At 50.1% G+C, this 72,089-nt stretch overlaps 1 protein-coding gene across 1 annotated transcript; it reads left to right on the forward strand.

Annotated features, from left to right (window-relative positions):
- The first annotated feature begins 2,346 nt into the window (after positions 1–2,346).
- On the forward strand, positions 2,347–49,744 carry LOC141145727 (tyrosinase-like). Its single transcript, XM_073632618.1, has 4 exons — positions 2,347–3,132; positions 11,297–11,510; positions 17,376–17,514; positions 48,862–49,744. The coding sequence occupies exons 1-4, from the start codon at positions 2,347–2,349 to the stop codon at positions 49,040–49,042; spliced, it is 1,320 nt and encodes a 439-aa protein (XP_073488719.1). The 3' UTR covers positions 49,043–49,744.
- The last annotated feature ends 22,345 nt before the right edge of the window (positions 49,745–72,089 follow it).

Raw genomic sequence — 72,089 nt, forward strand, 5'->3', positions numbered from 1 at the left:
ATGCCACCACCCCCCCTGCAAGCCACCGCCCCCCCATCCATGCCACCGCCCCCCTATTCATGCCACCACCCCCATCCATGCCACCGCCCCCCCATCCATGCCACCACCCCCATCCATGCCACCCCCCCCATCCATGCCACCCCCCATCCATGCCACCACCCCTCATCAATGCCACCGCCCCCCCTGCAAGCCACCGTCCCCCCATCCATGCCACCACCCCCCCATCCATGCCACCACCCCCCCATCCATGCCTCCGCCCCCCCATCCATGCCACCACCCCCCCATCCATGCCACCGCCCTCCTATTCATGCCACCCCCCATCCATGCCATCACCCCCCATTCATGCCACCACCCCCCCATCCATGGCACCGCCCCCCATCCATGCCACCGCCCCCCCATCCATGCCACCCCCCTATCCATGCCACCACCCCCCCATCCATGCCACCACCCCCCCATCCATGCCACCACCCCCCCATCCATGCCACCGCCCTCCTATTCATGCCACCGCCCCCCCATTCATGCCACCACCCCCCATCCATGCCACCACCCCCCATCCATGCCACCACCCCATCCATGCCACCACCCCCCATCCATGTCATCGCCCCCCCCTGCAAGCCACCGCCCCCTCATCCATGCCACCACCCCCCCATCCATGCCACCCCCCTATCCATGCCACCATCCCCCCATTCATGCCACCACCCCCCCATTCATGCCACCACACCCCCATCCATTCCTCTGCCCCCCATCCATGCCACCACCCCCCATCCATGCCACCGCCCCCCCATCCATGCCACCCCCCATCCATGCCACCTCCCCATCCATGCCACCGCCCCCCCATCCATGCCACCACCCCCCCATCCATGCCACCACCCCACCATCCATGCCACCGCCCTCCTATTCATGCCACCACCCCCCCATTCATGCCACCACCCCCCCCATTCATGCCACCACACCCCCATCCATGCCACCGCCCCCCCATTCATGCCACCGCCCCCCATCCATGCCACTACCCCCATCCATGCCACCACCCCCCCCTGCAAGCCACCGCCCCCCCATCCATACCACTGCCCCCCATCCATGCCCCCACCCCCCCATCCATTAAGGGGGCGCACGGGCGCCGCCCCCAAACCATACCACCACCCCCCCATCCATGCCACTGCCCCCCCATTCATGCCACCGCTCCCCCTTTCATGCCACCACCCCCCCCATCCATGCGTTAGGCCCCTTGCTGGATGCCAGACGCATGAATTACAGAGGCGGGGTGTTTTTTTTAAGCACCTGATTAGAGCCAGAGGCTCTAATAGGCTTCCAAAAAGGGTGGGCTCTGGATGCAGAGCATTTCGTCTGGAGCCCACCCAGGTGTGTTGCAATATCAAATGAATATTCGCTGTTGTAACACTGATCCTCCACCCGGCCAATCAGGAAGCAGGTCTAAAACTCGACACCTGATTGGCTGAAAGGACAGGCGATCCTATTGGATGCCTAAAAGGAAGGGAGAAAATGCACAGCGGAAGTGAGGAGGAGATGAAGACACAGTAGGCTGATGTCTGCCGCTGCCTGATGTCTGCCGCTGCCTGATGCCCGCCGATGCCCGCCGATGCCCACTGCTATCCGCTGCCTGTCACCTAGATGGGATAAGTGCTGGAGGAGTGGGGGGGGTTGTAGTTTGTTGCCCCCCCCAAAAAAAACACCAGCCACCCCTGTGTGCAGCGCTTCCGGTTTCTGGTGTCATTCAGTGGGAGGAACGACATCAGATCTTCTCATTGTGTCCCAGGAGGCGGATTCCGCCCATCATATCCCTACCAAACTCCCCGATGGGGATCCCCTTCCCCTGCCTGTAAAGATACTTTCACACTGCGGCGGTGTGGGCGTCAGCGCTTTTAGCGGCACTTTACTGTCATTTAGCATTTTAGCACTCTGGCTTTCACACTGGGAAGGCATGGGAGGCGTTTTTCAGGCGCAATTTTTAGCGCTAAAACGCCTGAAAAAGCCTCAGTGTGAACGCGATCTAAAAGTAAAATAGACGCTCAGATTACTTTTACATTGTAGGGAATCATCTGCTGAAAAAATCAATGGCGGGATCGTGGTTGTAGCCTTGACCTTGATCCCGGTATAAGCGCTTCATTCTTAGGCTGTGGATGGGAAGTGGTTAATTATTAACGCTTTGTGTTATTCAGATATAAGTGACGCTGCAATGCCCAAGTTTAGTGACCCCCCTTCCCCCACTCTATATACTTGTTGGATGGTACAAGCTATTAGCCTACCTTTGGTGTTATTATCTACTATTAGAAATATTTGTAGACTTTGACCCTCTGATAATCTCTGTCTCTCCATCCATAGGGAGTCATGGTGGTCTTCCTCGTCTTCTTGGCCTTCTGCCTCTCTGCTGTGGATGGCCAGTTCCCACGGGTCTGCTCTACGGAAGCCGCCTTTCACACCAAGACTTGCTGTCCACTTTGGAAGGACAAAAGCCCATGTGGTTCTTTGTCAGGCCGAGGAAGATGTAGAAACTGGTCAACTTTACATGGAAATAAGATTCCCCTAAATAGTGATGATCGCCTAGACTGGCCAAGGTACTACTATGAAAATACGTGTGAGTGCCATGGAAACTACAGCGGCTTTGACTGTGGAGACTGTAAATTTGGCCACCATGGAGAGAAATGTGACCGGAAAAAAGTGGTGTTGCGGAGGGAGCTCCGGGAACTGACCTTTCTAGAGCAGAAAAGATTATTCAGTTACTTGGCTCTAGCAAAGACCACCAAAAGCCGTGACTTTGTTGTCCTCAGCACTGGAGACCGGTTCCACCGGGAGACTTACCGCTTTGTAGATGCCTCTCTCTATGATGTCTTCGTGTGGATGCATTATTATTCCATGAAAGCCATCCTTGTAAATGGTACATTTAACCCCAATAAAAACTTTGCCCATCAAGGCCCAGCATTTCCAGGATGGCATCGCCTAAATCTCCTCTTCCTGGAGAGACAAATTCAGCTGATGACGGGAGATGAAGATTTCGCTATTCCATACTATGACTGGCGGGGAGAGAAGAACTGCTCCATCTGTACAGATGAACTGCTGGGCACCAATGATGCTCAGGGCGTCCTAAACCCATATTCCCACTTCTCTTTCTGGAAGGTAAGTTGTCCACCAACATACCTTTACTGCAATGGTGGAAGTTCATCCAAATACAAAGGATCCGCAATCCAAATAATCACCAAAAGAAGTTCCAACCAAGATTGCAATGACAGCACACTGCTCACTCCTTCCCAAAGCCACGCCCCCAACAAGTTTCACCCACAACAAGGCTTCATCATGGGGATTGTGGCTACTGAAGAGGTGGAAGAAGTTTAAAGTGATTGTAAACTTTTTTTTATAATAAACTTGATACTTACCTGCTCTGCAATGGTGTTGCACAGAACAACCCCAATCCTCCTCTTCTGGGGGCCTCCTATCTCCTCCTCTTCTGCATGTGCCACCATAGAAAGCTGCTCCTATTGTGAGACACGTGTGGGCTTGATCCTGAGCTGCACTGTCTGCGTCTATAGATATTGCTGCCACATCCCTGTTATGTGGAAAGACCCCCCTGAATGGGATTTTAAAGGCAGCAAAAGCACTAATGTAGAATAAAAAATGGTTATTAATAAATGTAACATTAGATCACTTCACACATGAGGATCAGTTAAAACCATAACATAACAAAAAACAAACACAACACAACATAACATAAATATATAGCAAGACTGCAAATGTATATGAATCGTGGTCCCCCCGAGGAGAATGTATAGTCTTATAATTATACAATGTATACTGAGCTATGCGAGCCGGAAAACACAATAGAAGACTGTAGAGGATGGTGCCAAATGGTGGCCTCCTGACACCACCCCCCAAGTTCAGAGGGCGGAGGATCTCCATGTACTAGTTGATCATGTCTAGAGATGATGTACAGCCCGGTAGTTGGATGAACATCTCTTCAGTATGACGGATGTCAAGGGTGTCTTGGCCTTCATGGGGCCCTTCTTGAGCCATTAAAAAGTAGTCAGGTAATGGGTAATCTCCCCCCTCTTCCTGTTAACTCCCATTTGTGTGACCCAAAGGGCCGCAGAAACGCGTCGGGTACAGGAATCTTATCGGAACTTGGAGAGGACCATGATTCATATACATTTGCATACTTGCTATATATTTATGCTATGTTGTGTTCTGTTTGTTTTTTGTTATGTTATGTTTTTAACTGATCATCTCATGTGTGAAGTGAGGTAATGTTACATGTATTAATAAACATGTTTTATTCTACATTAGTGGTGTTGCTGCCTTTAAAATCCCATTCAGGAGGGTCTCTCCTCCTTTCCGCGCCTATAGACACAGACAGCGTGGGCACCCGCTGCTATCAATATGCCCTGTGATGAGGGAGGGAATGGAGAGCACTGCTGTTCTTGGGCACAGAGCTGGATGGAGATCAGGCTCAGGTAAGTATAGGGGGGCTGAGGATCCTGCAGCACAGAGCTGGATGGAGATCAGGCTCAGGTAAGTATAGGGGGGCTGGGGATCCTGAAGCACAGAGCTAGTTGGAGATCAGGCTCAGGTAAGTATAGGGGGGCTGGGGATCCTGCAGCACAGAGCTGGATGGAGATCGGGCTCAGGTAAGTATAGGGGGGCTGAGGATCTTGCAGCACAGAGCTAAATGGAGATTGGGCTCAGGTAAGTATAGGGGGGCTGAGGATCCTGCAGCACAGAGCTGGATGGAGATCAGGCTCAGGTAAGTATAGGGGGGCTGGGGATCCTGCAGCACAGAGCTGGATAGAGAACAGGCTCAGGTAAGTATAGGGGGGCTGGGGATCCTGCAGCACAGAGCTGGATGGAGATCGGGCTCAGGTAAGTATAGGGGGGCTGGGGATCCTGCAGCACAGAGCTGGATGGAGATCGGGCTCAGGTAAGTATAGGGGGGCTGGGGATCCTGCAGCACAGAGCTGGATGGAGATCGGGCTCAGGTAAGTATAGGGGGGCTGAGAAACCTGCAGCACAGAGCTGAATGGAGATCTGGCTCAGGTATGTATAGGGGGGCTGAGGGTCCTGCAGCACAGAGCTGGATGAAGATCAGGCTCAGGTAAGTATAGGGGGCTGGGGATCCTGCAGCACAGAGCTGGATGGAGATCGGGCTCAGGTAAGTATAGGGGGGCTGGAGATCCTGCAGCACAGAGCTGGATGGAGATCGGGCTCAGGTAAGTACAGGGGGGCTGGGGATCCTGCAGCACAGAGCTGGATGGAGATCAGGCTCAGGTAAGTATAGGGGGGCTGAGGATCCTGCAGCACAGAGCTGGATGGAGATCAGGCTCAGGTAAGTATAGGGGGCTGGGAATCCTGCAGCACAGAACTGGATGGAGATCGGGCTCAGGTAAGTATAGGGGGCTGGGGATCCTGCAGCACAGAGGTGGATGGAGATCGGGCTCAGGTAAGTATAGGGGGGCTGGGGATCCTGCAGCACAGAGCTGGATGGAGATCGGGCTCAGGTAAGTATAGGGGGGCTGAGGATCCTGCAGCACAGAGGTGGATGGAGATCAGGCTCAGGTAAGTATAGGGGGCTGGGGATCCTGCAGCACAGAGCTGGATGGAGATCAGGCTCAGGTAAGTATAGGGGGGCTGGGGATCCTGCAGCACAGAGCTGGATGGAGATCGGGCTCAGGTAAGTATAGGGGGGCTGGGGATCCTGCAGCACAGAGCTGGATGGAGATCGGGCTCAGGTAAGTATAGGGGGGCTGGGGATCCTGCAGCACAGAGCTGGATGGAGATCGGGCTCAGGTAAGTATAGGGGGGCTGGGGATCCTGCAGCACAGAGCTTGATGGAGATTGGGCTCAGGTAAGTATAGGGGGGCTGGGGATCCTGCAGCACAGAGGTGGATGGAGATCAGGCTCAGGTAAGTATAGGGGGGCTGAGGATCCTGCAGCACAGAGCTGGATGGAGATCAGGCTCAGGTAAGTATAGGGGGTAGGGGGCTGGGGATCCTGCAGCACAGAGCTGGATGGAGATTGGGCTCAGGTAAGTATAGGGGAGCTGGGGATCCTGCAGCACAGAGCTGGATGGTGATCGGGCTCAGGTAAGTATGGGGGGATGGGGATCCTGCAGCACAGAGCTGGATGGAGATCAGGCTCAGGTAAGTATAGGGGGGTAGGGGGGCTGGGGATCCTGCAGCACAGAGCTGGATGGAGATCGGGCTCAGGTAAGTATAGGGGAGCTGGGGATCCTGCAGCACAGAGCTGGATGGTGATCGGGCTCAGGTAAGTATAGGGGGGCTGAGGATCCTGCAGCACAGAGCTGGATGGAGATCAGGCTCAGGTAAGTATAGGGGGCTGGGAATCCTGCAGCACAGAGCTGGATGGAGATCAGGCTCAAGTAAGTATAGGGGGGCTGGGGATCCTGCAGCACAGAGCTGGATGGAGATCAGGCTCAGGTAAGTATAGGGGGGCTGGGGATCCTGCAGCACAGAGCTGGATGGAGATTGGGCTCAGGTAAGTATAGGGGGCTGGGGATCCTGCAGCACAGAGGTGGTTGGAGATCGGGCTCAGGTAAGTATAGGGGGGCTGGGGATCCTGCAGCACAGAGCTGGATGGAGATCGGGCTCAGGTAAGTATGGAGGGGCTGGGGATCCTGCAGCACAGAGCTGGATGGAGATCGGGCTCAGGTAAGTATAGGGGGGCTGGGGATCCTGCAGTACAGAGCTGGATGGAGATCGGGCTCAGGTAAGTATAGGGGGGCTGAGGATCCTGCAGCACAGAGGTGGATGGAGATCGGGCTCAGGTAAGTATAGGGGGGCTGGGGATCCTGCAGCACAGAGCTGGATGGAGATCGGGCTCAGGTAAGTATAGAGGGGCTGGGGATCCTGCAGCACAGAGCTGGATGGAGATCGGGCTCAGGTAAGTATAGGGGGGCTGAGGATCCTGCAGCACAGAGCTGGATGGAGATCAGGCTCAGGTAATTATAGGGGGGCTGGGGATCCTGCAGCACAGAGCTGGATGGAGATCAGGCTCAGGTAATTATAGGGGGGCTGGGGATCCTGCAGCACAGAGCTGGATAGAGATCAGGCTCAGGTAAGTATAGGGGGGCTGGGGATCCTGCAGCACAGAGGCAGAGAAAGCATTAGGGTAATAAACCTGGAGCCTTTAGAACCACTTTATATACTCTCAGAGTGCTAAATTAGACACAGCAATGCCCCATCCTAAAACTGACCCTTAAAAGGAGGCTTGGGAGTAATATAATAATCATGGTGCTGGTGTACATGACTTAGTGGAGGCCGTAGAGTCGTAGACCAAAGGCTCAGCATCCTCAATGCATCCCACTTATAAAAAATAATCTTTATTCAACAATAAAAGATTAAAATGTAAACCAAAAAATTGTAACAATAAAAATAAAATCCAGAGCACCTTACTCCCCCTTCCATCAGATTTCTAGAGCCCCCCACTATCAGAAGTTAAAAGTCCCCCCCACTCCCTTACATCACAGTGTACCCCCTTTACCTTGTGCTGCTGCCTGGAAGAAGCTGGGGATGGAGCTGGGAAGCAGAAAGTGTAGGGTCTGGAGGAGGACCAGAGGAGGTCTGGAGTTTGCTGAATGCTGAGACCAGGAGAGGCAGAGACAAGGGGTGCTGCAGATGGCAATAATCGGAGTTCTGTCATCTTCTCTATGCTGACTGCTGAGCCAAGGTGGGAACAGAAATGAGAGGGTTGCTGCATGAGAGGTGGGAGGGCCACATAAAATGGCCTGGAGGGCCGCATTCAGCCTGTGGGCCTTGTGTTGGACACATGTGATATAGATTCTCAATACTTGATAGCTAATTGTTGTGTTTCCAGGGATCTGTCCTGTGCTCTGTCCTGAGCCCTGTCCTAGGATCTGTCCTGAGCTCTGTTCTAGGATCTGTCCTGAGCCCTGTCCTAGGATCTGTCCTGAGCTCTGTCCTGAAATCTGTCCTGAGCCCTGTCCTAGGATCTGTCCTGAGCTCTGTTCTAGGATCTGTCCTGAGCCCTGTCCTAGGATCTGTCCTGAAATCTGTCCTGGGCTCTGTCCAGGGATCTGTCCTGTGCTCTGTCCTGGAATCTGTCCTGAAATCTGTCCTGGAATCTGTCCAGGGATCTGTCCTGAGCTCTGTCCTGAAATCTGTCCTGGGCTCTGTCCTGAGCTCTGTCCTGGAATCTGTCCTGGGATCTGTCCTGAGCTCTGTCCTGGAATCTGTCCTGGGATCTGTCCTGAGCTCTGTCCTGAAATCTGTCCTGGGCTCTGTCCTGGGATCTGTCCTGAGCTCTGTCCTGAAATCTGTCCTGGGCTCTGTCCTGGGCTCTGTCCAGGGATCTGTCCAGGGATCTGTCCTGAGCTCTGTCCTGAAATCTGTCCTGGGCTCTGTCCTGGGCTCTGTCCAGGGATCTGTCCTGAGCCCTGTCCTAGGATCTGTCCTGAGCTCTGTTCTAGGATCTGTCCTGAGCCCTGTCCTAGGATCTATCCTGAAATCTGTCCTGGGCTCTGTCCTGGGATCTGTCCTGAGCTCTGTCCTGGAATCTGTCCAGGGATCTGTCCTGAGCTCTGTCCTGGAATCTGTCCAGGGATCTGTCCTGAGCTCTGTCCTGAAATCTGTCCTGGGCTCTGTCCAGGGATCTGTCCTGGGATCTGTCCTGAGCTCTGTCCTAGGATCTGTCCTGAGCTCTGTTCTAGGATCTGTCCAGGGCTCTGTCCAGGGATCTGTCCTGGGATCTGTCCTGAGCTCTGTCCTAGGATCTGTCCAGGGATCTGTCCAGGGATCTGTCCTGAGCTCTGTTCTAGGATCTGTCCTGAGCTCTGTTCTAGGATCTGTCCAGGGCTCTGTCCAGGGCTCTGTCCAGGGATCTGTCCAGGGATCTGTCCTGGGATCTGTCCTGAGCTCTGTCCTAGGATCTGTCCTGGAATCTGTCCAGGGATCTGTCCTGAGCTCTGTCCAGGGATCTGTCCAGGCATCTGTCCAGGGATCTGTCCTGAAATCTGTCCTGGGCTCTGTCCTGGGCTCTGTCCAGGGCTCTGTCCTGGGCTCTGTCCTGAAATCTGTCCAGGGCTCTGTCCTGGAATCTGTCCAGGGATCTGTCCTGGAATCTGTCCTGAAATCTGTCCAGGGCTCTGTCCTGGAATCTGTCCAGGGATCTGTCCTGGAATCTGTACAGGGATCTGTCCAGGGCTCTGTCCTGGAATCTGTCCAGGGATCTGTCCAGGGCTCTGTCCTGGAATCTGTCCAGGGATCTGTCCAGGGCTCTGTCCTGGAATCTGTACAGGGATCTGTCCAGGGCTCCGTCCAGGGATCTGTCCAGGGCTCTGTCCTGGAATCTGTCCAGGGATCTGTCCAGGGCTCTGTCCAGGGGTCTGTCCAGGGCTCTGTCCTGGAATCTGTCCTGGGATCTGTCCTGGAATCTGTCCTGGAATCTGTCCAGGGATCTGTCCAGGGCTCTGTCCTGAGCTCTGTCCTGAAATCTGTCCAGGGATCTGTCCAGGGCTCTGTCCAGGGATCTGTCTAGGGCTCTGTCCAGGGCTCTGTCCTGGGATCTGTCCAGGGATCTGTCCAGGGATCTGTCCTGGGATCTGTCCAGGGATCTGTCCAGGGCTCTGTCCTGGAATCTGTCCTGGGCTCTGTCCAGGGTTCTGTCCATGGATCTGTTCTGGGCTCTGTCCAGGGATCTGTCCAGGCCTCTGTCCTGTAATCTGTCCTGGAATCTGTCCAGGGCTCTGTCCTGAGTTCTGTCCAGGGATCTGTCCTGAGCTCTGTCCTGGAATATCTCCAGGGATCTGTCCTGAGCTCTGTCCTGGAATCTGTCCTGGGATCTGTCCAGGGATCTGTCCAGGGATCTGTCCAGGGCTCTGTTCAGGGATCTGTCCAGGGCTCTGTCCTGTAATCTGTCCTGGGCTCTGTCCAGGGTTCTGTCCAGGGATCTGTCCAGGGCTCTGTCCAGGGATCTCTCCAGGGCTCTGTCAAGGGTTTTTTCCAGGGATCTGTCCAGGGCTCTGTCCTGGAATTTGACCAGTGCTCTGTCCAGGGCTCTGTCCTGGAATCTGACCAGGGCTCTGTCCAGGAATCTGTCCAGGGATCTGTCCAGGGCTCTGTCCAGGAATCTGTCCAGGGATCTGTCCAGGGCTCTGTCCTGGAATCTGTCCTGGGCTCTCTCCTGAGCGCTGTCCAGGGATCTGTCCAGAGCTCTGTCCAAGGATCTGTCCTGAGCTTTGTCCAGGGATCTATCCAGGGCTCTGTCCTGGAATCTGTCCAGGGATCTGTCCTGGGCTTTGTCCAGGGATCTGTCCTGGAATATGTCCAGGGCTCTGTCCTGGGCTCTGTCCTGAGCTCTGTTCAGGGATCTCTAAAGGGCTTTGTCCAGGGATCGGTCCAGGGCTCTGTCCTGGAATCTGTCCAGGGCTTTGTCCTTGAATCTGTCCTGGGCTCTTTCCTGAGCTCTGTCCAGGGCTCTGTCCAGGGCTCTGTCCTAAGCTCTGTCCAGGGATCTCTAAAGGGCTTTGTCCAGGAATCTGTCCAGGGCTCTGTCCTGGGCTCTGTCCTGGGCTCTGTCCAGGGATCTCTAAAGGGCTTTGTCCAGGAATCTGTCCTGGGCTCTGTCCTGGGCTCTGTCCTGAGCTCTGTCCAGGGATCTCTAAAGGGCTTTGTCCAGGGATCTGTCCAGGGCTCTGTCCTGGAATCTGTCCAGGGCTTTGTCCTTGAATCTGTCCTGGGCTCTTTCCTGAGCTCTGTCCAGGGCTCTGTCCAGGGCTCTGTCCTGAGCTCTGTCCAGGGATCTCTAAAGGGCTTTGTCCGGGAATCTGTCCTGGGCTCTGTCCTGGGCTCTGTCCTGAGCTCTGTCCAGGGATCTCTAAAGGGCTTTGTCCAGGGATCTGTCCAGGGCTCTGTCCTGGAATCTGTCCAGGGCTTTGTCCTTGAATCTGTCCTGGGCTCTTTCCTGGGCTCTGTCCTGGAATCTGTCCAGGGCTCTGTCCTGAGCTCTGTCCAGGGATCTCTAAAGGGCTTTGTCCAGGAATCTGTCCAGGGCTCTATCCTGGAATCTGTCCAGGGCTCTGTCCAGGGCTCTGTCCCGGAATCTGTCCTGGAATCTGTCCAGGGCTCTGTCCATTGTCTGAACTCTTTTCCTCAAATCTATATCAGAACTCTGGGAAATTTTGTCTATGAATTGAAAAGGGCGGGAAAGCTCAGCACCCGGTGCCTGAAATGGATTTGGGATTGGGATATTAAAAAGCTTGTGCTTAAAATTTTCAATTTATAACTATTTAATGAAATGTCTGGAACTTTCTTTCTAGGCAATCTGCAGCGGGTTTAATTTCCCCGATGAATATTGTCCATTGGCTGATTATGAACAGAAAATGGAGAGAGTCCATAGGAAGCCCGGAGCTACGCCATACGCTCCTAATCTGCCCTCCTTCCAAGATGTGGAGAACATCCTAAAACTCAGCAGCTTCGACACCCCACCATACAATGACACTTCCCTACTCAGCTTCAGAAATGCCCTGGAAGGTGAGTTTAGCTGATTCTTGTCAGCAAATGTTGAATGTAAAGACCTAAGAGAAGAATAAAAGCTGCTGTGTGGACATCCTGGTCACAAGAGGAAGGAGGTGGGATATCTGTGTACTAGAACTCAGATCACGTCTATAATGGTCAGAAACGTTATATACGCTATTTAGCAATTGGTAGACAGGTGCCCATTTCATGTCAACCTGTTCACAATAGAAAACAATTTTACTTTCTAGTCTAAACGTCTGATCAAATTGATACTAGAACAGTGTGAAATTCTTTAATTCTTTCAGATATGTTCTTTCCTAAATGATCCAGCTTAGCTTAGCTTGGCTGATCAGGCTGGTTGTGGCTTAACCTTCAGTAGATAACATAATCCTGTTGTAAATGTATTACCAGTAACACATTGACTTTCCAACCATAATGTACTTCGACACCACCACTACCATCACACCTGCTCTGTTCCCAACCACCACACCTGCTCTGTTCCCAACCACCACCACCACACCTGACCTGTTCCTAACCATTACCATTACACCTGCCCTGTTCCCACCCACCACCACCACACCTGCTCTGTTCCCAACCACCACCACCACAACTGCACTGTTCCCAACCACCACCACCACACCTGCTCTGTTCCCAACCACCACACCTGCTCTGTTTTCAACCACCACCACCACATCTGCTCTGTTCCCAACCACCACCACCACCACCACACCTGCTCTGTTCCCAACCACCACCACCACACCTGCTCTGTTCCCAACCATCACCACCACACCTGCTCTGTTCCCAACCATCACCACCACACCTGCTCTGTTCCCAACCACCACCACCACATCTGCTCTGTTCCCAACCACCACCACCACCACATCTGCTCTGTTTCCAACCACCACCACCTCACCTGCTCTGTTCCCAACCACCACCACCTCACCTGCTCTATTCCCAACCACCACCACCTCACCTGCTCTGTTCCCATCCCACCACCACCTCACCTGCTCTGTTCCCACCCACCACCACCACACCTGCTCTGTTCCCAACCACCACCACCACCACACCTGCTCTGTTCCCAACCATCACCACCACACCTGCTCTGTTTTCAACCACCACCACCACATCTGCTCTGTTCCCAACCACCACCACCACCACATCTGCTCTGTTCCCAACCACCACCACCACCACCACACCTGCTCTGTTCCCAACCACCACCACACCTGCTCTGTTCCCAACAATCACCACCACACCTGCTCTGTTCCCACCCACCACCACCACAACTGCACTGTTCCCAACCACCACACCTGCTCTGTTTTCAACCACCACCACATCTGCTCTGTTCCCAACCACCACCACCACCACATCTGCTCTGTTCCCAACCACCACCACCTCACCTGCTCTGTTCCCAACCACCACCACCTCACCTGCTCTATTCCCACCCACCACCTCCACACCTGCTTGGTTCCCATCCCACCACCACCACACCTGCTCTGTTCCCAACCACCACCACCACACCTGCTCTGTTCCCAACCACCACCACTTCACCTGCTCTGTTCCCACCCACCACCACCACACCTGCACTGTTCCCAACCACCACCACATCTGCTCTGTTCTCAACCACCACCACCACATCTGCTCTGTTCCCAACCACCACCACACCTGCACTGTTCCCAACCACCACACCTGCTCTGTTCCCACCCCCCACCACACCTGCACTGTTCCCAACCACCACACCTGCTCTGTTCCCAACCACCACCACACCTGCTCTGTTCCCAACCACCACCACACCTGCTCTGTTCCCACCCATGGCCACACCTGCTCTGTTCAGAATCACCACCTCCACACCTGCACTGTTCTCAACCACCACCACATCTGCTCTGTTCCCAACCACCACCACATCTGCTCTGTTCCCAACCACCACCACACCTGCTCTGTTCCCAACCACCACCACCACATCTGCTCTGTTCCCGATCACCATCACACCTGCTCTGTTCCCAACCACCACCACCACACCTGCTCTGTTCCCATCCCACCCCTACCATACCTGCTCTGTTCTCACCCACCACCACCTCACCTGCTCTGTTCCCAACCACCACCACACCTGCTCTGTTCTCACCCACCACCACCTCACCTGCTCTGTTCCCAACCACCACCACACCTGCTCTGTTCCCAATCACCCCCACCACACCTGCTCTGTTCCCAATCACCCCCACCACACCTGCTCTGTCCCCAATCACCCCCACCACACCTGCTCTGTCCCCAATCACCCCCACCACACCTGCTCTGTTCCCAACCACCATCACCACACCTGCTTTGTTCCCAATCATCACCACCTCATCTGCTCTGTTCCCATCCACGGCCACACCTGCTCTGTTCAGAACCACCACCACCACACCTGTTCTGTTCCCACTCACCACCACCACCTCACCTGTTCTGTTCCCAACCATCACCACCACACCTGTTCTGTTCCCACTCACCACCACCACCACACCTGCTCTGTTCCCAACCATCACCACCACACCTGCTCTGTTTCCAACCACCACCTCACCTGCTCTGTTCCCACCCACAGCCACACATGCTCTATTCCCAACCACCACCACCACACCTGTTCTGTTCCTAACCACCACCACACCTGCTCTGTTCCCAACCACCACCACCACACCTCCTCTGTTCCCAACCACCACCACACCTCCTCTGTTCCAAACCACCACCACACCTACTCTGTAACCAATCACCAACCACGACACTTGCTCTGTTATTGACCACCACGACTTCTGTCCCACTGACCACCACTACCTCTGTTCCCAATCACCACCACACCCACTCTGTCCCCAACCACCACCACACCCGCTCTGTCCCCAACCACCACCACACCTCCTCTGTTCCCAACCATCACCACCACACCTGCTCTGTTCCCAACCACCACCATACCTGCTTTGTTCCCAACCACCACCACACCTCCTCTGTTCCAAACCACCACCACACCTACTCTGTTCCCAATCACCACCACCACACTTACTCTGTTATTTACCACCACACCTTCTCTGTTCCCAACCACCACCACACCTACTCTATCCCCAACCACCACCACACCTGCTCTGTCCCCAACCACCACCACACCTGCTCTGTCCCCAACCACCACCACGCCTGCTCTGTTCCCAACCACCACCGCACCTGCTCTGTCCCCAACCACCACCACGCCTGTTCTGTCCCCAACCACCACCACACCTGCTCTGTCCCCAACCACCACCACCACATCTGCTCTGTTCCCAATCACCATCACCCCTGCTCTGTTCCCAACCACCACCACCACACCTGCTCTGTTCCCATCCCACCCCTACCATACCTGCTCTGTTCTCACCCACCACCACCTCACCTGCTCTGTTTCCAACCACCACCACACCTGCTCTGTCCCCAACCACCACCACAACTGCTCTGTCCCCAACCACCACCACCACACGATCGTCTGTGCATGGCACAGGGGTCCTTCGCTGGTTGACATATCCCCACTCTGCAAACACTTCTCCACACCTTTAGGAAGCTTTTCACTACCAACGGGTCTCAACCGGTGTCAGTCTTCCCCAGCCCGCTCTCTAGAGCGGGCCGCAGCAGAACTAACACTGGGAGACACTGTGACATTACATATTGAATACATATTTTCCACAAAACTACCACACCTGCTCTGTCCCCAACCACCACCACACCTGCTCTGTCCCCAACCACCACATCTGCTCTGTCCCCAACCACCACCACACCTGCTCTGTCTCCAACCACCACCACACCTGCTCTGTCTCCAACCACCACCACACCTGCTCTGTTCCCAACCACCACCACACCTGCTCTGTCCCCAACCACCACCACCACACCTGCTCTGTTCCCAACCACCACCACACCTGCTCTGTCCCTAACCACCACACCTGTTCTGTTCCCAACCACCACCACACCTGCTATATCCCCAACCACCACCACACCTACTCTGTTCCCAATCAACACCACCACACTTGCTCTGTTATTGACCACCACACCTGCTCTGTCCCCAACCACCACCACACCTGCTCTATCCCCAACCACCACCGCACCTGCTCTGTCCCCAACCACCACCACAACTGCTCTGTCCCAAACCACCACCACACCTGCTCTATCCCCAACCACCACCACACCTGCTCTGTCCCCAACCACCACCACACCTGCTCTGTCCCCAACCACCACCACACCTGCTCTGTTCCCACTAACCACCACACTGACTGCTCTGTCCCCAACCACCACACCTGCTATATCCCCAACCACCACCACACCTGCTCTGTCCCCAACCACCACCACATCTGCTATATCCCCAACCACCACCACACCTGCTCTGTCCCCAACCACCACCACATCTGCTCTATCCCCATTCACCACCGCACCTGCTCTGTCCCAAACCACCACCACACCTGCTCTGTTCCCAACCACCACCATACCTGTTCTGTTCCCAACCACCACCATACCTGCTCTATCCCCAACCACCACCACACCTGCTCTGTTCCCAACCACCACCATACCTGTTCTGTTCCCAACCACCACCACCACCACACCTGCTCTGTTCCTAACCACCAAACCTATTCTGTTCATGACCACCACCACACCTGCTCTGTTCCCATCCACCGCACCTGTTCTGTTCCTAACCACCACCACAACCACACCTGCTTTGTTCAAACCACCACCATGCCTGCTCTATTCCCAACCACCACCATACCTGTTCTGTTCCCAACCACCACCATACCTGCTCTGTTGAAACCACCACCACAACCACACCTGCTCTATTCCTTACCACCACCACACCTGCTGTGTTCCCAACCACCACCACACCTGCTCTGTTCACAACCACCACTATCACACCTGCTCTGTTCCCAACCATCATCACACCTACTCTGTTCCTGACTACCACCACTATGCTGCTCAATGTGTCATATATTCAGTATAAATGTTTTTCAGAATGATTTTTGTTGTTTTCCATCTACATCTCTGGCTGTTGGGAGTCATCATTAAGGGCAGAATTGTATGTGGCGTTATTACCTGCTCCTTCTTCTGCATTGTCTCCTGCTTCTCACTGTCCCAGTCAGAATAATGCACAGGGATTATTGCTAGCGGCTATAGACCCTAGAAATAATCACATGAAAAATCTGACAGGATGGCTGTACCCAAGTCAATAGACCGATCGACTTGGGTACAATCAGCCTGCCCATACATGGTTCCAATCTCAGCCGGTCCGTTTAAGGCTGGCTTTACCGTTAGGGTTTGACAAAAACCATAAACTTAGTTACTTACATAATTACATAGTAGGTGAGGTTGAAAAAAGACATAAGTCCATCAAGTCCAACTTAACTTCTTTGAGGTTTGTCTACCATAGGGTTACGGTTAGATGAAACTCCTAGACTTCTATGAGGCTTGTCTACTTCTGTGAGGCTCGTCTACTTTTAGGATTAGGGTTTGATGAAACCCATAGAATTATATGAGGCTCATCTACTTTATTGTTAAAGTTAGATGAAACCCATAGACTTTTACAGACCTGTAATTTGGAAGTGGAGAGAATACTTGTGGTGTGGGATGTAGATAAACAGCAAAGGCCACGGCAGGAATATCGCATGATCTCTGTGATTGGCTGTCACTGTGGTCACATGATCGGGAGCACTGCTGGCTACAGTCATAAATAGAGGCCCAGTATTGTCTGTGACAGCACAGAAACCTTGGCCAACATGGACGCATATGTGTGGAGTTTTGTCCTGAAATCCCACCCTCTTTGTTGCCATTCAAATGCATTTCATGGTTGGCAAGAGGTTAATAACGGTAAAAATAATTTGGACTTGTGAAGAGGTAATGACGTTACTCTTTGTCTTTTAGGGTTTTTGTCCCCAGATGGGGTGACACTGAAAAGAAGTTTACACAACCTGGTCCACATATATCTGGGAGGCACCATGTCTCAAATACCCATCTCCAGCAACGACCCCATCTTCATCTTTCATCACAGCTTTGTTGATAAGTAAGATTGTATTGCCCCATTCTTCTATAATGTACTGATACTTTCCTTATTATTATACAGCATTTATTGTATAATTCACCAGCAGTGTGCACAGCGCTTTATAACATAAATTGAGACTGTACAGTTACTATACAATTCAAACAAAAGCGTTAGGAAGGTCCTGTTCCTCTGAGCTTACAATCTAAAAGGGATGGGCAAGTGAAATGTAATAACTTTGAGAGATGAGCTGATGTAGAAAGTAACAGTTCAGTTTTTAGGTGGAGGTGGGCTAGGCTTACCTGAAGCGGTCATTTTTCAGGTATTATCCAAATGTGGGCTGGGTAGGATATAGAAAGACAGGGTGGGTGAGGACTTCCAGAGAATAGGAGAGGCTGTGGAGAAGTCCTTAAGGTAAGGCCTAAAGAGATGACAAGGGAACTGGGGATCAGGTGTTGGGTGGAACAGAGAGGACAGTTTGGTGATATTGTGAGATAAAGTTGGTTATGTACTTTTGGGGCAAGGCTGTTTATGTTCTTGTTAATATTTAAAATGTTTAAGTTGGTTAAGCGGAAGCCAGTGGAGGGATTAGCAGAGAGGGATAGAGAATGCTCAGTGGAGGGATTGGCAGAGAGGAGTGGAGGACACTGAATGGAGGTCAGTGGAGGGATTGGTAGAGAGGGGTGGAGAACACTGAATGGAGGCCAGTGAAGGGATTGGCAGAGAGGGGTGGAGGACACTGAATGGAGGCCAGTGGAGGGATTGGTAGAGAGGGGTGGAGGACACTGAATGGAGACCAGTGGAGGGATTGGCAGAGAGGGGTGGAGAACACTGAATGGAGGCCAGTGAAGGGATTGGCAGAGAGGGGTGGAGGACACTGAATGGAGGCCAGTGAAGGGATTGGCAGAGAGGGGTGGAGGACACTGAATGGAGGCCAGTGAAGGGATTGGCAGAGGGGGTGGAGGACACTGAATGGAGGTCAGTGGAGGGATTGGTAGAGAGGGATAGAGAATGCTCAGTGGAGGGATTGGTAGAGAGGGGTGGAGGACACTGAATGGAGACCAGTGGAGGGATTGGCAGAGAGGGGTGGAGGACACTGAATGGAGACCAGTGGAGCGATTGGTAGAGAGGGGTGGAGGACCCCAAATGGAGGTCAGTGGAGGGATTGGCAGAGAGAGATGGAGGATGCTCAGTAGACGGAGGGGCAGAGAGGGGTGGAGGATGCTCAGTGGAGGGAGGGGCAGAGATGGGCGGAGGACACTGAATCGAGGTCAGTGGAGGGATTGGCAGAGAGAGATGGAGGATGCTCAGTAGAAGGAGGGGCAGAGAGGGGTGGAGGATGCTCAGTGGAGGGAGGGGCAGAGATGGGCGGAGGACACTGAATCGAGATTAGTGGAGGGATTGGCAGAGAGGGATGAAGGACACTTAATGGAGGCCAGTGGAGGGATTGGCAGAGAAGGGTGGAGGACACTGAATGGAGACCAGAGGAGGGATTGGTAGAGAAGGATGGAAAATGCTCAGTGGAAGGATTAGCATAGAGGGGTGGAGGACCTCGAATGGAGGTCAGTGGAGGGATTGGCAGAGAGAGATGGAGGATGCTCAGTGGAGGGAGGAGCAGAGATGGGTGGAGGACACTGAATGGAGGCCAGTGGAGGGATTGGTAGAGAGGCGTGGAAGACACTGAATGGAGGTCAGTGGAGGGATTGGCAGAGAGGGGTGGAGGACACTGAATGGAGGTCAGTGGAGGGATTGGCAGAGAGGGGTGGAGGACACTGAATGGAGGTCAGTGGAGGGATGGGTAGAGAGGGGTTGAGGACACTGAATGGAGGTCAGTGGAGGGATTGGCAGAGAGGGGTTGGTGGATGCTCAGTGGAGGGAGGGACAGAGAAGGGTGGAGGACACTGAATGGAGGCCAGTGGAGGGATTGGTAGAGAGGGATGGAGGACACTGAATGGAAGCAGTGGAGGGATTGGCAGAGAGGGGTGGAGGATGCTCAGTGGAGGGAGGGGCAGAGATGGGAGGAGGACACTGAATGAAGACCAGTGGAGGGATTAGCAGAGAGGGGTGGAGAACACTGAATGGAGGTCAGTGGAGGGATTGGCAGAGAGGGGTGGAGGACACTGAATGGAGGTCAGTGGAGGGATGGGTAGAGAGGGGTTGAGGACACTGAATGGAGGTCAGTGGAGGGATTGGCAGAGAGGGGTGGAGGACACTGAATGAAGGTCAATGGAGGGATTGGCAGAGAGGGGTGGAGGACACTGAATGGAGGCAGTGGAGGAATTGGCAGAGGGGGGGGGACACTGAATGGAGGCCAATGGAGGGATTGGCCGAGAGGGGCGGAGGACACCGAAGGGAGGCCAGTGGAGGGATTGGCAGAAAGGGGTGGAGGACACTGAATGGAGACCAGTGGAGGGATTGGCAGAGAGGGGTGGAGGACACTGAATGGAGGTCAATGGAGAGATTGACAAAGGGGGAAGGAGGACACTGAATGGAGGTCAGTGGAGGGATTGGCAGAGAGGGGTTGGTGGATACTCAGTGAAGGGAGGGGCAGAGAAGGGTGGAGGACACTGAATGAAGGCCAGTGGAGGGATTGGTAGAGAGGGGTGGAGGACACTGAATAGAGGTCATTGGAGGGATTGACAGAGAGGGGTGGAAAGCACTGAATGGAGGCCAATGGAGGGATTGTCAGAGAGGGGTGGAGGACACTGAATGGAGCCAGTGGAGGGATTGGTAGAGAGGGGTGGAGGACACTGAATGGAGGCAGTGGAGGGATTGGCAGAGAGGGGTGGAGGATGCTCAGTGGAGGGAGGGGCAGAGATGGGCCGAGGACACTGAATGAAGGCCAGTGGAGGGATTAGCAGAGAGGGGTGGAGAACACTGAATGGAGGTCAGTGGAGGGATTGGCAGAGAGGGGTGGAGGACACTGAATGGAGGTCAGTGGAGGGATGGGTAGAGAGGGGTTGAGGACACTGAATTGAGGCCAGTGGAGGGATTGGTAGAGAGGGGTGGAGGACACTGAATAGAGGTCAGTGGAGGGATTGGCAGAGAGGGGTGGAGGACACTGAATGGAGACCAGTGGAGGGATTGGCAGAGAGGGGTGGAGGACACTGAATGGAGACCAGTGGAGGGATTGGTAGACTGGGTTGGAGGACACTGAATGGAGACCAGTGGAGGGATTGGTAGACTGGGTTGGAGGACACTGAATAGAGACCAGTGGAGGGATTGGTAGACAGAGGTGGAGGACACTGAATGGCGACCAATGAAGGGATTGGCAGAGAGGGGTGGAGGACACTGAATGGAGGTCAGTGGAGGGATTGGTAGAGAGGGATAGAGAATGCTCAGTGGAGGGATTGGGAGAGGGGTGGAGGTCACTGAATGGAGACCAGTGGAGGGATTGGCAGAGAGGGGTGGAGGACACTGAATGGAGACCAGTGGAGGGATTGGTAGACTGGGTTGGAGGATGCTCAGTAGAAGGAGGGGCAGAGAGGGGTGGAGGATGCTCAGTGGAGGGAGGGGCAGAGATGGGCGGAGGACACTGAATCGAGGTCAGTGGAGGGATTGGCAGAGAGAGATGGAGGATGCTCAGTAGAAGGAGGGGCAGAGAGGGGTGGAGGATGCTCAGTGGAGGGAGGGGCAGAGATGGGCGGAGGACACTGAATCGAGGTCAGTGGAGAGATTGGCAGAGAGGGATGAAGGACACTGAATGGAGGCCAGTGGAGGGAATGGCAGAGAAGGGTGGAGGACACTGAATGGAGACCAGAGGAGGGATTGGTAGAGAAGGATGGAAAATGCTCAGTGGAGGGATTAGCATAGAGGGGTGGAGGACCTCGAATGGAGGTCAGTGGAGGGATTGGCAGAGAGAGATGGAGGATGCTCAGTGGAGGGAGGAGCAGAGATGGGTGGAGGACACTGAATGGAGGCCAGTGGAGGGATTAGTAGAGAGGGGTGGAAGACACTGAATGGAGGTCAGTGGAGGGATTGGCAGAGAGGGGTGGAGGACACTGAATGGAGGTCAGTGGAGGGATTGGCAGAGAGGGGTGGAGGACACTGAATGGAGACCAGTGGAGGGATTGGTAGACTGGGTTGGAGGACACTGAATGGAGACCAGTGGAGGGATTGGTAGACTGAGGTGGAGGACACTGAATGGAGACCAATGAAGGGATTGGCAGAGAGGGGTGGAGGACACTGAATGGAGGTCAGTGGAGGGATTGGTAGACTGGGGTGGAGGACACTGAATGGAGAACAGTGGAGGGATTGGCAGAGAAGGGTGGAGGACACTGAATGGACGTCAGTGGAGGGATTGTCAGAGAGGGGCGGAGGACACTGAATGGAGACCAGTGGAGGGATTGGCAGAAAGGGTTGGAGGACACTGAATGGAGACCAGTGGAGGGATTGGTAGACTGGGTTGGAGGACACTGAATGGAGACCAGTGGAGGGATTGGTAGACAGAGGTGGAGGACACTGAATGGCGACCAATGAAGGGATTGGCAGAGAGGGGTGGAGGACACTGAATGGAGGTCAGTGGAGGGATTGGTAGAGAGGGATAGAGAATGCTCAGTGGAGGGATTGGGAGAGGGGTGGAGGTCACTGAATGGAGACCAGTGGAGGGATTGGCAGAGAGGGGTGGAGGACACTGAATGGAGACCAGTGGAGGGATTGGTAGACTGGGTTGGAGGATGCTCAGTAGAAGGAGGGGCAGAGAGGGGTGGAGGATGCTCAGTGGAGGGAGGGGCAGAGATGGGCGGAGGACACTGAATCGAGGTCAGTGGAGGGATTGGCAGAGAGAGATGGAGGATGCTCAGTAGAAGGAGGGGCAGAGAGGGGTGGAGGATGCTCAGTGGAGGGAGGGGCAGAGATGGGCGGAGGACACTGAATCGAGGTCAGTGGAGAGATTGGCAGAGAGGGATGAAGGACACTGAATGGAGGCCAGTGGAGGGAATGGCAGAGAAGGGTGGAGGACACTGAATGGAGACCAGAGGAGGGATTGGTAGAGAAGGATGGAAAATGCTCAGTGGAGGGATTAGCATAGAGGGGTGGAGGACCTCGAATGGAGGTCAGTGGAGGGATTGGCAGAGAGAGATGGAGGATGCTCAGTGGAGGGAGGAGCAGAGATGTGTGGAGGACACTGAATGGAGGCCAGTGGAGGGATTAGTAGAGAGGGGTGGAAGACACTGAATGGAGGTCAGTGGAGGGATTGGCAGAGAGGGGTGGAGGACACTGAATGGAGGTCAGTGGAGGGATTGGCAGAGAGGGGTGGAGGACACTGAATGGAGGTCAGTGGAGGGATGGGTAGAGAGGGGTTGAGGACACTGAATGGAGGTCAGTGGAGGGATTGGCAGAGAGGGGTTGGTGGATGCTCAGTGGAGGGAGGGACAGAGAAGGGTGGAGGACACTGAATGGAGGCCAGTGGAGGGATTGGCAGAGAGGGGTGGAGGATGCTCAGTGGAGGGAGGGGCAGAGATGGGCGGAGGACACTGAATGAAGGCCAGTGGAGGGATTAGCAGAGAGGGGTGGAGAACACTGAATGGAGGTCAGTGGAGGGATTGGCAGAGAGGGGTGGAGGACACTGAATGGAGGTCAGTGGAGGGATTGGCAGAGAGGGGTGGAGGACACTGAATGGAGGCAGTGGAGGAATTGGCAGAGAGGGGGGGAGGACACTGAATGGAGGCCAATGGAGGGATTGGCCGAGAGGGGCGGAGGACACCGAATGGAGGCCAGTGGAGGGATTGGCAGAAAGGGGTGGAGGACACTGAATGGAGACCAGTGGAGGGATTGGCAGAGAGGGGTGGAGGACACTGAATGGAGGTCAATGGAGAGATTTACAAAGGGGGAAGGAGGACACTGAATGGAGGTCAGTGGAGGGATTGGCAGAGAGGGGTTGGTGGATACTCAGTGGAGGGAGGGGCAGAGAAGGGTGGAGGACACTGAATGAAGGCCAATGGAGGGATTGGTAGAGAGGGGTGGAAAGCACTGAATGGAGGCCAATGGAGGGATTGTCAGAGAGGGGTGGAGGACACTGAATGGAGGCAGTGGAGGGATTGGTAGAGAGGGGTGAGGACACTGAATTGAGGCCAGTGGAGGGATTGGTAGAGAGGGGTGGAGGACACTGAATAGATTTCAGTGGAGGGATTGGCAGAGAGGGGTGGAGGACACTGAATTGAGGCCAGTGGAGGAATTGGCAGAGAGGGGTGGAGGACACTAAATAGAGACCAATGGAGGGATTAGCAGAGAGGGGTGGAGGACACTGAATGGAGGTCATTGGAGGGATTGGCAGAGAGGGGTGGAGGACACTGAATGGAGGCAATGGAGGGATTGGCAGAGAGGGGTGGAGGATGCTCAGTGGAGGGAGGGGCAGAGATGGGCGGAGGACACTGAATGAAGGCCAGTGGAGGGATTAGCAGAGAGGGGTGGAGGACACTGAATGGAGACCAGTGGAGGGATTGGTAGAGAGGGGTTGGTGGATGCTCAGTGGAGGGAGGGACAGAGAAGGGTGGAGGACACTGAATGGAGGCAGTGGAGGGATTGGCAGAGGGGGTGGAGGACACTGAATGGAGGCAGTGGAGGGATTGGCAGAGAGGGGTGGAGGACACTGAATGAAGGTCAATGGAGGGATTGGCAGAGAGGGGTGGAGGACACTGAATGGAGGCAGTGGAGGAATTGGCAGAGAGGGGGGAGGACACTGAATGGAGGCAGTGGAGGGAGTGGTAGAGGGGGGGGGGGGCACTGAATGGAGGCCAGTGGAGGGATTGGCAGAGAGGGGCAGAGGACACTGACTGGAGGCAGTGGAGAGATTGGCAGAGATTGGTGGAGGACACTGAATGGAGGCCAGTGGAAGGATTAGCAGATAGGGGAGGAGGACACAGAATGGAGACCAGTAGAGAGACTGGTACAGAAGTGTGGAAGGACACTGAATGGAGACCAGTGGAGGGATTGGCAGAGAGGGGAGGAGGACACTGAATGGAGGCCAGTGGAGAAATTGGTACAGAAGTGTGGAAGGACACTGAATGGAGACCAGTGGAGGGATTGGCAGAGAGGGGTGGAGGACACTGAATGGAGACCAGTGGAGGGATTGGCAGAGAGGGGTGGAGGACACTGAATGGAGACCAGTGGAGGGATTGGCAGAGAGGTGTGGAGGACACTGAATGGAGACCAGTGGAGGGATTGGTAGACTGGGGTGGAGGACACTGAATGGAGAACAGTGGAGGGATTGGCAGAGAGGGGTGGAGGACACTGAATGGAGGTCAGTGGAGGGATTGGCAAAGAGGGGCGGAGGACACTGAATGGAGACCAGTGGAGGGATTGGCAGAAAGGGGTGGAGGACACTGAATGGAGACCAGTGGAGGGATTGGTAGACTGGGTTGGAGGACACTGAATGGAGACCAGTGGAGGGATTGGTAGACTGAGGTGGAGGACACTGAATGGAGACCAATGGAGGGATTGGCAGAGAGGGGTGGAGGACACTGAATGGAGACCAGTGGAGGGATTGGTAGACTGGGGTGGAGGACACTGAATGGAGACCAGTGGAGGGATTGGTAGAGAGGGGTGGAGGACACTGAATGGAGACCAGTGGAGGGATTGGCAGAGAGGGGTGGTGGACACTGAATAGAGGCCAATTAAGGGATTGGCAGAGAGGGGTGGTGGATGCTCAGTGGAGGGAGGGGCTGAGGTCTCGGAATGGTTAGAAAGGTGGATTAGTCTGGCAGTAGCATTCATGATGGACTGAAGGGGAAAAGGGTGTGTAGAGGTCAGCCAACAGGGAGGAAGTTGCATTGGTTGAGAGATTATTATTATTATTACTATACAGGATTTATATATTATTATTATACAGGATTTATATAGCGCCAACAGTTTGCACAGTGCTTTACAACATGAGGGCAGACAGTACACTTACAATACAAATCAATACCGGAGGGATCAGAGGGCCCTGCTCGTTAGAGCTTACAATCTAGAAGGGAGGGTCAAGTGGAAACAAAAGGTAATAACTGTGGGGGATGAGCTGATGGAGAAAATGAAAAGGTGTTAGGTGTGGGTAGGATAGGCTTCTCTGAAGTGAAGGGTTTTCACGGATTGTCTAAAAGCTAATAGAGTAGGAGATAAGCGGACAGATTGGGGTAGGGCATTCCATAGGATTAGAGAGGCTTTGGAAAAGTCCTGGAGGCGAGCATGGGAGGAGGTGATGAGGGAGCTAGAGAGCAGAAGGTCTTGAGAAGAACGAAGAGAACGAGTAGGTTGGTATTTAGAGAAGAGGTCAGTGATGTAGGTGGGGATGAGTTGTGGACGGCTTTGTACGTAGTTAGTATTTTGAATTTAATTCTTTGGCCGAGCGGAAGCCAGTGGAAGGATTGACAGAGAGGGGTAGCAGAGACAGAGCGATTGGTAAGGTGGATGAGTCTGGCAGCAGCATTCATAATGGATTGAAGAGGTGATAGACTATGTAGAGGTAAGCCAATGAGAAGGGAGTTGCAGTAGTCGAGGCGAGAGATGACCAGCGAGTGAATTAAGAGCTTTGTTGTGTCAATGGTTAGAAAGGGGCGTATTTTGGAGATGTTGCGGAGGTTGAGGCGGCAGGATTTGGACAGTGATTGGACCTGGTGCTTGAAAGAAAGTTCAGAGTCCAGGACGACACCTAGAACCTTGGCATGTGGGTGATGGGCTTATAGTTGTGCCATCGATTTTGACAGAGATATCAGGGGAAGGGGCATATGAGGGAGGAAAAATGATAAGTTCGGTTTTGGATAGGTTGAGTTTGAGGAAGTGGTGTGACATCCAGACTGATATATCTGATAGTAAATTAGTGATACAGGAGGAGACAGAGGGAGTGAGCTGAGGGGTAGAGAAATAGATTTGGGTGTCATCAGTGTAGAGATGGTATTGGAAGCCATGGGAGGCTATCAGCTGACCCAGGGAGGAGCTGTAGATTGAAAATAGGAGAGGTCCAAGAACAGAACCTTGGGGCACCCCAACAGAGAAATGAAGAGGAGAGGAGGAAGTAGAATTGTAAGTAATGCTAAAGGTGCGGTTGGATAAGTAGGAAGAGAACCAGCAAAGAGTACAGTCATGGAGACCAAAGGCGTGGAGTTTTTTGAGGAGGAGGGGGTGGTCAACCGTATCAAAAGCAGCAGAGAGGTCCAGGAGTAGGAGTACAGAATAGTGTCTATTGGTTTTGGAGAGATACCAAGAGATTGAAGTATTAGGTTTGTGGTTTCATTGGTTAAGAAAGGGTGTATTTTAGGGATGTTCTGGAGGTTAAGGAGGCCAGATTTGGGCAATGATAGGTTGTGGGGATGAAAGGAGAGATCAGAGTTCACAATTGTTAGGAACATAATTTATGATTCACAAAATGAGCACAATTACCCCTAACCTGATGAATTCATTTACTTCTCTGCCTTTGGGTTATACAAAAGAAAAGAACAATTAACTGAATTTGCACATTATGAGGTTTTTGAAAACAGATGTTATCTATTGGTGACCTTTGATTAATATGGTTATAATCTTCACCATATCTGACCAAGAGCCTCAGACCGGCCCCCACAGTCAGGGGATACAGGGCCTGCCTTACCTGACCTTCCCCTGAATATACTAGTCTACTGGAGGTTTCTAGCTTCATTATTCTAAACACCACTTACCTGGAACAAACATGTAGCCAGTGAAGTCAACATTTCGGATCTCTTTATATGAGAAAGGACTAAAGAAAATAGATTAGTGAGACAGCCAACTTATCAGCGATTTTGGAAGGAGAGGTCAGCAGCGGCAATCTCTGTATTATCCTAATGCAGTTTTATCTGTTCATGTGGGTGTTGGAAGGAACCTTCTTGCTATAAGTACCTGCTACTGTGAGGGACATTTATGAAACATTTCTGAGAGTTGATATCTTCTATAAATGGGGAATTTGGGTATTGATGTCACTTAAGAAACAAGAGATCTAAAGATGAAGACAGTAATATCTAATATTTCAATTTCCTTTTTTGAGTTTTTTGGGGATTTACGAGTACATCATCTTGGTTCTCATTCCGTCCATTGTGACAATGGTGGACTGATCAGCTACAGCGTTCCATCCATATCTCACCCCAATGTTCTGTCTGCAGGACAATTGCAAGCCTCGTAAGCTGTGCTGTATGGATGGAGAAGTACAGCATTTGTTATTGGGGTGATTGAAGTGTTGTCTCTATTGCTGCATGTGAAGAAGAGCAAATGTTATTACCACAAAATAGAATCCAGTAAAACCTTGGATTGTGATCATAATTCGTTCCGGAAGCATGTAATCCAAAGCACTTGTATATCAAAGTGTATTTCCCCATAAGAAATAATGGAAACTCAAATAATTCGTTCCACAACCATTTTTTCATAAATTCTTTAGTTTATAGTCCATAGAAAAAGATTAAAGCAATGTGATTGCTTGTGTAACCATAAAATGTCCATCTTACAAATGGAAGCCTCCACAAGGGGATTAGAAGCAAAATCCAGAAGGAGCTCCAGAGTAGGGATGAGCCGAACACCCCCCTGTTCGGTTCGCACCAGAACATGCGAACAGGAAAAAAGTTCGTTCGAACACGCGAACACCGTTAAAGTCTATGGGACACGAACATGAATAATCAAAAGTGCTAATTTTAAAGGCTAATATGCAAGTTATTGTCATAAAAAGTGTTTGGGGATCCGGGTCCTGCCCCAGGGGACATGGATCAATGCAAAAAAAAGTTTTAAAAACGGCCGTTTTTTCAGGAGCAGTGATTTTAATAATGCTTAAAGTCAAACAATAAAAGTGTAATATCCCTTTAAATTTCGTACCTGGGGGGTGTCTATAGTATGCCTGTAAAGGGGCACATGTTTCCTGTGTTTAGAACAGTCTGACAGCAAAATGACATTTTGAAGGAAAAAACTCATTTAAAACTACCCGCGGCTATTGCATTGCCGACAATACACATAGAAGTTCATTGATAAAAACGGCATGGGAATTCCCCAAAGGGGAACCCCGAACCAAAATTAAAAAAAAAAATGACATGGGAGTCCCCCTAAATTCCATACCAGGCCCTTCAGGTCTGGTATGGATATTAAGGGGAACCCCGGCCAAAATTAAAAAAAAAAAAAGACGTGGGGTTCCCCCTAAATTCCATATCAGACCCTTCAGGTCTGGTATGGATTTTAAGGGGAACCCCGCGCCAAAAAAAAAAAAAAAAACGGCGTGGGGTCCCCCCAAAAATCCATACCAGACCCTTATCCGAGCACGCAACCTGGCAGGCCGCAGGAAAAGAGGGGGGGACGAGAGTGCAGCCCCCCCTCCCTCCTGAACCGTACCAGGCCACATGCCCTCAACATTGGGAGGGTGCTTTGGGGTAGCCCCCCAAAACACCTTGTCCCCATGTTGATGAGGACAAGGGCCTCATCCCCACAACCCTGGCCGGTGGTTGTGGGGGTCTGCGGGCGGGGGGCTTATCGGAATCTGGAAGCCCCCTTTAACAAGGTGACCCCCAGATCCCGGCCCCCCCTGTGTGAAATGGTAAGGGGGTACTTTGTACCCCTACCATTTCACGAAAAAAGTGTCAAAAATGTTAAAAATGACAAGAGACAGTTTTTGACAATTCCTTTATTTAAATGCTTCTTCTTTCTTCTATCTTCCTTCATCTTCTGGTTCTTCTGGCTCTTCTGGTTCTTCCCCCGGCGTTCTCGTCCAGCATCTCCTCCGCGGCGTCTTCTATCTTCTTCTCCTCGGGCCGCTCCGCACCCATGGCATGGGGGGGAGGCTCCCGCTCTTCTCTTCTTCTTTTCTTCTCTTCTTCTCTTCTTCTCTTCTTCATTTTCTTCTCCGGGCCGCTCCGCAATCCATGCTGGCATGGAGGGAGGCTCCCGCTGTGTGACGGCGCTCCTCGTCTGACAGTTCTTAAATAACGGGGGGGGCGGGGCCACCCGGTGACCCCGCCCCCCTCTGACGCACGGGACATGACGGGACTTCCCTGTGGCATTCCCCGTGACGTCACAGGGAAGTCCCGTCAAGTCACCGTGCGTCAGAGGGGGGCGGGGTCACCGGGTGGCCCCGCCCCCCGTTATTTAAGAACTGTCAGACGAGGAGCGCCGTCACACAGCGGGAGCCTCCCTCCATGCCAGCATGGATTGCGGAGCGGCCCGGAGAAGAAAATGAAGAAGAGAAGAAAAGAAGAAGAGAAGAGCGGGAGCCTCCCCCCCATGCCATGGGTGCGGAGCGGCCCGAGGAGAAGAAGATAGAAGACGCCGCGGAGGAGATGCTGGACGAGAACGCCGGAGGAAGAACCAGAAGAGCCAGAAGAACCAGAAGAACCAGAAGATGAAGGAAGATAGAAGAAAGAAGAAGCATTTAAATAAAGGAATTGTCAAAAACTGTCTCTTGTCATTTTTAACATTTTTTGACAGTTTTTTAGTGAAATGGTAGGGATAAGAACCCCCTTACCATTTCACACAGGGGGGGGGCCGGGATCTGGGGGTCCCCTTGTTAAAGGGGGCTTCCAGATTCCGATAAGCCCCCCGCCCGCAGACCCCCACAACCACCGGCCAGGGTTGTGGGGATGAGGCCCTTGTCCTCATCAACATGGGGACAAGGTGTTTTGGGGGGCTACCCCAAAGCACCCTCCCAATATTGAGGGCATGTGGCCTGGTACGGTTCAGGAGGGGGGGGCCGCACTCTCGTCCCCCCCTATTTTCCTGCGGCCTGCCAGGTTGCGTGCTCGGATAAGGGTCTGGTATGGATTTTTGGGGGGACCCCACGCCGTTTTTTTTTTTTTTTTTTGGCGCGGGGTTCCCCTTAAAATCCATACCAGACCTGAAGGGTCTGGTATGGAATTTAGGGGGAACCCCACGTCATTTTTTTTTTTAATTTTGGCCGGGGTTCCCCTTAATATCCATATCAGACCTGAAGGGCCTGGTATGGATTTTTGGGGGGACCCCACGCCGTTTTTTTTTTTTTTCTGGCGCGGGGTTCCCCTTAAAATCCATACCAGACCTGAAGGGTCTGGTATGGAATTTAGGGGGAACCCCACGTCATTTTTTTTTTTTTAATTTTGGTTCGGGGTTCCCCTTTGGGGAATTCCCATGCCGTTTTTATCAATGAACTTCTATGTGTATTGTCGGCAATGCAATAGCCGCGGGTAGTTTTAAATGAGTTTTTTCCTTCAAAATGTCATTTTGCTGTCAGACTATTCTAAACACAGGAAACATGCGCCCCTTTACAGGCATGCTATAGACACCCCCCCAGGTACGAAATTTAAAGGGATATTACACTTTTATTGATTGACTTTAAGCATTATTAAAATCACTGCTCCTGAAAAAACGGCCGTTTTTAAAACTTTTTTTTCCATTGATCCATGTCCCCTGGGGCAGGACCCAGGTCTCCAAACACTTTTTATGACAATAACTTGCATATTAGCCTTTAAAATTAGCACTTTTGATTTCTCCCATAGACTTTTAAAGGGTGTTCCGCGGCATTCGAATTTGCCGCGAACACCCCAAATTGTTCGCTGTTCGGCGAACTTGCGAACAGCCAATGTTCGAGTCGAACATGAGTTCGACTCGAACTCGAAGCTCATCCCTACTCCAGAGTATAAAAAAGAAGAGAGGCGCCTCTAAGTGTAGTAATTTGGTTACATTTAATGAATGTACAACATTTAGCAACTCACATGGTTGATGATTAAAACAGGCACATCTAAGTATGCAGGCATCCGGGGTAAAGCGGTCCACATAAACCATCCCCCGCACCGCTGGCTCTCACCGCTGTCAGTCTGCAATTGTGACTGGGAAGACTACCCTGCAATAGGGCGATCTGAAAGCAAGGCTTATACTGCTCGTGGAGCGCAGCGTGGAAGGGACGACGTCAATGGCGGTATGGGGGATGGTCTATGTGGACAGCTTTACCCCAGATTCCTGCATACTTAGATGTGCCTCTCCTAATCATCAACCATGTTAGTTGCTAAATGTTGTACCTTCATTAAGGCCCCTTTCACACTGGGGCGGTGGGTGCGTTGGCGGTAAAGCTTTTACCCCCTGCTAGCATTGATTTCAATGGGCAGGAGCGGTGAAGGAGCGGTGTATACATCGCTTCTTCACCGCTCCAAAGATGCTGCTAGCAGGACTTTTTTTAGCGTCCTGCCAGCGCACCGCTTCAGCATGAAAGCACCCGGGGCTTTCACATTGGAGAGACAGGAGCGGCTGTTTCAGGGCACTTTGCAGGCGCTATTTTTAGCGCTGTAGCTCCTGCAAAGCGCCCCAGTGTGTAAGGGGTCTACGGTATGTAACCATATTGCTACACTTAGAGGCGCCTCTCTTCTCTTTTATACTGTAGCATGGCCCCCTAGAGGGCTGCCTGGATTTACCTGTTCATCTGCATCGCCGGGACCCTGTGAACCTTCCAACCCAACTGGTAATCTGGCTTCAGACATCTTTAAATAACACTTCACACAAGTCAAATATGTTTATATTATCTCAGTTTTACTGGAGTAAGCAAAGGGGTATATGTACAAAGGGGTATATGTACAAAGGGGTATATGTACAAAGGGGTATATGTACAAAGGGGTAATGGATCAACCAAGTTCTGGATAACAGCCCATACTCAGGAGAGGAATTCCCCCAAGAAAAAGACAGTTAAGTAACAGTTCAACAGTATAGGAGCCACTGGAACAGGAAAAGGTTTGAAGCAAAAGTGAAGACTTTATTTAAGATAAAAATCATCAGACAACATCGCAGACATCATGATTATTATTATTATTCATGATTTATATGGTGCCAACAGTTTATGCAGCACTTTACAATATAAAGGGAGACAATCCAGTTATAATACAATAAAATAAAAGAGGATTAGGAGGGCCCTGCTCAGAAGAGCTTACAATCTAATAGGGTGGGGCAGGTGGTACAAAAGGTTGTAACTGTGGGGGATGAGCTGATTGAAGTGGTAGGAGATTAGTTGGAGACGTGATCGGCTTTCCTGAAGAGATGAGTTTTCAGGGATCACCTGAAGGTAGAAGAGTAGGGGATAACCAGACAGGTGGAGGTAGCGAGTTCCAGCAGATGGGAGAGTCTCTGGAGAAATCCTGGAGATGAGCATGGGAGGAGGAGATGAGAGAGCTTGAGAGTAGGAGGTCTTGAGAAGAGCGGAGAGGATTTGGGTGATATTTGGAGACAAGATTAGCGATGTAGCTCAGGGCAGAGTTGTGAATGGCTTTGTATGTTGTGGTTAGCATTTTGAATTTAATTTGCTGGGTGATTGGGAGCCAGTGTAGGGATTGGAGGAGAGGGTTGGCGGACACTGAATGGAGGTCAGTGTAGGGATTGGAGGAGAGGGTTGGCAGACACTGAATGCAGACCAGTGTAGGGATTGGAGGAGAGGGTTGGCAGACACTGAATGGAGACCAGTGTAGGGATTGGAGGAGAGGGTTGGCAGACACTGAATGCAGACCAGTGTAGGGATTGGAGGAGAGGGTTGGCAGACAATGAATGGAGGTCAGTGTAGGGATTGGAGGAGAGGGTTGGCGGACACTGAATGCAGACCAGTGTAGGGATTGGAGGAGAGGGTTGGTAGACGCTGAATGGAGACAAGTGTAGGGATTGGAGGAGAGGGTTGGCAGACACTGAATGGAGACCAGTGTAGGGATTGGAGGAGAGGGTTGGCAGACACTGAATGGAGACCAGTGTAGGGATTGGAGGAGAGGGTTGGCAGACACTTAATGGAGACCAGTGTAGGGATTGGAGGAGAGGGTTGGCAGACACTGAATGGAGACCAGTGTAGGGATTGGAGGAGAGGGTTGGCGGACACTGATTGGGAGCCAGTGTAGGGATTGGAGGAGAGGGTTGGTGGACACTGAATGGAGACCAGTGTAGGGATTGGAGGAGAGGGTTGGCGGACACTGAATGGAGACCAGTGTAGGGATTGGAGGAGAGGGTTGACAAACACGGAATGGAGACCAGTGTAGGCATTGGAGGAGAGGGTTGGCAGACACTGATTTGAGACCAGTGTAGGGATTGGAGGAGAGGATTGGCAGACACTGAATGGAGACCAGTGTAGGGATTGGAGGAGAGGGTTGGCAGACACTGAATGGAAACCAGTGTAGGGATTGGAGGAGAGGGTTGGCAGACACTGAATGGAGACCAGTGTAGGGATTGGAGGAGAGGGTTGGCAGACACTGAATGGAGACCAGTGTAGGGATAGGAGGAGAGGGTTGGCGGACACTGAATGGAGACCAGTGTAGGGATTGGAGGAGAAGGTTGGCGGACACTGAATGGAGACCAGTGTAGGGATTGGAGGAGAGGGTTGGTGGACACTGAATGGAGATCATTGTAGGGATTGGAGGAGAGGTTGGCAGACACTGAATGGAGACCAGTGTAGGGATTGGAGGAGAGTGTTGGCAGACACTGAATGGAGACCAGTGTAGGGATTGGAGGAGAGGGTTGGCAGACACTGAATGGAGACCAGTGTAGGGATTGGAGGAGAGGGTTGGCAGACACTGAATGGAGACCAGTGTAGGGATTGGAGGAGAGGGTTGGCAGACACTGAATGGAGACCAGTGTAGGGATTGGAGGAGAGGGTTGGCAGACACTGAATGGAGACCAGTGTAGGGATTGGAGGAGAGGGTTGGCAGACACTGAATGGAGACCAGTGTAGGGATTGGAGGAGAGGGTTGGCAGACACTGAATGGAGACCAGTGTAGGGATTGGAGAAGAGGGTTGGCAGACACTGAATGGAGACCAGTGTAGGGATTGGAGGAGAAGGTTGGCAGACACTGAATGGAGACCAGTGTAGGGATTAGAGGAGAGGGTTGGCAGACACTGAATGGAGACCAGTGTAGGGATTAGAGGAAAGGGTTGGCAGACACGGAGCGGTTGGTAAGGTGGATAAGTCTGGCAGCAGCATTCATGATAGACTGAAGAGGGGAGGAGCCTATGGAGAGGCAGGCCAATGAGAAGGGAGTGAATGAGGAGTTTGGTGGTTTCATTTGATAAAAAGGGGCGTGGTTTAGAGATGTTATGAAGGTGAATTCTACAAACTTTTGACAACGATTGGATTTGGGGCTGAAATGACAAGTCAGAGTCTAGGATTACACCGAGTACCCTGGTGTGAGGGGAGGGACTGACAGTTGCATTGTTGATTTTGATAGAGAAGTCATGCAGGGGGGCACGGATGAGGGGGGTTTGGGGGGAGGGGGGGAATATTAATAGCTCAGTTTTAGAGAGATTTCGTTGGAGGAAGTGGTGGGACATCCATGCTGATATGTCTGATAGTAAGTTAGTAATGGAGAGGAGACTGAAGGAGTGAGGTGAGGAGTAGACAGATAGATTTGGGTGTCATCAGCGTATAAGTGGTACCGGAAGTCGTGGGCGGTTATGAAGTGACCGAGGGAGGAGATGTAGATAGAGAAAAGAAGGGGTCCAAGAACCGAGCCTTGGGGGACCCCCACAGAAAGGGGCAATGAAGAGGAGGACACAGAGTTGTAGGTGACACTGAAGGAACGTTGTGATAAATAGACAGAGAACCAGGATAGAGCAGAATCTCGGAGCCCAAGGGAATGAAGTTTATTGAGAAGGAACGGGTGGTCAACAGTATCAAAGGCCGCAGAGAGGACAAGCAGTACATCATGACATCAATGACATCAATGCAGACCTGGCAGAGATTAGTGCGTTTCACGAATTGGAATTTGCTTAGTCATAATTTTATGATTATGAGTAAGCGATTTCCAAATTGTTGAAACGCGCCAATCTCTGCCAGGTCTGCACTGATGTCATTGATGTCATGATGTCTACGATGTTGTCTGATGATTTTTATCTTAAAGAGGAGTTCCACCCAGGGGGGCCGTCAAAAAAAAAAAAAAATTAAAAGTCAGCAGCTACAAATACTGCAGCTGCTGACTTTTAATTGGACACTTACCCGTCCCTGGGTCCAGCGATGCGGGGGATCGAAGCCCCGCTCGTCCCCCCCCTCTGCTCGTCGGCGCCGGCATTTCAACTGTGGGCGCCGGGCTGTGGCTTCACAGCCTGGCACCCACTGCGCATGCGCGAGCGGCGCCGCACGCCGTGATTGGCCGCTCAATCACCTGGGACCTGTAATGGGTCCCAGATGATTGACAGGAGGGAGGGAGCAGAGCGGAGCCCTTCCTGTGCCTGGGGGGAAGTGATGTCACCAGCCCAGGCAAAGGAACAGGCAGACTACGAGGGACCACCTAGCAACAGGCATTTTAGAGGTAAGTGAAAAAAAAAATATCCAAATGTTTTTTTGTTTTTTTTTTTTTTAGAATTTTTCCAGGTATTTTTGTTTTTTGGGTGGAACCCCACTTTAAGTGAAGTCTTCACTTTTGCTTCAAACCTGTGAGTGCGGTCCAACCTTTTCCTGTTCCAGTGGTTCCTATCCAGATTGTGGACTGGACCTGCACAGTGAGGTTGAAGCGTGGGATTGCTCTCACCTGGAGTGGTTTGGCTTTGCTTTCTACCAACAGTATAGGAACACAATCTACATATACAGTATGTACAATGGAATACCAGCTGGAGTATAATCTGTAAGGGCAATAAAGTATTCGCCATACAATGCAAATTGTCACCAAACCAAAGGTGAATCCCAAGCTGGCCAATTCAACCTTTAAATCCTAATGAGAAACCAGACGGAATAGGGATCGGATTTGGGCCCTTTAAATAGTAACAACAGCAATGTCCAGGATGCAGGCCTGATAGTCTTCACCGGCAGCTCATTAGATTATATGCAAAAAGGCAGAGTAATGTGTTGGCAAGCAGAATGGCTTAAGCAAGCTAGTAATACTCATTGAAGGGGACTTTAGGTAAAGGTGTCTATGCACAATGTCTTATAGAAATGCAGTTCAGTCTTCCCAAGGATAAGGTGTCTGTACACAGTGTTCAAGCAGAGTAACCAGATAAGGATCGTTAATGATGGGCAATTGCCCTCTCACCAATGACCTTACCAGATAGACGCCTCGTGGGCAGCGACCCTGGAAGAGACGTCCTTCAGGAAGACAAACAGCTATGACCCATAGCTTCTGGATATGGACGATCGTTGTGCCGGTCTGATGGGTTTATGCCGCGTGGATGTCTGACAAGCATCAAGCAGAGTTGGGCCCTCCAGGGCTGGGCTGGAATCACTCGATCGCCGCGTAGTAGGCCAAAGCCTCCTCTTTCAACAACAGAGAGGTGTGCACTCGGCGAGGCCCAGTGAGGAGAACGCGCAGGGAGGATTTTCTGGCGCTTTTTTTAGTTCCTCCCAGAGATCTGTTCGTGTTGCTGCAGGATCCCTGGGATGTGTAGTCCATATGTAATATCACATAAGAGAGGGGCTACTCTGAAAGACTACTAGTCCCACAATCCTCTCGGCTGGCCTCACAGATATGATGGCCGTTCCTGGTGCTCAACACTAAATGACATCATCAAGTACAACACAGGGCCCATAGCTCTGCATTGGATAGAAGGACACCGTGGGACCAGAACAAAAGAGAGGATGGGTATCAGGTAGGGTTGCCAACCTTTCTTCAAGTCAAAGCTGAAGACTTCAGCGGTGCGCAGAAATGTTTTTTTTAGTTTACACAATAGGATTGTACAATACTTGGGACACCTTAGGGTGCCACTTCCCAGGCCCCACAATCCCGGATGTGCATACAGCTGCAGATAGTGAGAGTGGGGTGGAGACAGGGGCGGGTCCTGCACTGGCCGGTATGCTGGTATGCGAGTGAACAGGGCAGAGGGACAGTGTGCAGAGACTGTGAATGGGGGGGTCTTCGCAGGGAACAGCTCATATTGTAAAGGGAGGAGTTTGTAAACTATACTGATCACTTCCAGTCATCCTCATCCCTCTGCAATAAACCTACTCTCCCGGAGGTCTGCATAGAGGGAGCCACAGTCTGGTCTGAATGTGTCCGGGTGTTAGGTAGGCTGAAACACGGACACATGGTTCAAAACCCGGACTGTCCGGGTGAATCCTGGACAGATGGCAACCCTAGTATCAGGCAGGTGAAATGGCTTTTTAGGGTACTATAGACATAAATGATCATCTAACCCTTTCAGTGTGAGGAAGCCGTACTGCTAGAGAGGAATTTGGTTTAACAGAAAAGGGTATAAAGTTTTACTAAACTCAGGACTCTGCAGTCACTATATCTGCTCTCGCCAGGACCCTGCATTCACTATATCTGGTCTCCCCAGGAGCCTGCATTCACTATATCTGGTCTCCCCAGGAGCCTGCATTCACTATATCTGCTCTCCCCAGGACTCTGCAGTCACTATATCTGCTCTCCCCAGGAGCCTGCAGTCACTATATCTGGTCTCCCCAGGACCCTGCAGTCACTATATCTGATCTCCCCAGGACCCTGCAGTTACTATATCTGGTCTCCCCAGGACCCTGCAGTCACTATATCTGATCTCCCCAGGACCCTGCAGTTACTATATCTGGTCTCCCCAGGACCCTGCAGTCACTATATCTGCTCTCCCCAGGACCCTGCAGTCACTATATCTGCTCTCCCCAGGACCCTGCACTCACTATATCTGCTCTCCCCAGGACCCTGCATTCACTATATCTGGTCTCCCCAGGACCCTGCAGTCACTATATCTGGTCTCCCCAGGACCCTGCAGTCACTATATCTGATCTCCCCAGGACCCTGCAGTTACTATATCTGGTCTCCCCAGGACCCTGCAGTCACTATATCTGCTCTCCCCAGGACACTGCATTCACTATATCTGCTCTCCCCAGGACCCTGCAGTCACTATATCTGCTCTCCCCAGGACACTGCATTCACTATATCTGATCTCCCCAGGACTCCGCAGTCACTATATCTGCTCTCCCCAGGACCCTGCAGTCACTATATCTGCTCTCCCCAGGACACTGCATTCACTATATCTGATCTCCCCAGGACTCCGCAGTCACTATATCTGCTCTCCCCAGGACCCTGCAGTCACTATGTCTGGTCTCCTCAGGAGCCTGCATTCACTATATCTGGTCTCCCCAGGACCCTGCAGTCACTATATCTGGTCTCCCCAGGACCCTGCAGTCACTATATCTGCTTTTCCCAGGACACTGCATTCACTATATCTGGTCTCCCCAGGACACAGCATTCACTATATCTGGTCTCCCCATGACTCCACAGTCACTATATCTGGTCTCCCCAGGACCCTGCATTCACTATATCTGATCTCCCCAGGACCCTGCAGTTACTATATCTGGTCTCCCCAGGACCCTGCAGTCACTATATCTGCTCTTCCCAGGACACTGCACTCACTATATCTGCTCTCCCCAGGACCCTGCAGTCACTATGTCTGGTCTCCCCAGGACCCTGCATTCACTATATCTGCTCTCCCCAGGACCCTGCAGTCACTATATCTGATCTCCCCAGGACTCTGCATTCACTATATCTGATCTCCCCAGGACCCTGCAGTCACTATATCTGATCTCCCCAGGACCCTGCAGTTACTATATCTGGTCTCCCCAGGACCCTGCAGTCACTATATCTGATCTCCCCAGGACCCTGCAGTTACTATATCTGGTCTCCCCAGGACCCTGCAGTCACTATATCTGCTCTCCCCAGGACCCTGCAGTCACTATATCTGCTCTCCCCAGGACCCTGCACTCACTATATCTGCTCTCCCCAGGACCCTGCATTCACTATATCTGGTCTCCCCAGGACCCTGCAGTCACTATATCTGGTCTCCCCAGGACCCTGCAGTCACTATATCTGATCTCCCCAGGACCCTGCAGTTACTATATCTGGTCTCCCCAGGACCCTGCAGTCACTATATCTGCTCTCCCCAGGACACTGCATTCACTATATCTGCTCTCCCCAGGACCCTGCAGTCACTATATCTGCTCTCCCCAGGACACTGCATTCACTATATCTGATCTCCCCAGGACTCCGCAGTCACTATATCTGCTCTCCCCAGGACCCTGCAGTCACTATATCTGCTCTCCCCAGGACACTGCATTCACTATATCTGATCTCCCCAGGACTCCGCAGTCACTATATCTGCTCTCCCCAGGACCCTGCAGTCACTATGTCTGGTCTCCTCAGGAGCCTGCATTCACTATATCTGGTCTCCCCAGGACCCTGCAGTCACTATATCTGGTCTCCCCAGGACCCTGCAGTCACTATATCTGCTTTTCCCAGGACACTGCATTCACTATATCTGGTCTCCCCAGGACACAGCATTCACTATATCTGGTCTCCCCATGACTCCACAGTCACTATATCTGGTCTCCCCAGGACCCTGCATTCACTATATCTGATCTCCCCAGGACCCTGCAGTTACTATATCTGGTCTCCCCAGGACCCTGCAGTCACTATATCTGCTCTTCCCAGGACACTGCACTCACTATATCTGCTCTCCCCAGGACCCTGCAGTCACTATGTCTGGTCTCCCCAGGACCCTGCATTCACTATATCTGCTCTCCCCAGGACCCTGCAGTCACTATATCTGATCTCCCCAGGAGCCTGCAGTCACTATATCTGCTCTCCCCAGGACCCTGCATTCACTATATCTGATCTCCCCAGGAGCCTGCAGTCACTATATCTGCTCTCCCCAGGACCCTGCAGTCACTATATCTGATCTCCCCAGGACCCTGCTGTCACTATATCTGATTTCCCCAGGACCCTGCAGTCACTATATCTGGTCTCCCCAGGGAGCCTGCAGTCGCTATATTTGATCTCCCCAGGGACCCTGCAGTCACTATATCTGATCTCCCCAGGACCCTGCATTCACTATATCAGCTCTCCCCAGGACCCTGCAGTCACTATATGTGATCTCCCCAGGACCCTGCAGTCACTATATCTGATCTCCCCAGGACCCTGCAGTCACTATATCTGATCTCCCCAGGACCCTGCTCTCACTATTTCTTTCTCGAACATCACGGGACACAGAGCCACAGTAATTACTGATGGATTATATAGGTATCATTGGTGATTGGACACTGGCACACCCTATTAGGAAGTTCAACCCCCTATATAATCCCTCCCCCTTGCAGGGATACCTCAGTTTTTACGCCAGTGTCTTAGGTGATGGACGTGTAAAGATGTCCTGTGCTGAGCTCCAAAGGGAATATCCTAAGATCCTATACTGGGGCAAGCCAGGCAAACCGGATCCATTCAAAGTGTCTTTTCATGGCCGAATTGAATGGTACCCGAGCCTCGTGTCCGAAGAAACGAGGTTTTACCCGTAATGCTTCTCTTTTTAGAGAGCTGGACCCCGCAGATCAGAAAATGGCTTTAAACTTCCTAATTTCTGGCGAGGTGCTTTACGGTCCCAGAACTATTGGATCCCCCTACTGATGGGGGCCCCAGTCTCTGACGGTTTTTTCAAACGGAGCCCACCGTGAGAGGTGAAGATTGGGTCTGTGTAAACAGCACCCTGCGGCTGGATAAGGTAAGAGGAGATTCCACAGAATTTTTGAGTTCTAGTGGCTTTTCTCCTTTAAGGTAAATGCATGCTATGCCTATTGTGACCACCGGGGGCTGCCAAGAGCACAAACCTACACATGCTGACTGACTGTCTCAGGTGTTCAGTGCTGATTATGTCCCAGCGTCTCAAGCAAGCTGCAAACAGGTAAGGTGGAAAGGGGGATTTCTCATGTTTGAATGTTCCCCCCCCCAGGCTAGAGAGGGGCCACAGGGGTCTAGAAAGTGGTTATACCACCCGGGCTCTGCGGCCTAATGGCCACCATCTCTCAAGATAGCCGTTCAGGCAGATCTTGTTACCAGCCTCCCTCCCTCCCCCCCCATCCCCAGCCTTTTCTCCAGAAGCATGACAGGAGAGTCGGCAGTGCGGGAAGCGCTCGTTTTTTTCAAAACTCGAGGGGGGGCGGTAGAGGAGGGGGCGGGACGTCAGCACAGGTGCTTAGACTCCCACTCAGGCCAGCTGCAGGCTATTAAAGGCACTCTGTACAGGTGCACTCAGCCTTCTGAGAGACACAGAGCTGACGGTCGCATGTAAGGTGGGACACAGGCATTCTCCTAGGCAGCATTTACTGAAGTAACACCAGACTGAGCATTGGGTAGCAAGGCTTTTAGCCAGACTACATCGCTCAGCGGGCAGTGTTCATTTGTATACCTCACACCTTGTTGCTTTGCACTATGGGTAGAAGAGGTTCAAGCACCCCAGGAACCAGAGACACTAGGGGATCTCGTTCAGGTTCTGAGGGCCCCCTGTCGGCAGCATCCTCCCCCCCTAAAGATGGGCCAGGGATGGCTAGCCGGGGAGAGCCATCGGGGTCAGGGGCTACACCTGCTTCTGGCACTTCAGCCCCTGTATATATTACACAAGAGGTTTTTTCCTCAACCATTAATGGTCTAGAGGAAAGATTAATGGCCGTGATTACGTCTTCACTCAGTGGAAGAAAACGCACTAGGCTTTCCTCTGTTCCCCAAGACCCTCAGACAGAGGAGCTCTGGGATAAAGGAGATGAATCCCTTTCAGAGGATCGGGATGGGATGGATGATTCCTCTTCGGAGGAATCAGGTGGAGAGGGACCCTCTGCGACTTCCCAAGAGGAGAAAGTCTTAGTGCAGATCCTCACTGGATTGGTCCGCTCCACATTTAAGTTGCCCATACCTGAAACTGCTAAAGAATCCTCTTCTGCTTTGGGGTCACTGAAACCTTTCCAAGCAGCACATGCTTTTCCTGTTCATACTTTACTTGAAAAGCTTATTTATTCTGAGTGGGATCACCCAGACAAACGTTTTTTTCCGCCGAGAAAGTTTTCAACACTTTATCCGATGGAAGAAAAGTTTATTAAAATGTGGGGAATACCGGCTATTGATGCCGCCATTTCCTCCGTAAATAATAGCCTGACTTGTCCTGTAGACAATGCTCAGATGCTCAGGGATCCTGTAGATAAAAGGATGGAATCCCTATTGAAGGATGTTTTCTCCTTAGCAGGATCAGTGGCCCAACCTGCAGTAGCAGCGATTGGAGTCTGTCAATACTTAAGAGACCATGTTAAGCAGGTCATCAAAGTATTACCTGAACAGCAGGCCCAGGGGTTTGCTAACCTTCCAGCGGCCTTATGCTTTGTGGTTGACGCCATTAGAGATTCTATCGTGCAAACCTCCCGTCTTTCACTGGGGTTGGTGCATATACGTAGAATCCTATGGTTAAAAAATTGGTCAGCCGAAGCACCATGTAAGAAGCTACTGGCTGGGTTTCCATTTCGTGGTGCAAGGTTGTTTGGAGAGGACTTGGATAACTATATCAAGAGAATCTCTTGTGGGAAAAGCACTCTCTTACCTGTCAAGAAGAAGAGTAAGCGTCCCTCTTTCAAACGGACTCTTTCCCCAGCGCCGGGGGCTTCAGCCTCCAGGCAGTCTCGACGGCCGCCTCCATCGGGGTCCAGAGACAAGAGTCAACCCCAGGGACAAAAGAAGTCCTGGGGAAAGAAGCCTACTAGGCAAAACACTAAGACCTCTGCATGAGGGGGCGCCCCCGCTCACTCGAGTGGGGGGAAGACTGCGACAGTTCTCAGAGCTCTGGCAGGAGGACTTCCAGGACAGATGGGTAATCTCCACGGTAACCTTAGGGTACAAGCTGGAGTTTCAGGAATTCCCCTCTCCTCGGTTCCTCAGATCAAATGTTCCCAGAGACCCAGAGAAGAAGCAGTCGCTCCTTCTAGCGTTAGAGCGACTTTTGTCGCAGGAGGTCATTATGATAGTTCCCGCAAAGGACCAGGGATTGGGCTTCTATTCCAAACTTTTTACGGTCCAAAAGCCAAATGGGGATGTCAGGCCCATTCTGGACTTAAGGGATCTGAACCGATTCCTAAGGATTCAATCCTTCCGCATGGAATCAATTCGAACAGTAGTTCCCACCCTGCAGGGAGGAGAATTTCTGGCATCAATAGACATCAGAGATGCATATCTGCATGTGCCCATTTTTCCTGCTCATCAGAAGTTTCTGCGCTTCGAGGTAGGAGGGCGCCATTTCCAGTTTGTGGCTCTGCCTTTCGGAATAGCCACTGCACCTCGAGTGTTCACAAAGATCTTGGCTCCTCCTCTGGCCAGATTAAGGGCTCAGGGTATAGCTGTCATAGCATACCTAGACGACCTGCTCTTGATAGACCGGTCGGTAGCCACTTTGAAGGGAAACTTGAGGACCACGGTCAGGTATCTAGAACACCTGGGTTGGATCCTCAACTTAGAAAAGTCTTTCCTAAAACCAGTAAGAAGACTGGAGTATTTAGGTCTGATTATAGATACAAGCCAGGAGAAGATATTTCTACCCCAGGCAAAGATCACTGCTTTGAGAGAGCTGATTCTGACAGTAAGGACCAAGAAGGGTCCCTCAGTCCGCCTTTGTATGAGGCTACTAGGGAAGATGGTGTCTTCATTCGAAGCAGTTCCCTATGCTCAGTTTCACTCAAGAATGCTGCAACACAGTATTCTGTCGACCTGGAACAAGAAGGTTCAGGCATTAGACTTTCCGATGCACCTGTCGCATGCGGTGCATCAGAGCCTCAATTGGTGGCTCATACCCGAAAACCTGCAGAAGGGGAAATCCTTTCTACCGGTTACCTGGACGGTGGTAACAACAGATGCCAGTCTGTCAGGTTGGGGAGCAGTTCTGGAACAGGCTGCGGTCCAAGGGGTATGGTCCAAGACAGAGAGGACCTTACCCATCAACATTCTGGAGATCCGGGCGATACATCTAGCTCTAAAAGCCTGGACTATCAGGCTACAGGATTGTCCGGTCAGGATCCAGTCCGACAATGCCACAGCAGTGGCTTATGTCAATCATCAGGGAGGCACCCGGAGCCGAGCTGCTCAAAAAGAGGTGAACCAGATCTTAGTCTGGGCAGAGATGCATGTGCCATGCATATCGGCAGTTTTTATCCCGGGAATAGAAAATTGGCAGGCGGACTATCTAAGTCGCCAGCAGTTACTTCCAGGGGAATGGTCTCTGCATCCCGACGTCTTTTTGGCCATATGCCAAAGATGGGGGGTTCCAGATGTAGATCTCTTTGCATCCCGATTCAACAAAAAGATAGACAGATTTGTGGCAGGGACAAAAGATCCTCTTGCATGCGGGACGGATGCGTTGGTGATTCCGTGGCATCGGTTCTCACTGATTTACGCATTCCCGCCTATTCTGCTACTACCACGACTCCTTCGCAGGATCAGGCAGGAAAGGAAGTCGGTACTTCTGGTGGCCCCCGCTTGGCCCAGAAGGACTTGGTATGCAGAAATAGTAAGGATGACGGTAGGTTCCCCGTGGACACTACCGGAACGCCCAGACCTGTTATCTCAAGGTCCAGTGTTCCATCCTGCCTTACAAACGCTAAATTTGACGGTTTGGCTATTGAGACCCACGTTCTGAAGAGTCGTGGGCTCTCAGGTCCTGTCATATCTACCTTGATTAATGCAAGGAAGCCAGCTTCCAGGATGATTTATCATAGAGTCTGGAAGGCTTATATAACCTGGTGTGAATCCAGAGGTTGGCATCCCAGGAAATATGTCATAGGTAGAATCCTTGATTTTCTACAGATGGGATTAGAGATGAAGCTGGCCTTGAGTACCATCAAGGGCCAGGTTTCTGCTTTATCAGTATTATTTCAGCGGCCACTTGCTTCGCATTCTTTGGTCCGAAACTTTATGCAGGGGGTGATGCGTTTTAATCCTCCGGTAAAAGCGCCCCTAAACCCCTGGGACTTGAATTTGGTCCTGGCTGTGTTACAGAAACAGCCTTTTGAACCAATAAGTCAGATTCCTTTGGTCTTGTTGACAAGGAAATTAATTTTTCTGGTGGCCATCTCTTCTGCTAGAAGAGTATCAGAATTAACAGCTCTTTCCTGTAAGGAGCCTTATTTGATTATACACAAGGATAGAGTGGTACTACGCCCTCATCCTAGTTTTTTTACCGAAGGTGGTTTCTGATTTTCATTTAAACCAAGACATTGTTCTACCTTCCTTTTTTCCAGATCCCTGTTCTCCGGAAGAGAGATCTCTACATTCGTTGGATGTAGTAAGAGCAGTTAAGGCCTATCTAGGGGCAACTACTCAGTACGCAAGACGGATGTTTTGTTTGTGCTGCCAGAGGGTCCCAATAGAGGACAGGCAGCGTCAAAAGCTACCATTTCTAAATGGATTCGACAGTTGATCATTCAAGCTTACGGTTTGAAACAGAAGATTCCTCCGTTTCAGATCAGGGCACATTCCACAAGGGCTATTGGTGCTTCTTGGGCAGTGCATCACCGGGCCTCTATGGCTCAAATCTGCAAGGCCGCAACCTGGTCTTCAGTTCATACATTCACCAGATTCTATCAGGTGGATGTGAGAAGGCATGAGGATATCGCCTTTGGGCGTAGTGTGCTGCAGGCAGCGGTACAGGGTCCTCAGGTCTGATTGCACCCTACTTGGTCGTGGTTCCCCCCCTCAGGTAGCATTGCTCTAGGACATCCCATCAGTAATTACTGTGGCTCTGTGTCCCGTGATGTTCGAGAAAGAAAATAAGATTTTTTAAAACAGCTTACCTGTAAAATCCTTTTCTTTCGAAGGACATCACGGGACACAGAGGTCCCGCCCCTCTTCTAATACACTATATTGCTTGGCTACAAAACTGAGGTAACCCTGCAAGGGGGAGGGATTATATAGGGGGTTGAACTTCCTGATAGGGTGTGCCAGTGTCCAATCACCAGTGATACCTATATAACCCATCAGTAATTACTGTGGCTCTGTGTCCCGTGATGTCCTTCGAAAGAAAAGGATTTTACAGGTAAGCTGTTTTAAAAAATCCTATTATCTGATTTCCCCAGGACCCTGCAGTCACTATATCTGATCTCCCCAGGACCCTGCAGTCACTATATCTGATCTCCCCCAGGACCCTGCACTCACTATATCTGATCTCCCCAGGACCCTGCTGTCACTATATCTGATCTCCCCAGGAGCCTGCATTCACTATATCTGCTCTCCCCAGGACCCTGCAGTCACTATATCTGATCTCCCCAGGACCCTGCATTCACTATATCTGATCTCCCCAGGACCCTGCAGTCACTATATCTGCTCTCCCCAGGACCCTGCAGTCACTATATCTGATCTCCCCCAGGACCCTGCACTCACTATATCTGATCTCCCCAGGACCCTGCTGTCACTATATCTGATTTCCCCAGGACCCTGCAGTCACTATATCTGGTCTCCCCAGGGAGCCTGCAGTCACTATATCTGACACTAGATCTCATACGTAAATTCTTTAAGTATGTAAACAGTAAAAAAGGAGGACAGACCATACTGGCCCCATAAAGAATGAGGAAGGACATCTGGTTACAAAGGATGGGGAGATGGCAAAGGTATTGAATTTATTCTTCTCCTCAGTCTTCACGAGTGAATCGGGGGGCTTCAGTAACCAAAACTGCAGTGTTTATCCTCATGACACAACACAGGAAGCACCTCCATGGTTAACAGAGGACGGAATTAAAATTAGACTTGAGAAACTTAACATTAATAAATCACCGGGACCAGATGGCTTGCATCCGAGGGTACTTAGGGAACTCAGTCAGGTGATTGCCAGACCGTTGTTCCTAATTTTTACAGACAGTCTATTGACTGGAATGGTACCAGCTGATTGGAGAAAAGCCAATGTAGCACCAATATTTAAAAAGGGCCCAAAAACATCCCTGGGAATTACAGACCAGTTAGCCTAACATCAATAGTATGTAAACTCTTGGAGGGGATGATAAGGGACTATATACAAGATTTTTGTAATAAGAATGATATCATTAGCAGTAATCAGCATGGATTCATGAAGAATCGTTCTTGCCAAACCAATCTATTAACCTTCTATGAGGAGGTGAGTTGCCATCTAGATAAAGGAAGGCCCGTAGACGTGGTGTATCTGGATTTTGCGAAAGCATTTGACACAGTTCCCCATAAACGTTTACTGTACAAAATAAGGTCCGTTGGCATGGACCATAGGGTGAGTACATGGATTGAAAACTGGCTACAAGGGCGTGTTCAGAGGGTGGTGATAAATGGGGAGTACTCGGAATGGTCAGGGGTGGGTAGTGGGGTTCCCCAGGGTTCTGTATTGGGACCAATCCTATTTAATTTGTTCATAAATGACCTGGAGGATGGGATAAACAGTTCAATCTCTGTATTTGCAGACGATACTAAGCTAAGCAGGGCAATAACTTCTCCGCAGGATGTGGAAATCTTGCAAAAAGACCTGAACAAATTAATGGGGTGGGCGACTACATGGCAAATGAGGTTCAATGTAGAAAAATGTAAAATAATGCATTTGGGTGGCAAAAATATGAAGTCAATCTATAGACTGGGGGGAGAACCTCTGGGGGAATCTAGGATGGAAAAGGACCTGGGGGTCCTAGTGGATGATAGGCTCAGCAATGGCATGCAATGCCAAGCTGCTGCTAATAAAGCAAACAGAATATTGGCATTAAAAGGGATCAACTCCAGAGATAAAACGATAATTCTCCCGCTCTACAAGACTCTGGTCCGGCCGCACCTGGAGTATGCTGTCCAGTTCTGGGCACCAGTCCTCAGGAGGAACGTACTGGAAATGGAGCGAGTACAAAGAAGGGTAACAAAGCTAATAAAGGGTCTGGAGGATCTTAGTTATGAGGAAAGGTTGTGAGCTCTGAACTTATTCTCTCTGGAGAAGAGACGCTTGAGAGGGGATATGATTTCAATTTACAAATACCGGACTGGTGACCCCACAATATATAAATACCGGACTGGTGACCCCACAATAGGGATAAAACTTTTTCGCAGAAGAGAGTTTAATAAGACTCGTGGCCACTCATTACAATTAGAAGAAAAGAGGTTTAACCTTAAACTACGTAGAGGGTTCTTTACTGTAAGAGCGGCAAGGATGTGGAATTCCCTTCCACAGGCGGTGGTCTCAGCGGGGAGCATTGATAGCTTCAAGAAACTATTAGATAATCACCTGAATGACCGCAATATACAGGGATATGTAATGTAATACTGACACATAATCACACACATAGGTTGGACTTGATGGACTTGTGTCTTTTTTCAACCTCACCTACTATGTAACTATGTAACTATGATCTCCCCAGGGACCCTGCATTCACTATATCTGCTCTCCCCAGGACCCTGCAATGCTATATCTGGTCTCAGTGTAGGGAGGGGATGATCTGTGCATACAGGATCAAACAGTCTTTTTACACAATACAAAGGATTAACTCCTTAGGTTCCATGGTAAGTATAACAATCATGCTTTGCTGCTTATTCACACTGATTTTACTGACGTTGGTTTAGTAACACTTTAAAATTACAAATATTTTCTTTGTGATTTCATCCAAGATTTTACAATGGAGGTCTGTAGGAGCGGGGGTTGTGTGTCTGAGAATTATTATAATGACTGTGATGTGGCTTTGATGGTCATTTAGACTTTATAATAATATTGATCATTTTTATTCTGCAGAATCTTTGATGCGTGGGTCGCCAGATATGATGCATCTCCAAGTTCATATCCTGACAACAGTGAGACCGGCCACGGTCCAGATGACTGCGCCACGCCATTTTTCCCATGTTTTAAAAATCGAGATCTTATCCACAGGGCGATGACATTTGGTTATCAGTATTCCTCCTTCCCGGTGAAATAGCGCGGTAGAAGATTGGACATAATGGTGGTGCACATGTGAACAGTGATTTATGATGACTCTTCTTCCATACTATGTCCATCATTATGCTGCTCTTTGTGTTCGGGTAAAAGTGGAATTCTCCCAAATATCGCTTATTTATTCCGGGGACCAAACACTCTCTGTTTGTAGGTAAATTTTCCACATAAAGCCACTGCAGAATCCAATCAGCAGCCATGGACATGAAATCCAATATGGGGAGAAACATGTTTAACACGGACTCCGGACACCATGATTGTGGTAACAGGCATCCTATTGGACGCTTCTGATCAGCTGATATATTACCCCCATACAGTTATTTTATAGTCACCGGGCATTTTGTAGTCTGAGGATCCAGCTAGTGATATGCTGAGGAGACATATAAGACATTGGGGAAGGTGGAGGGGAATTCTAGTACAGACAGGGACTGCCAGTAAAAACTATGTTATGTTCATCATCATTATTGTCTACAATAGGCAACACTTCATAGTAAAACACTTCATATTAGAGCTTTTCTGCACAGTATAGCCATAAATTACCTTCTACTGTTCATCATTTCTTGCTGGGACCCATTGGACTTTATCTGCAGGATATCAGACCATCATTGCTTGGTGGGGCCCATTCCACTCCATCTGCAGGATATCAGACCATCATTGCTTGGTGGGGCCCATTCCACTCCATCTGCAGGATATCAGACCATCATTGCTTGGTGGGGCCCATTCCACACCATCTGCGGGATATCAGATGTCATTGTTTGGTGGGGCCCATTCCACTCCATCTGCAGGATATCAGACCATCATTGCTTGGTGGGGCCCATTCCACTCCATCTGCAGGATATCAGACCATCATTGCTTGGTGATGCCCATTCCACTCCATCTGCAGGATATCAGACCATCATTGCTTGGTGGGGCCCATTCCACTCCATCTGCGGGATATCAGATGTCATTGTTTGGTGGGGCCCATTCCACTCCATCTGTAGGATATCAGACCATCATTGCTTGGTGATGCCCATTCCATTCCATCTGCAGGATATCAGACGTCATTGCTTGGTGGGGCCCATTCCACTCCATCTGCAGGATATCAGACCACCATTGCTTGGTGGGGCCCATTCCACTCCATCTGCAGGATATCAGACCATCATTGCTTGGTGGGGCCCATTCCACTCCATCTGCAGGATATCAGACCATCATTGTTTGGTGGGGCCCATTCCACTCCATCTGCAGGATATCAGACGCCATTGCTTGGTGATGCCCATTCCACTCCATCTGCAGGATATCAGACCATCATTGCTTGGTGATGCCCATTCCACTCCATCTGCAGGATATCAGACGTCATTGCTTGGTGGGGCCCATTCCACTCCATCTGCAGGATATCAGACCATCATTGCTTGGTGGGGCCCATTCCACTCCATCTGCAGGATATCAGATGTCATTGCTTGGTGGGGTCCATTCCACTCCATCTGCAGGATATCAGACGTCATTGCTTGGTGATGCCCATTCCACTCCATCTGCAGGATATCAGACCATCATTGCTTGGTGATGCCCATTCCACTCCATCTGCAGGATATCAGACGTCATTGCTTGGTGGGGCCCATTCCACTCCATCTGCAGGATATCAGACCATCATTGCTTGGTGGGGCCCATTCCACTCCATCTGCAGGATATCAGATGTCATTGTTTGGTGGGGCCCATTCCACTCCATCTGCAGGATATCAGACCATCATTGCTTGGTGATGCCCATTCCATTCCATCTGCAGGATATCAGACGTCATTGCTTGGTGGGGCCCATTCCACTCCATCTGCAGGATATCAGACCATCATTGCTTGGTGGGGCCCATTCCACTCCATCTGCAGGATATCAGACCATCATTGTTTGGTGGGGCCCATTCCACTCCATCTGCAGGATATCAGACGCCATTGCTTGGTGATGCCCATTCCACTCCATCTGCAGGATATCAGACCATCATTGCTTGGTGATGCCCATTCCACTCCATCTGCAGGATATCAGACGTCATTGCTTGGTGGGGCCCATTCCACTCCATCTGCAGGATATCAGACCATCATTGCTTGGTGGGGCCCATTCCACTCCATCTGCAGGATATCAGATGTCATTGCTTGGTGGGGTCCATTCCACTCCATCTGCAGGATATCAGACGTCATTGCTTGGTGATGCCCATTCCACTCCATCTGCAGGATATCAGACCATCATTGCTTGGTGATGCCCATTCCACTCCATCTGCAGGATATCAGACGTCATTGCTTGGTGGGGCCCATTCCACTCCATCTGCAGGATATCAGACCATCATTGCTTGGTGGGGCCCATTCCACTCCATCTGCAGGATATCAGATGTCATTGCTTGGTGGGGCCCATTCCACTCCATCTGCAGGATATCAGACCATCATTGCTTGGTGATGCCCATTCCACTCCATCTGCAGGATATCAGATGTCATTGCTTGGTGGGGCCCATTCCACTCCATCTGCAGGATATCAGACGTCATTGATTGGTGGGGCCCATTCCACTCCATCTGCAGGATATCAGACCATCATTGCTTAGTGGGGCCCATTCCACTCCATCTGCAGGATATCAGACGTCATTGCTTGGTGGGGCCCATTCCACTCCATCTGCAGGATATCAGACATCATTGCTTGGTGGGGCCCATTCCACTCCATCTGCAGGATATCAGACCATCTTTGCTTGGTGATGCCCATTCCACTCCATCTGCAGGATATCAGACCATCATTGCTTGGGGCCCATTCCACTCCATCTGCAGGATATCAGATATCATTGAGCACCAGCTACATGCTCAGCACACTATAGTCGTGTTGTAACTTGCTGTATATGTTCATTGCTGTGAAAAATTAAAGTACACTCTATATTTACATGATTTGTAGTCCATTCAGTTATGAAGGGGGTCTGTCATTTCTTTTGTGTCTGATTTGTCACAGTGTTACCATTGATAAAAAATAAATCGAACTGCACGACTCTTGGTGGCCATCCTATTATTTTAACTCATTCAAAACTTAAAGAGTATGTAAACCCAACATTTCATAGGGTAAGGGTGATGTATGCCTGCTGATATGTGGCTGCTGCCCCATGTACTGGTATGAAGAAGTCTCCTGTTCTCTTTCTATTGCTTCCTTTGTGTGAAATCTCCAGTGTTCCTGCCAATCCCTCTGCTTTCCTATTGCAAACTGACCATACTAGGCAGAAGAGCACAGCTTGGTCAGTTCTCTACCTGTGTTGGGAATTCAGCCTGCTCTCCTCAAATGATCAGACTTGTCCTGACATGCTACTCCTGCACAGCCATTCCTGGGAGGGTCGGTGTAGTGCTGTTATCCTCCCCCCAGCTCTTATGCAGCTGAGAACTGAGGGAATGTAATCACTTATAAAAAAGGTATTCCACTAAAAGAAGCGAGTGTCCTAACCCTAACCCTAGAAGTGAGGGTCCATGAAGGAAGTGGGTGTCCTTACCCTAAACCTAGCCCATGGAGGAAGTGGGTGTCCTAACCCTAACCCTGGACCATGAAGGAAGTGGTTGTCCTAACCTTAACTCTAGACCATAGAGGAAGTGAGTGTCCTAACCCTAACCCATGGATGAAGTAAGTGTCCTAACCCTAACATTTTGACCAAGGACGAAGTAAGTGTCCTAACCCTAAACCTAGACCATGGAGGAAGTGAGTGTCCTATCTAGAACCTTTCACCATGGAGGAAGTAAATGTCCTAACCCTAACCCTAGACCATGGAGGAAGTGGGTGTCCTAAACCTAGACCATAGAGGAAGTGAGTATCTCATCCCTAACCCCAGAGGAAGTGAGTGTTCTAACCCTCACCCTAGACCACGGGGGGAAGTGGGTGCCCTAACCCTAACCTTTGACCATGGAGGAAGTGGGTGTCCTAACCCTAACCCTTGACCATGGAGGAAGTGGGTGTCCTAACCCTAACCCTTGACCATGGAGGAAGTGGGTGTCCTAACCCTAACTCTAGACCAGGAAGGAAGTGAGTGTCCTAACACTAACCCTAGATTATGGAGGAAGTGAGTATCCTATCCCTAACCCTAGACCATGGAGCAAGTGAATGTTCTAACCCTAACCTTTGACCATAGAGGAAGTGGGTGTCCTAACCCTAACCCTAGACCATGGAGGAAGTGAGTGTCCTAACCATAATCCTAGACCATGGAGGAAGTGAATGTCCTAACCATAATCCTAGACCATGGTAGAAGTGAATGTCCTAACCCTAATCCTAGACCATGAAGGAAGTGAGTGTCCGAACCCTAATCCTAGACCATCCTATACTAGACAGGTGGAATTGATTTTGGTCCGAATGTAAATGAAATGAAATTAAATCAAATTAGCTGAAATTAGTTTCCTTTATTAGTTTTCTAATTAATTCCACATTTTTGGAACATTTTGGATTTGGATCGGTTGTTAAGGAGCAGGCCAGGAAGTCAACCGCCGTGTCCTTAGCAACCGATGACTAATCAACTGTCAGCAGGCTTCCCCATTAAGAGCTGTTGTGGAAATTTTTTTAAGTTGTATTCAATATATATTGTCACAGTGTCTCCCATTGTTAGTTCTGCTGCGGCCCGCTCTAAAGAGCGGGCTGGGGCAGACTGACACCGGTTGAGACCCGTTGGTAGTGAAAAACTTCCTGAAGATGTGGAGAAGTGTTTGCAGAATGGGTATATGTCCACCAGCGAAGGGCCCCTGTGTAACGCGCAGATGTTCATCTGGAGGGAATGTATTCACTCTGCAAAGACATTATCGGTTTGATACCTATCTGCCCTTTTGTGGAAGGATGTACGCTCATGTCTTTCTGTGTGTCTGATTGGCACATAGAGGGACTATGACATGTCCCTTCTCATAGTCTCCCATCTACAGGAATGGTAGAATAATCCGGGTATGTGTTGTTCTCTGAACAATGCAGAATAAGGATTCACACCAATGGTAAAAACGGGAGTGTATGCGTGCGTTTGGTCAGGGACAGCGTTCATGATTTCCTAGGCCAAACATGTGGCTTTCTTTGTCTAACTGAAGAGCATGGCTTATAGGTGCAGAGGGTGGGAAATCATACATGCTGCCCCTGCACAGACACCCCCATACACTCCCCTAGTCATTGTTCATTGGCTAAGATTTGTATAAATCCTCCTGTATGAAGGAATGCCTGGGCTTAATCGGCCGATTGTGAAGCCACTAAGCTCTATTGTCATCACTATTATAAATAAACAAAGCATGGGCTCTCCAGGGAAGACTGTCTTTGGTGCAAAGGTTGTGAGAACGGTGGCTATGTCTGTGTTACTCAGGAATAGGGATGAGCTTCGTATTTGAGTTGAACCCATGTTCAACTCGAACATCGGCTGTTCGATCGTTCGCCGAATTGCGAACGATATGGGCCGTTCGTGCCAAATTCGTGTGGCGCGTCACGGCCCATAATTCACTGTGGTGTCGCAGTGCATTGCTGGCTGATGATTGGCCAAGCATGCACTATGACCCGCATGCTTGGCCAATCACAGCGCCGTCGGTAGAGAGAGCTGTAATTGGCCAAAGCCAGGGTGGCTTTGGCCAATTATGGCTCAGGAGGTTTAGAACACGCCCCACACTATATAAGACCGCCTGCACGGCAGCCCTGTGTAGTGTGTTTCGGCGTGCTGAGAGAGAGAGAGAGAGAGGAGAGAGAGAGAGACAGTGCCATTTCATTTGAGTTAGATAGATTAGGCAGGACAGTCAGTGAGTTAGCTGCACTTACAGTGCATTGTGTATATACAGTATATGCATCCCAGGTGTTGCATATATATATATATATACACTGTATTCAGTTTAGCTAGATCCGTTCCTGTTATCTTCTTACTGACAGGCAGGCTTGTCTTGTTACAGTATTTACAGCTACCTGAAGAAAATTTCTGGTGTTCTTTTGATCCTATAAGTACCACGGTCAGGCAGCTAGACTATTTACAGTTAGTGTAGTGCGTCCTCCTCACAGTGTTCAGTTAAAGCTACAAGTTAGTGTAGTGAGACCTCTGCACAGTGTTCAGCTAAAGCTACAAGTTAGTGTAGTGAGACCTCTGCACAGTGTTCAGCTAAAGCTACAAGTTAGTGTAGTGAGACCTCTGCACAGTGTTCAGCTAAAGCTACAAGTTAGTGTAGTGCGTCCTGCTCACAGTGTTCAGCTAAAACTACAAGTTAGTGTAGTGAGACCTCTGCACAGTGTTCAGCTAAAGCTACAAGTTAGTGTAGTGTGTCCTGCTCACAGTGTTCAGCTAAAACTACAAGTTAGTGTAGTGAGACCTCTGCACAGTGTTCAGCTAAAGCTACAAGTTAGTGTAGTGAGACCTCTGCACAGTGTTCAGCTAAAACTACAAGTTAGTGTAGTGAGACCTCTGCACAGTGTTCAGCTAAAGCTACAAGTTAGTGTAGTACGTCCTCCTCACAGTGTTCAGCTAAAGCTACAAGTTAGTGTAGTGCGTCCTCCTCACAGTGTTCAGCTAAAACTACAAGTTAGTGTAGTGAGATCTCTGCACAGTGTTCAGCTAAAGCTACAAGTTAGTGTAGTGCGTCCTCCTCACAGTGTTCAGCTAAAGCTACAAGTTAGTGTAGTGCGTCCTCCTCACAGTGTTCAGCTAAAACTACAAGTTAGTGTAGTGTGACCTCTGCACAGTGTTCAGCTAAAGCTACAAGTTAGTGTAGTGCGTCGTACTCACAGTGTTCAGCTAAAACTACAAGTTAGTGTAGTGCGACCTCTGCACAGTGTTCAGTTAAAGCTACAAGTTAGTGTAGTGAGACCTCTGTACAGTGTTTAGATAAAACTACAAGTTAGTGTAGTGAGACCTCTGCACAGTGTTCAGCTAAAGCTACAAGTTAGTGTAGTGCATCCTGCTCACAGTGTTCAGCTAAAACTACAAGTTAGTGTAGTGAGACCTCTGCACAGTGTTCAGCTAAAACTACAAGTTAGTGTAGTGCGTCCTCCTCACAGTGTTCAGCTAAAGCTACAAGTTAGTGTAATGAGACCTCTGCACAGTGTTCAGCTAAAGTTACAAGTTAGTGTAGTGCGTTCTCCTCACAGTGTTCAGCTAAAACTACAAGTTAGTGTAGTGCGACCTCTGCACAGTGTTCAGCTGAAACTACAAGTTAGTGTAGTGAGACCTCTGCACAGTGTTCAGCTAAAGCTACAAGTTAGTGTAGTGCGTCCTGCTCACATTGTTCAGCTAAAACTACAAGTTAGTGTAGTACGACCTCCTCCCAGTGTTCAGCTAAAGCTACAAGTTAGTGTAGTGCGTCCTCCTCACAGTGTTCAGCTAAAACTACAAGTTAGTGTAGTGAGACCTCTGCACAGTGTTCAGCTAAAGCTACAAGTTAGTGTAGTGCATCCTGCTCACAGTGTTCAGCTAAAACTACAAGTTAGTTTTGTGAGACCTCTGCACAGTGTTCAGCTAAAACTACAAGTTAGTGTAGTGTGACCTCTGCATAGTGTTCAGCTAAAGCTACAAGTTAGTATAGTGAGACCTCTGCACAGTGTTCAGCTAAAGCTACAAGTTAGTGTAGTGCATCCTCCTCACAGTGTTCAGCTAAAACTACAAGTTAGTGTAGTGCGACCTCTGCACAGTGTTCAGCTGAAACTACAAGTTAGTGTAGTGAGACCTCTGCACAGTGTTCAGCTAAAACTACAAGTTAGTGTAGTGCGACCTCTGCACAGTGTTCAGCTAAAGCTACAAGTTAGTGTAGTGCTTCCTGCTCACGGTGTTCAGCTAAAACTACAAGTTAGTGTAGTGAGACCTCTGCAAAGTGTTCAGCTAAAGCTACAAGTGAGTGTAGTGCGTCCTGCTCACGGTGTTCAGCTAAAACTACAAGTTAGTGTAGTGAGACTTCTGCACAGTGTTCAGCTAAAGCTATAAGTTAGTGTAGTGTGTCCTGCTCACAGTGTTCAGCTAAAACTACAAGTTAGTGTAGTGCGACCTCTGCACAGTGTTCAGCTAAAGCTACAAGTTAGTGTAGTGCGTTCAGCTCACAGTGTTCAGCTAAAACTACAAGTTAGTGTAGTGAGACCTCTGCACAGTGTTCAGCTAAAGCTACAAGTTAGTGTAGTGCGTCCTACTCACAGTGTTCAGCTAAAACTACAAGTTAGTATAGTGAGACCTCTGTACAGTGTTCAGCTAAAGCTACAAGTTAGTGTAGTGCGTCCTGCTCACAGTGTTCAGCTAAAACTACAAGTTAGTGTAGCACGACCTCTGCACAGTGTTCAGCTAAAGCTACAAGTTGGTATAGTGAGACCTCTGCACAGTGTTCAGCTAAAGCTACAAGTTAGTGTAGTGCATCCTCCTCACAGTGTTCAGCTAAAACTACAAGTTAGTGTAGTGCGACCTCTGCACAGTGTTCAGCTAAAGCTACAAGTTAGTGTAGTGCGTCCTGCTCACAGTGTTCAGCTAAAACTACAAGTTAGTGTAGTGAGACCTCTGTACAGTGTTCAGTTAAAGCTACAAGTTAGTGTAGTGCGTCCTGCTCACAGTGTTCAGCTAAAACTACAAGTTAGTGTAGTACGACCTCTGCACAGTGTTCAGCTAAAGCTACAAGTTGGTATAGTGAGACCTCTGCACAGTGTTCAGCTAAAGCTACAAGTTAGTGTAGTGCATCCTCCTCACAGTGTTCAGCTAAAACTACAAGTTAGTGTAGTGCGACCTCTGCACAGTGTTCAGCTAAAGCTACTAGTTAGTGTATTGAGACCTCTGCACAGTGTTCAGCTAAAGCTACAAGTTAGTGTAGTGCGTCCTGCTCACAGTGTTCAGCTAAAACTACAAGTTAGTGTAGTGCGACCTCTGCACAGTGTTCAGCTGAAACTACAAGTTAGTGTAGTGAGACCTCTGCACAGTGTTCAGCTAAAGCTACAAGTTAGTGTAGTGCGATCTCTGCACAGTGTTCAGCTAAAGCTACAAGTTAGTGTAGTGCGTCCTGCTCACAGTGTTCAGCTAACACTACAAGTTAGTGTAGTGAGACCTCTGCACAGTGTTCAGCTAAAGCTACAAGTTAGTGTAGTGCGTCCTGCTCACAGTGTTCAGCTAAAGCTACAAGTTAGTGTAGTGCGTCCTGCTCACAGTGTTCAGCTAAAACTACAAGTTAGTGTAGTGCGACCTCTGCACAGTGTTCAGCTGAAACTACAAGTTAGTTTAGTGAGACCTCTGCACAGTGTTCAGCTAAAGCTACAAGTTAGTGTAGTGCGTCCTGCTCACATTGTTCAGCTAAAACTACAAGTTAGTGTAGTGCGACCTCCTCCCAGTGTTCAGCTAAAGCTACAAGTTAGTGTAGTGAGACCTCTGCACAGTGTTAAGCTAAAGCTACAAGTTAGTGTAGTGAGACCTCTGCACAGTGTTCAGCTAAAGCTTCAAGTTAGTGTAGTGTGTCCTGCTCACAGTGTTCAGCTAAAACTACAAGTTAGTGTAGTGAGACCTCTGCACAGTGTTCAGCTAAAGCTACAAGTTAGTGTAGTGCGTCCTGCTCACATTGTTCAGCTAAAACTACAAGTTAGTGTAGTGCGACCTCCTCCCAGTGTTCAGCTAAAGCTACAAGTTAGTGTAGTGCATCCTCCTCACAGTGTTCAGCTAAAACTACAAGTTAGTGTAGTGAGACCTCTGCACAGTGTTCAGCTAAAGCTACAAGTTAGTGTAGTGCATCCTGCTCACAGTGTTCAGCTAAAACTACAAGTTAGTTTCGTGAGACCTCTGCACAGTGTTCAGCTAAAACTACAAGTTAGTGTAGTGCGACCTCTGCACAGTGTTCAGCTAAAGCTACAAGTTAGTATAGTGAGACCTCAGCACAGTGTTCAGCTAAAGCTACAAGTTAGTGTAGTGCATCCTCCTCACAGTGTTCAGCTAAAACTACAAGTTAGTGTAGTGCGACCTCTGCACAGTGTTCAGCTGAAACTACAAGTTAGTCTAGTGAGACCTCTGCACAGTGTTCAGCTAAAACTACAAGTTAGTGTAGTGCGACCTCTGCACAGTGTTCAGCTAAAGCTACAAGTTAGTGTAGTGCATCCTCCTCACAGTGTTCAGCTAAAACTACAAGTTAGTGTAGTGAGACCTCTGTACAGTGTTCAGCTAAAGCTACAAGTTAGTGTAGTGCGTCCTGCTCACAGTGTTCAGCTAAAACTACAAGTTAGTGTAGTACGACCTCTGCACAGTGTTCAGCTAAAGCAACAAGTTGGTATAGTGAGACCTCTGCACAGTGTTCAGCTAAAGCTACAAGTTAGTGTAGTGCATCCTCCTCACAGTGTTCAGCTAAAACTACAAGTTAGTGTAGTGCGACCTCTGCACAGTGTTCAGCTAAAGCTACAAGTTAGTGTATTGAGACCTCTGCACAGTGTTCAGCTAAAGCTACAAGTTAGTGTAGTGCGTCCTGCTCACAGTGTTCAGCTAAAACTACAAGTTAGTGTAGTGCGACCTCTGCACAGTGTTCAGCTGAAACTACAAGTTAGTGTAGTGAGACCTCTGCACAGTGTTCAGCTAAAGCTACAAGTTAGTGTAGTGCGACCTCTGCACAGTGTTCAGCTAAAGCTACAAGTTAGTGTAGTGCGTCCTGCTCACAGTGTTCAGCTAACACTACAAGTTAGTGTAGTGAGACCTCTGCACAGTGTTCAGCTAAAGCTACAAGTTAGTGTAGTGCGTCCTGCTCACAGTGTTCAGCTAAAGCTACAAGTTAGTGTAGTGCGTCCTGCTCACAGTGTTCAGCTAAAACTACAAGTTAGTGTAGTGCGACCTCTGCACAGTGTTCAGCTGAAACTACAAGTTAGTGTAGTGAGACCTCTGCACAGTGTTCAGCTAAAGCTACAAGTTAGTGTAGTGCGACCTCTGCACAGTGTTCAGCTAAAGCTACAAGTTAGTGTAGTGCGTCCTGCTCACAGTGTTCAGCTAACACTACAAGTTAGTGTAGTGAGACCTCTGCACAGTGTTCAGCTAAAGCTACAAGTTAGTGTAGTGCGTCCTGCTCACAGTGTTCAGCTAAAGCTACAAGTTAGTGTAGTGCGTCCTGCTCACAGTGTTCAGCTAAAACTACAAGTTAGTGTAGTGCGACCTCTGCACAGTGTTCAGCTGAAACAAAAGTTAGTTTAGTGAGACCTCTGCACAGTGTTCAGCTAAAGCTACAAGTTAGTGTAGTGCGTCCTGCTCACATTGTTCAGCTAAAACTACAAGTTAGTGTAGTGCGACCTCCTCCCAGTGTTCAGCTAAAGCTACAAGTTAGTGTAGTGCGACCTCTGCACAGTGTTCAGCTGAAACTACAAGTTAGTGTAGTGAGACCTCTGCACAGTGTTCAGCTAAAGCTACAAGTTAGTGTAGTGCGTCCTGCTCACATTGTTCAGCTAAAACTACAAGTTAGTGTAGTGCGACCTCCTCCCAGTGTTCAGCTAAAGCTACAAGTTAGTGTAGTGCGTCCTCCTCACAGTGTTCAGCTAAAACTACAAGTTAGTGTAGTGAGACCTCTGCACAGTGTTCAGCTAAAGCTACAAGTTAGTGTAGTGCATCCTGCTCACAGTGTTCAGCTAAAACTACAAGTTAGTTTCGTGAGACCTCTGCACAGTGTTCAGCTAAAACTACAAGTTAGTGTAGTGCGACCTCTGCACAGTGTTCAGCTAAAGCTACAAGTTAGTATAGTGAGACCTCTGCACAGTGTTCAGCTAAAGCTACAAGTTAGTGTAGTGCATCCTCCTCACAGTGTTCAGCTAAAACTACAAGTTAGTGTAGTGCGACCTCTGCACAGTGTTCAGCTGAAACTACAAGTTAGTGTAGTGAGACCTCTGCACAGTGTTCAGCTAAAACTACAAGTTAGTGTAGTGCGACCTCTGCACAGTGTTCAGCTAAAGCTACAAGTTAGTGTAGTGCTTCCTGCTCACGGTGTTCAGCTAAAACTACAAGTTAGTGTAGTGAGACCTCTGCACAGTGTTCAGGTAAAGCTACAAGTTAGTGTAGTGCGTCCTGCTCACAGTGTTCAGCTAAAACTACAAGTTAGTGTAGTGAGACCTCTGCACAGTGTTCAGCTAAAGCTACAAGTTAGTGTAGTGCATCCTGCTCACAGTGTTCAGCTAAAACTACAAGTTAGTTTCGTGAGACCTCTGCACAGTGTTCAGCTAAAACTACAAGTTAGTGTAGTGCGACCTCTGCACAGTGTTCAGCTAAAGCTACAAGTTAGTATAGTGAGACCTCTGCACAGTGTTCAGCTAAAGCTACAAGTTAGTGTAGTGCATCCTCCTCACAGTGTTCAGCTAAAACTACAAGTTAGTGTAGTGCGACCTCTGCACAGTGTTCAGCTGAAACTACAAGTTAGTGTAGTGAGACCTCTGCACAGTGTTCAGCTAAAACTACAAGTTAGTGTAGTGCGACCTCTGCACAGTGTTCAGCTAAAGCTACAAGTTAGTGTAGTGCTTCCTGCTCACGGTGTTCAGCTAAAACTACAAGTTAGTGTAGTGAGACCTCTGCACAGTGTTCAGGTAAAGCTACAAGTTAGTGTAGTGTGTCCTGCTCACAGTGTTCAGCTAAAACTACAAGTTAGTGTAGTGAGACCTCTGTACAGTGTTCAGCTAAAGCTACAAGTTAGTGTAGTGCGTCCTGCTCACAGTGTTCAGCTAAAACTACAAGTTAGTGTAGTACGACCTCTGCAGAGTGTTCAGCTAAAGCTACAAGTTGGTATAGTGAGACCTCTGCACAGTGTTCAGCTAAAGCTACAAGTTAGTGTAGTGCATCCTCCTCACAGTGTTCAGCTAAAACTACAAGTTAGTGTAGTGCGACCTCTGCACAGTGTTCAGCTAAAACTACAAGTTAGTGTAGTGAGACCTCTGCACAGTGTTCAGCTAAAGCTACAAGTTAGTGTAGTGCGACCTCTGCACAGTGTTCAGCTAAAGCTACAAGATAGTGTAGTGCGTCCTGCTCACAGTGTTCAGCTAACACTACAAGTTAGTGTAGTGAGACCTCTGCACAGTGTTCAGCTAAAGCTACAAGTTAGTGTAGTGTGTCCTGCTCACAGTGTTCAGCTAAAGCTACAAGTTTTGTGTAGTGCGTCCTGCTCACAGTGTTCAGCTAAAACTACAAGTTAGTGTAGTGTGACCTCTGCACAGTGTTCAGCTAAAGCTACAAGTTAGTATAGTGAGACCTCTGCACAGTGTTCAGCTAAAGCTACAAGTTAGTGTAGTGCATCCTCCTCACAGTATTCAGCTAAAACTACAAGTTAGTGTAGTGCAACCTCTGCACAGTGTTCAGCTAAAGCTACAAGTTAGTGTAGTGAGACCTCTGCACAGTGTTCAGCTAAAGCTACAAGTTAGTGTAGTGCGTCCTGCTCACAGTGTTCAGCTGAAACTACAAGTTAGTGTAGTGAGACCTCTGCACAGTGTTCAGCTAAAGCTACAAGTTAGTGTAGTGCGTTCTGCTCACAGTGTTCAGCTAAAACTACAAGTTAGTTTAGTGCGTCCTGCTCACAGTGTTCAGCTAAAACTACAAGTTAGTGTAATGCGACCTCTGCACAGTGTTCAGCTAAAGGTACAAGTTAGTGTAGTGCATTCTGCTCACAGTGTTCAGCTAAACCTACAAGTTAGTGTAGTGTGACCTCTGCACAGTGTTCAGCTAAAGCTACAAGTTAGTGTAGTGCGTCCTGCTCACAGTGTTCAGCTAAAGCTACAAGTTAGTGTAGTGTGTGCTGCTCACAGTGTTCAGCTAAAACTACAAGTTAGTGTAGTGCGTCCTCCTCACAGTGTTCAGCTAAAACTACAAGTTAGGGGGGGCGTGGCCTGACCTAGCAGGAAGATGGAAGCTTAATCCCTGAGCTCCTGCCACCACAGGGAAAAGCTGACTGGAATCTGAGGTAAAATTGCCCCTAAATCCCTCCAAATCATGGGGACTGCATCGCGGAGCTCTTCTGCCTCCCGCTCCCGCTCCCCCCGCGAACAATTAGGGGACGGGGGTCATATTATTCCTGAAATGCTTCATACCGGCAGAGGGAACACGGGGCCTTCCCGCCACAGACACTCACACTCTCAGGCTTCTGAGGCGGCCCTGACAGAACCGTCACACACGGGATCTCCAAACCCTCACAGGGATAGAAATGTCATTGAACTCTCACCACAGCCGCACTTAAACATGCAGGACCTGCGGACCATCGCAGAGGATATCAAAGACACCTTATCTGCCGCCATTTCAGAGCTCAGGCTCGATATCCTTGCGCTCAGTGACAGAGTTCTCACAGTTGAAAGAGTGACTGAACGCCATGATGTGACTATCCGCAAAGCTGCGAATCGCATTGACTCCCACACATTGCAAATGAGAGATATGCAACGCCATCTGGAAGACCTCGACAACGGAGGTCGGCGCCATAATCTCAGAGTCAGAGGACTGCCAGAGGCCATCGAGGGAGAACAAATAGCCCCCACTGTGACTGGAATCTTCAATGGTCTGCTTAATAGACCACCTCATACACCCATTGATATGGAAAGGATCCACCGGGCCTTACGTCCCAAGGGAAGGGAGACGGATCCCCGAGGGACATCATTTGCTGTATAATAGACTTCAAACTGAAGGAAGAAATTATCAGACAAGCAAGAAGCAGGCCTCAAATTCTCCATGATGGGAGAGCAATCCAAATCTATCAGTACCTCTCAGGAATCACCTTACAGCACCGCCGTGATCTGAAGCCTCTGCTGGACGCCCTTCGCACGAAAGGTATTCAATATAAATGGAAATTCCCGTTTTGCCTTTCTGCCTCCACCCAGGGCCACACGGCTCTCCTGAGAGTACCAGAGGATCTCCCACACTTCTGCGGAACCCTGGGCATACCCCTGGTAGATGTCCCTAACTGGTATGCGGAGTTTCGTCACTCAGTGACAAGCAAAGAATCACCTCAAGAAGAACTCATGGAGGCGCAAGATACCAGGTACCGTAGGAGAAGGTCCCCATCCGCCCCTAGGCACCTTACCGGTACCCACATTCACTACCAGGAGGGCAGCCCCACAAACTCACCGAGGCTCAGGAGAGCTCGCCGAAACCGCTAGCCGGCCTCAGATACACGCTACCATGCAATCTCAGTTTGCCCTGTTCGGCTTTAGTCAGTTCTCTCACACTGTTAACCTTTAATTCAATGTTTATGTGACTTCAAGAGATATTCGGCACAATAGATGTTTTTCTTCTTGTACTGGGTTCAGATTGTGTCCCTGTCATGGACATTGCAAGTTTAGCTAAAAAGCAGCAGCACTTGCCTATAGAATGAACACCGCCCATATGTCTAGTGGAGTGTTCTAAAACTACATGACCCAAAACACCCTGCGGTTTGTACCCGCCCCTGAACTGGCAGCAGTTCTGTACAGTGTCACTTCCGCCCACAATCTCCCTGACACCAAGGAAAAGCCTCAAGAACATCCGACGAACACGGCGACTGTAACCTGGACAACGCCTCACACAGATCATCACACTCAAGGCTGACTTCCAAAGCCACATCTCACATGGTCTCCTCTTCTACTCCATCGCTGGGGGCAACCACTCGTGTACTGACTGAGGAGCCTACAGGGGCTACCCCCTCCATCTACATGTCCTGTACAGACACTCACTGCTGAGAACCGATGTGACACCTACCTGAAGGCTTATACACAGCTCACTACATCCATCTACATGTCCTGTACAGACACTCACTGCTGAGAACCGATGTGACACCTGCCTGAAGGCTTATACACAGCTCACTACATCCATCTACATGTCCTGTACAGAAACTCAACTGATGTGACACCTACCTGAAGACTTATACACAGTGCACTACATCCATCTACATGTCCTGTACAGGCACTCAACTGATGTGATACCTACCTGAAGACTTATATACAGTACACTACATCCATCTACATGTCCTGTACAGACACTCAACTGATGTGACACCTACCTGAAGACTTATATACAGTACACTACATCCATCTACATGTCCTGTACAGACACTCAACTGATGTGACACCTACCTGAAGACTTATACACAGTACACTACATCCATCTACTGGCCTGTACAGACACTCACTGCTGGGAACTGATGTGATACCTACCTGAAGACTTATACACAGTACACTACATCCATCTACATGTCCTGTACAGACACTCACTACTGAGAACTGATGTGATACCTACCTGAAGACTTATACACAGTACACTACATCCATCTACTGGCCTGTACAGACACTCACTGCTGGGAACTGATGTGACACCTACCTGAAGACTTATACACAGTACACTACATCCATCTACATGTCCTGTACAGACACTCAACTGATGTGACACCTACCTGAAGACTTATGCCGCGTACACACGGTCGGACTTTCCGGCATACTTGGTCCGGCGGACCAGAGTGTGCCGGACAATCCGCCCGTGTGTGGGCGGCGGCGGACTTTTCCGGCGGACTTCTTCCCAAAAGCCCGCCGGACCTAGATTTGAAGAAAGTTTCAAATCTTTCCGTCGGACTCAGTTTCGGGCGGAAAGTCCGCTCGTGTGTGTGCTGGTCCGACGGAAAGCCCGCTCGTGTGTAGGCTGGTCCGACAGACCAAATACGACACGAGGGGATGGTATTGCATCTCGCGCTCGCTGCAATAGGAAAAACAAATCTTCCTATTGCGGCGAGCGCGGGGCATACCAGGCCCTTAGGTCTGGTATGGATTATAAAGGGGAACCCCGCTACGCCGAAAAAACGGCGTGGGGTCCCCCTAAAATCCATACCAGACCCCGATCCGAGCACGCAGCCTGGCCGGTCAGGAAAGGGGGTGGGGACGAGCGAGCGCCCCCCCCCCCCCTCCTGAACCGTACCAGGCCGCATGCCCTCAACATGGGGGGTGGGTGCTTTGGGGGAGGGGGGCGCCCTGCGGCCCCCCCCCCCAAAGCACCTTGTCCCCATGTTGATGAGGACAAGGGCCTCTTCCCGACAACCCTGGCCGTTGGTTGTCGGGGTCTGCGGGCGGGGGCTTATCGGAATCTGGGAGCCCCCTTTAATAAGGGGGCCCCCAGATCCCGGCCCCCCACCCTATGTAAATGAGTATGGGGTACATGGTACCCCTACCCATTTACCTAGGAAAAAAGTGTAAGTAATAAAACACACTACATAGGTTTTTAAAATATTTTATTAAACAGCTCCGGGGGGGGGGGATCTTCCTCCGGCTTCGGGGGTCTTCTTCCGGCTTCGGGGGTCCCTCCGCTTCATCTTCTCCCGGCGTCCGGTTGGTTCTTCTCCGCTCTCCGGCCTCTTCTCCGGTGTCGCAGGTCTTCGGCCGGCCCCTCCGCTGTCTTCATGTAGCTCTATTGCGAGCGGAGGTCCGGACTTCTGGGCTTCTTGGCTTCTTGGCTTCTCTTCTCTTCTCTTCTCTTCTCCCAGATGTTGACACGACGCTCTCTCCGGCTGGACTGGTCTCTGAGGGCTGCGTTGTGACTTATATAGGCGGAGACCCCGCCCCCATATGATGTCACAGTCCCTGGGCATGCTGGGACTGTGACGTTTTAGGGGGCGTGGTCGACCACGCCCCCTAAAACGTCACAGTCCCAGCATGCCCAGGGACTGTGACATCATATGGGGGCGGGGTCTCCGCCTATATAAGTCACAACGCAGCCCTCAGAGACCAGTCCAGCCGGAGAGAGTGTCGTGTCAACATCTGGGAGAAGAGAAGAGAAGAGAAGAGAAGAGAAGAGAAGAGAAGCCAAGAAGCCAAGAAGCCAAGAAGTCCGGACCTCCGCTCGCAATAGAGCTACATGAAGACAGCGGAGGGGCCGGCCGAAGACCTGCGACACCGGGAGAAGAGGCCGGAGAGCGGAGAAGAACCAACCGGACGCCGGGAGAAGATGAAGCGGAGGGACCCCCGAAGCCGGAAGAAGACCCCCGAAGCCGGAGGAAGATCCCCCCCCCCCCGGAGCTGTTTAATAAAATATTTTAAAAACCTGTGTAGTGTGTTTTATTACTTACACTTTTTTCCTAGGTAAATGGGTAGGGGTACCATGTACCCCATACTCATTTACATAGGGTGGGGGGCCGGGATCTGGGGGCCCCCTTATTAAAGGGGGCTCCCAGATTCCGATAAGCCCCCGCCCGCAGACCCCGACAACCAACGGCCAGGGTTGTCGGGAAGAGGCCCTTGTCCTCATCAACATGGGGACAAGGTGCTTTGGGGGGGGGGGCCGCAGGGCGCCCCCCTCCCCCAAAGCACCCACCCCCCATGTTGAGGGCATGCGGCCTGGTACGGTTCAGGAGGGGGGGGGGGCGCTCGCTCGTCCCCACCCCCTTTCCTGACCGGCCAGGCTGCGTGCTCGGATCGGGGTCTGGTATGGATTTTAGGGGGACCCCACGCCGTTTTTTCGGCGTAGCGGGGTTCCCCTTTATAATCCATACCAGACCTAAGGGCCTGGTATGCCCTGCGACGGGGCTAGTAAGGTGTCAATCTCGCCGATAAAAGCGGCAAGATTGACATCCTTTTCTAGTCCCGTCGCACCTGAGTCACGTTCAAAATGAACGGACTTGTCCGTGTGTGGGCAAGTCCGTTCATTCTGAAAGTCCGCCGGAACTCCGGCGAAAGTCCGTCGGAAAGACGGGCGGACCTAGCCCGCCGGAAAGTCCCGGCATGTGTGGGCAAGTCCGTCCGTTTTAAAGTCCGGCGCACCTGGCGGACAAAGTCCGTCGGAAAGTGTGCCGGACCAAGTAGGATAGAAAGTCCGCTCGTGTGTACGCGGCATTACACACAGTACACTACATCCATCTACATGTCCTGTACAGACACTCAACTGATGTGATACCTACCTGAAGACTTATACACAGTACACTACATCCATCTACATGCCCTGTACAGACACTCAACTGATGTGATACCTACCTGAAGACTTATACACAGTACACTACATCCATCTACATGTCCTGTACAGACACTCGACTGATGTGACACCTACCTGAAGACTTATACACAGTACACTACATCCATCTACATGTCCTGTACAGACACTCAACTGATGTGACACCTACCTGCAGGCTTATGCAGAGTGCACTACCGCCATCTACTGGCCTGTAACTGTAACTTTACCCAATCACACTTGCTGGCATGTTAGGTTTCACGGTGAGGTATGAGGTATATTCCACACTCTCTCTATGGGAAATCTTCTAGTCTACAAGTTAAGTATTCCTCAGACTTTCTAATTGGAGATCTGTCACTGATTGCATGGTCAGCTTGCTGACTGATTTACTTGTTTATTTACATGTTACTCCGGTTATAGTGTTCTATCCCTCTTTTGAGATTTTTGTGCTGTTTTTTAGGCCCTAAAAATGTCCTCTGTTTATTTACCTTACACGTTCTGAGGCCGACACTTGACCCATGAGAGGGCACCCACCTTTACAAATCCCACATTTAGCCGTGATAGTATTTAATGGCGTTTTGGGTTCCTTCTGGTATGGGGGCTGGGTGGTGGTATCAGAACTCCCAATATTTCTATATGATGGTTCTTGTATGCTATTTGTGTAATGATGCATTTATTCACCCAAATCCCACCACCCAGCCCTCACCTTTCTTTGAGAGTATCCTCTCACCCTATTATTATATATCCCCCAGAAAATACGTTCTCCAAAACCTCCTCCCTTTATCACCTGAAAACCCTGTGTTGGCGGACTATACCATTCTTTCCTTTACCTATAGTCCTCCTTCACTGCTTGGTGATTGCCAACCCCCACACAGTTGTGAGTCATGGTGCTGTTACACCCCTCAGGGTACACACATCGTACCCGCACTGTACTTTACCGATACTGTACAGTTTAGAGGTACGGGAGCAAGTCACCCCCAAACCTCATCGGTTTCACCCCAGTTACCCCAACATTACACTTAAGCCTGCCATACACTGAACAGACCCACATCCTGATCGCCTAGGTCATCCCTCTCCCTTCACTTGTACTTATGGCGGATGACACAGACCCCCAGGCCTCACCGCCTGACCTACATAAGCACCTACAGACACTCAAACTCTGTTCAATCAATATACAAGGCCTTAAGATTCCAGAGAAAAGGTCTAAACTGTTCTATTTCCTACAACGATCGAAAATACATGTAGCACTTATACAGGAAACGCACTTCAGGACGGATAGCATCCCTAAACTGTATAATCACCAATTCCCACTGGTGTACCACGCTTCCAACACCGAGGCTAAATCCAAAGGAGTCTCAATCTTAATTCTAAACAATGCCCCCTGCAGGTGACAGAAGTCCAAAGAGACTCCCAAGGGAGATTCCTATTCATTAAAGGCGCTCTACACCACAGACCTGTCACAATAGCTAACATTTACGCCCCTAACTCGCAACAAGTGGCCTTTTTTAGAGACACCTTCCAACAACTTCTCAGCTTCCAATCAGGTACTCTGATAGTAGGAGGCGACTTCAATGTCGCTCTGAATCCCTCCCTTGACACATCCAACGGTGCTTCCTCCCTAACCTACAGAGCCTTACGAGCTATTAAATTGCAACTCAGCAACCTGTTACTTCACGATGCTTGGCGCACATTACACCCCAACACTAAGGACTTCACCTTCTTTTCTGCACCTCATAACAAATACTCCAGAATAGACCACTTTTTCTTATCCCAAAATGATCTCACATACCTCTCAAAAGCCACGATTGAACCCATGGTTCTTTCTGATCACAACCCCATATTTATAACTCTAACCCTCCCGACGACCCATGGTAGGTCCAACATATGGCGACTTGATAATTCTCTACTGACCGACCTGGACCATATTCAAGAAATTACCACGAGCCTCACCCGATACTTTGCAGAAAATACAACAGAAGACACCTCTCCTATCTCCGTTTGGGCAGCACACAAATGCGTCATAAGGGGGAAATTTATCTTCCTTGCGGCCCAACTAAACAAACTTAGAAAAGCACGAATTAATGAGCTGACCGACCGCATACTAACACTTGAACAAGCACACAAAGCATCGCTAGCAGCTTCCACATTAACGGAACTAACTCAGACCAGAGAAGAACTTCTAGAGGAACTTAACCACACACTAAAACGTAACTACGCCATGACCCAAAAATTATTCTATGAATTCGGCAACAAGTCGGGTAAACTTTTAGCCAGAGCGCTTCAAGTTAAGAAAGCGGCCCATACCATTCACAAAATTACAACACCGACTGGTGACGCCCTTGTTAATACGGATGATATCTCTGACCATTTTGTTCAGTACTTCTCCAAACTATACAACCTCCCCACCATGCTCCCCCCTGCAGCCACCTCGGACCGAATGACAGCCATTACAGACTTCCTTGCACAATACTGTCCCTCCCCCCTCTCTTCAGATGAATCCTCGGACCTTGATCTCCCACTCTCAGGAGAAGAAATTTTAACTGCATTAAAACAAATGAAACCGGGCAAAAGCCCTGGCCCAGATGGCCTGACAGTTAACTATTATAAGTCCTTCCCAGACACCCTCGTTCCCCACCTCACCAAAGCCTTCAATAATCTCTCACCAACCTCTAATACGATGAGGGACATCCTTGAAGCACACGTCACTCTCATTCCCAAACAAGGCAAAGACCCCTTATTGGTCTCTAACTACCGGCCGATATCACTTCTGAACGTAGACCTAAAGCTCTACGCCAAAGTGTTGGCAAACCGCATTCTCCCTCTGCTACCCAAATTAATCTCCCTTGATCAAGTAGGTTTTGTCCCTGGCAGGGAGGCCAGGGACAATACTATCAAGGCTCTAAATATCCATCACTGGCTCTCCAAAACATCCACAAAAGGTTTTTTCCTGTCTTTGGACGCGGAGAAGGCGTTCGACAGGGTGGCCTGGGACTATATGGAAGCGACTTTAAGAGTAATGGGTTTCCCATCGCATCTACTCCAAATGATCCTAGCTCTATACTCTGCACCTACAGCTAAACTTAGGATCAATGGCCGCCTGTCGAACGTCTTCTCTGTCTCAAACAGAACCCGTCAGGGATGCCCCCTATCCCCGCTCATATTCATCCTTACTATGGAACCAATGATCCGCAGATTAAGAGACAACCCGGACATCAAAGGCATTAACATTGGTGATAACCACTATAAATTAGCAGCCTATGCGGATGACATTTTACTCTTCCTCACGGACCCTATAGTCACTATCCCCAATCTTCTTAAAGATTTCTCATTATTCAAAACCTTGTCAAACCTTCAAATTAACTTTACAAAATCGAAAGCACTGAACATCTCCCTACCAGCAACACTGGTCACCCAATGCAAACAGAACTTCCCCTTTACATGGGAATCACAGGACATTACATACCTGGGCATCAAAATACCTACTAAACTACAGGATCTCTACATGAGAAACTTCCAACCCGCGCTTCAAAACATACAAGCCGATTTAAATAAATGGCATTTCGGGTCCTTCTCCTGGTTGGGTAGGACAGCCATATTAAAAATGAATGTACTGCCCAGACTTCTTTACCTTTTTCAGGCAATCCCCATAAAGCTACCCACCTCCTTTTTTACATCATACAAGCGTATGTGCAGGACTTTTATCTGGTCGTCCAAGACCCCCCGACTAAGCTGGGATAGGCTAGTACTCCCCAAGATATTAGGGGGCCTTGGCCTCCCCGACATTCAAAAATAACACTGGCATATTAACTAGGATTGTAGATTGGCATCTGCATCGTTCCAATAAAGCCTGGATTACACTTGAGGACTCTTTCACTAAAACCCCGCTGTCACATCTACCCTGGATCAATCACAACTCCATTCCTAGAGATTTGGTGACACATCCCTTTATTAGAGCCACATTGTCCCACCTTAAATTAGCCGGCAAAGCACTCAATTACACACCGCACCCAGGCCCTATGACCCCTTTGGTCCGTAATCCTGACTTCCTGCCAGGCCTTGCCTTAAGAGATCTGCACAGGGAATCATGCACAGCCCCCATCAGGGCACACCACTTCTTCCAAAATGGTGAACTCCTCCCCCACCAAGCCATGGCAGCCAAACTCACTGAATACAACATCCCCTTTTACAAGTACCTACAATTAAGACACTTTTTTACTGAAG

The sequence above is a fragment of the Aquarana catesbeiana genome, linkage group LG05 (genome assembly GCF_042186555.1).
Source record: "Aquarana catesbeiana isolate 2022-GZ linkage group LG05, ASM4218655v1, whole genome shotgun sequence".
In the NCBI taxonomy this organism is placed as follows: Eukaryota; Metazoa; Chordata; class Amphibia; order Anura; family Ranidae; genus Aquarana; species Aquarana catesbeiana.

What these genes read in the sequence shown, in the direction of transcription:
- LOC141145727 (XM_073632618.1), top strand. Translation starts at nt 2,347, where the DNA reads ATGGTGGTCTTCCTCGTCTTCTTGGCCTTCTGCCTCTCTGCTGTGGAT. An exon ending in CCCACTTCTCTTTCTGGAAG is followed by an intron (nt 3,133 to 11,296) that starts GTAAGTTGTCCA and finishes CTTTCTTTCTAG; the next exon opens with GCAATCTGCAGCGGGTTTAA. An exon ending in CTTCAGAAATGCCCTGGAAG is followed by an intron (nt 11,511 to 17,375) that starts GTGAGTTTAGCT and finishes TTTGTCTTTTAG; the next exon opens with GGTTTTTGTCCCCAGATGGG.